Source organism: Hordeum vulgare, chromosome 3H, assembly GCF_904849725.1.
Source record: "Hordeum vulgare subsp. vulgare chromosome 3H, MorexV3_pseudomolecules_assembly, whole genome shotgun sequence".
In the NCBI taxonomy this organism is placed as follows: Eukaryota; Viridiplantae; Streptophyta; class Magnoliopsida; order Poales; family Poaceae; genus Hordeum; species Hordeum vulgare.
Window position 1 is genome coordinate 456,452,322 of NC_058520.1, and position 72,089 is coordinate 456,524,410.

General features: G+C 45.4%; 2 protein-coding genes across 3 annotated transcripts; one reads left to right on the top strand and one right to left on the bottom strand.

Moving 5' to 3' along the window:
* Window positions 1–14,690: 14,690 nt before the first annotated feature.
* Window positions 14,691–19,900, top strand: LOC123444230 (vesicle transport v-SNARE 13-like). The gene is made up of 5 exons (XM_045120890.1): window positions 14,691–14,979; window positions 15,090–15,148; window positions 15,372–15,560; window positions 17,109–17,279; window positions 19,458–19,900. Exons 1-5 carry the CDS (start codon window positions 14,886–14,888, stop codon window positions 19,608–19,610), a joined length of 666 nt encoding a protein of 221 aa, XP_044976825.1. The 5' UTR covers window positions 14,691–14,885; the 3' UTR covers window positions 19,611–19,900.
* A 3,445-nt stretch (window positions 19,901–23,345) lies between these two features.
* On the bottom strand, window positions 23,346–26,349 carry LOC123444231 (transcription factor LATE FLOWERING-like). 2 transcript variants are annotated; one of them, XM_045120892.1, is made up of 3 exons: window positions 26,004–26,349; window positions 25,609–25,798; window positions 23,346–25,052 (listed from the first exon to the last, which is right to left on the bottom strand). In XM_045120892.1, exon 3 carries the CDS (start codon window positions 24,977–24,979, stop codon window positions 23,762–23,764), a length of 1,218 nt encoding a protein of 405 aa, XP_044976827.1. In that variant the 5' UTR covers window positions 24,980–25,052; window positions 25,609–25,798; window positions 26,004–26,349; the 3' UTR covers window positions 23,346–23,761. The 2 variants fall into 2 exon arrangements, with proteins under 2 accessions (XP_044976827.1, XP_044976826.1); XM_045120891.1 differs by having other exon boundaries at window positions 23,346–25,055.
* Between the last annotated feature and the right edge of the window lie 45,740 nt (window positions 26,350–72,089).

Here is a 72,089-nt window from a genome sequence, read left to right on the forward strand (position 1 = left end):
CTCACATTAGCCAAACCTCCCGCACTAAGTAGAGATATTACTTGTGCATCCATAAACCTTCAAACCAGTTTTGCCATGAGTGTCCACCATACCTACCTATGGATTGAATAAGATCCTTCAAGTATGTTTTCATCGGTGCAAGCAATAAAAATTGCTCTCTAATATGTATGATCTATTAGTGTGTGGAAAATAAGCTTTGTATGAACCTGTGATGAGGAAGACATAAAAGCGACAGACTGCATAATAAAGTTCTTTATCATAGGGGGCAATATAAAGTGACGTTCCTCCGCACTAAGAGGACACACATCCAAACCTCAAAAGCGCATGACAACCTCTGCTTCCCTCTACGAAGGGCCTATCTTGTACCTTTACTTTTTGCCCTTGAAAGAGTCATGGTGATCTTCACCAATTCCTTATTTCGCTTTTATCTTGGCTAACGTCATATGCTTGGGAAAGATCTATATTCATATGTCAACTTGGAGGTAAGTATTCATGAATTATTATTGTTGACATTGCCCTTGAGGTAAGAAGTTGGGAGGCAAAACTATAAGCCCCTATCTTTCTCTGTGTCCAGCTGAAACTTTGATCTCATGAGTACCACGTGAGTTGTAGCAATTGTAGAGAACGAAAGAATGATTGAGTATGTGGATTTGCTTTACAAGATCTTATTTGACTCTTTCTGATGTTGTGATAAATTGCAATTGCTTCAATGACTAAAGGCCATCGGTTGTTACTTCTCGGTAAGGTTCTTGATCCATACTTTACTTTGTGAAGGAATTATCACTTTAGCATGAGAGATTATATGTTGGTATTGTTGTTCTGATCATGGTCATGATGCCTGCATGTTCGTATCTTTTTTTGTCGAAACCTCTCTCCCTAAACATGTGGACATATTTATTGAGCTAGGCTTTCGCTTGAGGACAAGCGAGGTCTAAGCTTGGGGGAGTTGATACGTCCATTTTGCATCATGTTTTCATGTTGATATTTATTGCTTCTTGGGCTGTTATTTCACTTCACGGTACAATTCGTATGCCTTTTCTCTCTTATTTTGCAAGGTTTACATGAAGAGGGAGAATGTCGGCAGCTGGAATTCTGGCTTGAAAGTGGAGCAAAGTTGAGATATCTATTTTGCGCAACTCCAAACGCCGCAAAAATCAACGAGGATTGTTTTTCGGATTTATAAAAAATACTGGGCCAAAGAAGCACCAGAGGGGCGCCAGGGGTTGGCCACAAGCCTGCACGGCGCGACCCCCCTGTCGTGCCATGAGGGCTTGTGGGCAACCTGCTGGCCCACTTGCCCCCCTCTTCTGCTATATGAAGGGTTTCGCCTGGGAAAAAATCAAGGAGGAGATTTTTCGTGGATTTGCCGCCGCCACAAGGCGGAACTTGAGCAGAACCAATCTAGAGCTCCAGCAGGACGATCCTGCGAGGGAAACTTCCCTCCCGGAGGGGGAAATCGTCGCCATCGTCATCACCAACACTCCTCTCATCGGAGGGGACTCATCACCATCAACATCTTCATCAGCACCATCTCATCTCCAAACCCTAGTTCATCACTTGTAACCAATCTCCGTCTCGCGACTCCGATTGGTACTTGTAAGGTTGCTAGTAGTGTTGATTACTCTTTGTACTTGGATTACTTGGTGGAAGAGTTTATGTTCAGATCCTTGATGCTACTCATTACACCTCTGATCATGATTATGATTATGCTTTGTGAGTAGTTATTTTTGTTCCTGGGGACATGGGATAAGTCATGCTGATAATAGTAATGTGAATTTGGTATTCGTTCGGTATTTTGATATGTTGTATGTTGTTTTTCCTCTAGTGGTGTTATGTGAACGTCGACTACATAACACTTCACCATTATTTGGGCCTAGAGGAAGGCATTGGGAAGTAGTAAGTAGATGATGGGTTGCTAGAGTGACAGAAACTTAAACCCTAGTTTATGCGTTATTTCGTAAGGGGCTGATTTGGATCCACTAGTTTAATGATATGGTTAGACTTTGTCTTAATTCTTCTTTCGTAGTTGCGGATGCTTGCGAGAGGGGTTAATCATAAGTGGGATGCTTGTCCAAGTAAGGGCAGTACCCAAGCGTCGGTCCACCCACATATCAAACTATCAAAGTAACGAACGCGAATCATATGAACATGATGAAAACTAGCATGACAGAAATTCTCGTGTGTCCTCGGGAGTGTTTTTCCTCCTATAACACTTTGTCTAGGCTTGTCCCTTGCTATAAAAGGGATTGGGCCACTTTGCTGCACCGTTGCTACTTTTGTTACTTGTTGCTTGCTACGAAACATCTCACCACACAATCACTTGTTACCGACAATTTTAGTGCGTGCAGATTTTACCTTGCTGAAAACCACTTGTCAGATCCTTCTGCTCCTCGTTGGGTTCGACACTCTTACTTATCGAAAGGACTACGATTGATCCCCTATACTTGTGGGTCATCACGCATGGCTCACGGGGAGCAGTGGTCGGCGCAAATTAAGCCGGAGCAAGAATAATGGAGCGCAACCTCGGCCGGCCCGAGACAGCCACATCCGCCCAAGATGGCGCATGGGACACCGCCTCCGCCGGCAGTGCAGGCCAAAATTGCCCGGAAGAGGAAACCGGAGGAACTCTGGCGCGGGCAAGGCTGGCAGCCTCCTCCTCCAGCGCATTCAACACAATACATGGGTAAATCCTTCCGGAGATCTTATCCACAAACTCACCGAGCGAGGGCTCCAGATGAGCTCGAAGCGCTATGCAGGGCAGCACGCAGCCGGAGACTGGGTCGATGATAGCCGGGGATGCCGGAGCTACGGATCTGGAGCCGGCCAGGGCGCTGGGGGCGGCGGATCTACCGCCAGCCAGGAAGGTAGGTGGGAGCGGCGAAGCGGGCGGTGGGGCACTTGAGAGGAGAGCCATGGCCAGTGAGGCAGATGATGACATCGTAGTGCTGCTGGAGCTCTACTCTATCAAGTTGCGTGAGTCACTGTGTCCACGATCCTTTTATCTGATTCACAAGTGCTGGTCCATGCTATGCAAACTTTGAGGCTTTTCGTTTTAGTTTCTGCCATTGTCAATGTAATAATGTATTTCCTTCATTTCTAAGTATAAGTTCTTTTTAGAGATTGCACTAGAGAACTACATACGAATGTATATAGACATAATTTAAAATGTAGATTCACTCATTTTGCTTTGTATGTAGTCTTCTAATGAAATCTTTGAAAAAGATTTATATTTAGAAACTGAGGGAGTACTAGCTCGTGAACTTGTTGCTTAGGGCCTGCTTGGTTCATCGTTTTGGACCCAAAACCACTTGTAAAATATACCCCTGTGAAAAAAATACGGATGGGCCTTGTACAGGTGATTGGTATGACGTTTTTGGGCCGTAACTTTCACGCTTGTATAGTTTACATCTGTAACACGTCGGTATCCGATACAGACTGATCCCCATCATTTCCCCCCACCGTCTCGCTTGAAACCCTATCCAGCTCGCTGCGCCGCCGGTGGGCGCCGACGCCGGTGTCCGCGAGGCCTGACGACAGCGAGTCGGCGAGGCGCGACTACAACAAGGCGGCGAGTTGCGACTACAGTGAGGCGGCGAGGCGCGACTGCATCATCTCCTCCTCCTCCACGGCCTCCTCTGCCGAAGGTATCTTGTTACTTGGAGCTTTGATGCGGCGGCGGCACACAGTTTGGTGCCATTGCTCATCTCTCCCATGTGCTTGTCTTCTCTTGTTACTAGATGACCCGTTGCGCCCATGGCGCAAATAGCGAGGGCCAACCGAGGATTCAAACTATGCACATGACATTGATTCAAAACCAACTAAATAGATGCTTATAACTCATTTCATTTGTGTTCTCATAGACCTTATCAACAAATATTCGTCTATGTGTTATCCCTGTGAAGTCACAAAATCCATGGCTATAGATTTCGTCCTCACCTCCACACACAGGCCTCTGCACTGCATTAGTAGTGTAAAGTGGCAGCTCTTAGAAGCGTTATATTGTTCAGTAAAGCTTCATCAAAGAATTGTGCAAAAACATGACTTAATAGGTATCATGTTCCTCACCAAGCACATAAACACATGTCAGGCCTTACGTTCTTCAAGATTACATCCATGTTTTATAGATAAAGCTTCATGTTCACATGACCGTCAACTATACAAAGGATAGAGAATACTTTTGGAATATAACATATAACAAGCGAAACAACAACAACGCACCAATTGTACATTTAAGGGCATTTCTCTTTACCAGGTATCTTTGGAATATAACATATAACAAAAGCAAAATACTAATTGTACATTTAAGGGAATTTCTCTACTGTTTATCGTTGACACAGAAGTCTAAAACTCATCCATCTTAATATTTCACATGTACAAAGCGATACACCGATTTTACTATCTTTTTATGATATATATCTCCTTTGAATAACGTGACAACCGTTCAAAAACAGTAAAAGAGCAAGTGTGCATCTATTATTATTTCCCTTATAGAGCATTGTAAGCACGAGCAGATGCTTCGCCAAGTGTGCACTCTAAAATACACTGTAAGTGCAAGCAAGTAGAATAACGTTGGTGATGTGCACTTGCACATACTTCTTCTGTGCTCTGAACAACAAAGCGGGCATCACGTCCTTCAAAAATCTTCACATCTCTTAAATCCCTTCTTAAATCAGTGAGGAAAAAGCTGTAAGTGCCTAAGCGCCAGGCCAAGACTAAAAGGTAATTAATTGGCGATACAAGGGAAAAAAGGACACTGCCACCGAAAAAAATACTAATATCACTGCAATCTGACCCCTACTCCTGCAACATCAATGAAGTTTAACATAAAAAAAGGGCACTGTCAAGGCATATTATTGTATTATATGCAGACTAACCGACCTGCCATAAATGAAGTTTAACATAAGCATTTGATAGACCAAAGCCGATATGCAATATCAGTATAAGAATGAAAAGGGTCCAAAGCACCAAGTTTATTAGACGACAGTGTTTTTTCATAGCATAAATAGACCAAAAGCATCAACTTTTACCAAAAGGAAGCCACGAAGGTAGTTCACTATTAACCATATTAGACAGATGGCCTTGTCCGGATGCCTTGTTATCCAACTTTCTTGTGTGGTGTGATGAACAAATCCGTTGACGAACATATGGTGTTAGCCAGTTGTGTTATGCCATTTGTCTGATACAATGTGTTTGAAAATCAACAAGTAATTAATTCATGCACACACATTATGAAAGGTTGTGGGCGGTGACTGATGGCTTCCTCACCGCAGGTCTACCGTCTTCCCGTTCATGGATGGTGGCCAACTGCTTTCCCTAAATTATCTCTTGTAGCATTGTTTCATTTTCCATCTCCTCATTGTCCGCCCATCCTTCACCTGCAGCCGGAAACCCCTATTGAGAAGATAGCATGGGGGCTATAAAAGTAATGCAAGACTATTTATATGATCATATCACACAAACCGTACATGAATCAATCAACACATCATTCTTGTATAATATATATACAGAGATGGTTTTACTATCGAGTGCTCATTTCAATACACTTCATAATATGTGATCTACATACACTTTCTTAGTTATACATTAATCATCAAACATATGTTTATTTCCTGAATCACTGATCGACTATGAGGCACATCACGATTGTGTCCCAACCTACCCACTAACTCGTTCATTGAACTATTTGCACATGAGCCCGGCCGACCCTAAATGTCCAATTGATAGTTGTGCCTAAGATGTATGGAGTGGTTACTGGTAATGCACATTAATATATGTTAACTGGTAATACACATTAATGTGATTAGAATACTGGGAGTACTCAACCATGAGAACATGCACAAATAACTAGTTACTTGGCACAAATAACATATATGATAAACTTTAGGAACCAACAAACTCGAAACGTGTAAACATGGAAGATTCAAATTTTAAGGATGATGAAATAGGACATTCAAACCCAATCCATGTTAGGAGAAGGATTATATAATTTAATACATCAGAAGGACAAATATATAATCATGTGAAAGATAGAGACATCGGTAGCTCCATTCAGTGGTAGCTTAAAACCTCTAATCTATGCTAGGAAGACAGCCTTAGCCCTATACTATAATGAGTAGAACCCAAAAGGCACCAACCTGCAAATACTACAATATATTTATCTTTGATAAAGGTGGAACAGGGGATGAAAAGCACCTCTCTACAATCAGAACAACAATAACTTGACCTCGATGGATAATAATCGTTTTTGCATGAGAGAGATGTACCCTGAAATTATCACATCCTAAATAAAATCGAATCAAAGAAAAGTGTGTTTGCACAAATGAGTAATAAAGAGAGAAGGCGATGCTTTCCATGGAGAGAAGCACACAGAAAGATAGATGAGATGATGGGGGCATCGCTATAGCCACCACAAGATGCTTGATTTCCCTGAGGTCTCCTCTGCCTTCCCTAGAGAGAAAGAGATCAAGACAACAACTTGCAACAAGATTAGCACCTGCAAATAAAAATTGGATCACCCTATCAGCCGCCTTAGTCAAACCACAAAGAGAAAAAAACGAAAAAGAGAAATTAGGGGAAGAAGGAGAGCAACAGGGAGGATAAAGGGCATGAATATTTCCTATAAAAATCTAATTTCTGAAGAACAATAGATCTTCTTATCTTTGACTAACACACCTAATGTTCTCCCAGAAAAATAAAGGTATCAAACATGTATTCCTTATGGCAGGATTTAAACCACATAGTTCATTTTCTAACTTTCTCAGTGATACGGAACTTCAACAAAGAAACATGAACTATCTCCATTTTGAGATATCATTGCAGTGCAGTTTTTCCAGCATCATCGTTTTATCCTGATACAAATGGCACATATGGTTCTGTGTTCTAAAGAAAATGCAGTTCAGTATATATTCTTCTTCTTGAAGATCTTATTCTTAACTCCTTATTTACAAAACGGCATACCTGGGCACCAAAATAAGCAAGTTGAGCAGCCTCGTCAAATGTCATAACAATGATACCAGAAATCTCTCCATCCATTACAGCAAACACTCAGAAATGGTAATTTGAGACACTGTGGCCCGCATAATATTCAATAGTCCCATAAATCCTGAGCAGTGAGAAGAAGGCAAAACGGCAAAATTAGTGAAACAAGCTTGACAACATGTTCCAAGAGTATGCCTTTCTTTCACTAATGCACGAATATCTCCTGCATCCCCATCAAAAATCTTACAGGGAAAAGGTAGAATAAACAGATAGGACGGCATTTTCAATCTATTAAAATGGGTACAACACCACACCCACCACCACGACACGGGTGCTTGAACAAATGGTGGCCGCCGTCATGTGCGGCAGCGGACTGAATCTTGTCCTCACCTCTCTCCCCATCTTTGTTCCTCACCTCAATTGTGTAGACCCGGCTGCAGATCGTCCTCCGCAATCTGGAGCCGCCCAACAAGGAGAGCTACAGAGGATGAGACCGGCCGGACAGGGAAGAGGAGGGGCTCGCGGCAGGGGTGCTGGCACCGCCGGGGAGAGGAAGGAGGAGGGCGCGGGAGGGAGCTCGGCCACAGCCTCCTCATCCTCCTCACGTATCTATCCCCTCCCTCTCCTCGGCTCGAGCTCTTCCTGCCGAGGCCGGATCGAGGCCGCGCTCGTCGAGGCAGAGCACGAGGCGCACGCATCTGGGCCACCACGCGACACGGACGAGGCACGATTGGCTGCTGCCCCCTCGTCCTCCCGAGCCGCTCCTCGGCTCGAGCTCAATGTGGCCAGGGCGACGAGGCGGAGAACAAAGGCAGCGCGTCGGCGAGCGGATCCGGGGGAGAGGGAGATGGAAGGAGAGGAGGAAGGGTGGACTGGAAGGAGATTCAGGATGAGAGGGGAGGAGAAAGGAAGGAGTGTGGCGGCGGACGAGGGATGGCGGGGGGAGGGAGGGGGCTGGGTTTTAGACGCCTACGCGTGAAATGACAAAAATGCCCCCGGCGGGGCAAGGAATTTGCAGGCGGTGGCAGGCCGGTGGCAAGCACTATTCATAGCGCTATAGGGGACGATGTAGATGCCTTCCTCATGACTAGGAGCCCAGCGTTTTTTATAAGAGAAATGTGGGGATTAGCTCCCAGGCTGCAGCTGCCGCACTCAAGCACCTGAGCCAGGCTATCCAGGCCAGACAATTGTCGAGGTCACCAGCCAAACACCATCCATGCAAGTCCCATGGATACTCTTTGCTAGGCATGACGTGGCTGGTGATTTTAAGTTTCCAACCACTACCGTAGGCAGGAATCTGTAATCACATGATTTCCATAAACTAAAGTTAACAATGCATATGTGGTAGGAAGCAACCTCTTAATACTCCTAGACGGTTGGTGCTTGCACGTGATCCTCATGGGGATGGCTGGGGAACTGAGTTGCCTGGTTCCTGCTGATTTAGTTCCCGGTCATGAAACACAGTAGCATGTTGGTATTGCCATTCAACAGCTTTTGATTTCTAGTCATACTTCTAGTCACTAATTGCTCCTTAGCAGACATAAGATGTTCAACTTTTGTTCGTATGTTACTGGTTATATATAGCTATCTAGTTATCTAACTTCTGTCCATTTTTGCATTTTGATGCATCTACCGAATATAAGATATATTTGCGGCACCTATTGTTGATACTATTTATTTTGTAATCTCTTCTCGTTAGATAATGGATACGAGTAACCATGACGATGGATATGAGTCATGTACTGATTCTGAAGAAGAGGAGGAGGAGGAGATGATGTTTCTTGTCTTCCCAACATTATATTGTATATCTTCTAGGAGAGAAAAAATTCCAATGAACACATCCATTCTTACGGGAGCTAAGTATACCCGAGAAATATTGGATAGCCACCCTCAATGGTGCCTTGATATTCTTAGGATGGAATCCCACATCTTCCAAGCTCTATGCGACCAAACAATCTTGAATCAAGTGCCAAAGAAAGGAGACCCAAAAACAGAAAAGTGCCACATCTGTACAACGCCTTGAAGATTCAATGATGGTGCATGTGAATTTCAAGAAAAAGCAAGCTACTAAGAAAGAGAGAGTGTCACAACAAGGAAAACAACCCTCAATTACAGAATGCTTGGAAATCTTGAATGATATGGAAGATGTGCCCGGCGAGGTGAAAATCTTTGCCTCTGATGTTTTCAAAGATGCAGCAAACCGTGAGATTTTCCTGGGTTACAACTCAAGACTGCGGGGTATGTGGTTAAAGAAGGAAGTCGTCAAGATCAGTCCTCAGCCTCCTCCTTGTAAGTCCCATAAAACTTGGTTTTCTGCATTTATTCTCCCCACTAAAGATAACTTTCCAAGGCTTATTTGAGCGAGTATTCCTTTGCAGCTCGGTTTTCACCTGGTGATATTCCTTCAACCAATCTGGTGCTTTGATCATAGGTATTGTCCTTGCTCCCTCTCCTCTCAAAGATTCATTACAACATCTCACTAGCTCCAAATCTGGATGATGTGGAAGAAAATAGGTGTTAGTTTACTTTTTGGTTCAGGTGGGTGCTTATCATTGATCAGGATCATAAATGTATGGTAGTTCTCTCAGAACTACCATAAATGACAGTCGTACTGTAGATGGATGAAAATTAACACCAAACAATCATTGATCAACATATCTATATCGTATATGATGTATTTTCCTTTCTAGTACCATTCTTGAGCTAGCACAGTTGAAAATTAACACCAAACAATTATTTGGGCGGCAGCAAGTCTGAATACTAGCTAGATGGAAATGGTCCAGAATAACACCGGCCGGCCGGGCAGTAGGATTCATCATACAATACAATAATATGGATTATTTAAGCTGACTTAGCACTCTATAGAGTCAGTACTCCTTGCTGTAAACAGGGAGCAGAAATAGAGAGCAGTAACACTAGAGTGATATATAGCATAGCAAATTAAGTGCCAGAATGCCTAGCTGCAGTTCAAAATGACTGCCTTGCTGAATCATTTCATTCAAAGCACCTCCTGGAGACTCTGGTGTTACTGCTCTCTGTTTCTGCTCCGAAAAAATGAAGTGCCAGAATTTTGTTTTTTATATTTTGTATTAAAATGTCCTAAAAAACTTGCATTTAGAAAGGGAGGGAGAGAACTAGAGATGCATAAATCTCTCAGAACTACCATAAATGACAGTTGTTGGAGCATATATTTAGCATATATCTCCATATGTGGTTTTGGTACTTGATGACAATTCCTATGGACTAATGGTTGCCTTAAGTTACATTTATAGGATTTGTCCATAGGCACTTCTTGAAGTCCATCTGTTGGGTTCAAGGAGTTTATATGATGACCAAGATGGTATTCAAGGTATTATCCAAAAAATGGTCATAGAGACGCATGGTTGATCAAGATCTCAGACAAAGAGTAAATCAAGATGATCAACACACAAAGCCTACAAGATGTACCGAGAGGGATCAAGTGATCCCATGGTATGGATTTGTCCATAGGCACTTCTTGAAGTCCATCTGTTGGGTTCAAGGAGTTTATATGATGACCAAGATGGTATCCAAGGTATTATCCAAAGAATGGTCATAGAGAGACATGGTTGATCAAGATCTCAGACAAAGAGTAAATCAAGATGATCAACACACAAAGCGTACAAGATGTACCGAGAGGGATCAAGTGATCCCATGGTATGGTAAGCATTGTCCATTACGTGTTTGTGTACTAACCCATGATCTTCGTGAGAGTTCTATGTGGGGGTTAGGTGTGTTTACATGGGCTTGCGTCAAAAGGAAGATCTCATACAACCCATGGAGTATGACGTCAAGTTGTGATCATCATCAATGGTTGATCAAGATCTCAGACAAAGAGTAAACCAAGATGATCAACACACAAAGCGTACAAGATGTACCGAGAGGGATCAAGTGATCCCATGGTATGGTAAGCATTGTCCATTACGTGTTTGTGTACTAACCCATGGTCTTCGTGAGAGTTCTATGTGGGGGTTAGGTGTGTTTCCATGAGCTTGCGTCAAAGGGAAGATCTCATACAACCCATGGAGTATGACGTCAAGTTGTGATCGTCATCAAGATTGCGACGTGCAAGTTCAAGTGGATCAGCACGAAGATAGCATGCTTGAAGCTTGCCGTCCATTATGGTGGCAATGGACTTGTGAAGATATGCTGAAGAGTGGCTCACCCATAGTGAGTATGGGGGAGCAATCAACTAGTATTCATCAAGCCAACACAATCAAGAAAGGTGGTCCATCTTGAGGAAGCCAAGATCATCATCATCTAGCTCAAGAGGATGAGGTGCAAGGTATAGGTTTGCCCTTGAGGTTTTCTGGTTAGGATAGATTGTTGTTCTATCAAGGGGGGGCTCTCAAGTGAGTAGCTTGATCGTATCGTTCGTTGAGAGCTCAAACCATTTGCATCCTTGCATCATACTTCTTGGTTCTTAGTTGGTGTTTCTCTTTGTGAGTTTTAGAGCTTATGGTCATCTTCATGACAAGCTCGAGTTCATCGAAAACGGAGTCCATATGCATCTACTATGATGTTTTCGATGTTGGAGTTTTTGCCGGTTCTTCATTCATAGAGATCTCACATCTCTATATCTTTGGCATATTCATAACCGCATGGTCTTAAGATTTCCACTCGCTGTTTGGATAGCCCTTGTCGTCCTCAATCCAACAAGCTTGGGTTTGCTCGATTCGGAGCTCGTATGCGAAAGTTATGGCTGTTTCAGTGGCGAGCGGTAGTACCGCTGGACCTAGCGGTAGTACCGCTCGACCTAGCGGTAGTACCGCTAGAGTTGGCGGTAGTACCGCTGGCCCTAGCGGTAGTACCGCTGGCTCGCGGTAGTACCGCCCCTGGTCAGCGGTAGTACCGCCCCTGGCCAGCGGTAGTACCGCCCCAGGAGCTTAGTACCGCCTGCCTAGCGGTTGTTCGTGGACGGACCTTTTTGCGAAGACTTTCTTGGCGGTGGTAGTGCCTTTGCACTACCAGGGGCCCAGCGGTAGTACCGCTGGGGCCAGCGGTAGTACCGCTGCAGCTAGCGGTAGTACCGCTGGAGTGACAGCGGTAATACCGCTGGGGTGCCAGCGGTAGTACCGCTGCAGCCAGCGGTAGTACCGCTGGAGCTCGGGCAGAGAGTGGGGGTAACGGTCTGATTCTTCCCCCCACTATATAAAGGGGGTCTTCTTCCCCCTTGCCTTATCCATCTGTTGAGCTCTTGTTCTACCTCCATTGTTGACATTCTTAGAGCTTGATTACTCTCAATCCCTCCAATGACTCTTGCTTGCTCTTGAGGGAAAAGAGAGAGGAGATCTAGATCCACATCTCCACCAATCACTTTCTCCTCTATGTGAGGGGAACCCCTTGGATCTTGATCCTGGAGTTCTTTGTGAGCTCCTTGTTCTTCCTCTCATATTTCTCCATAGCTTTTGTTGTTGTGGAGGGATTTGAGTGTGAGGGACTTGACCACTTCGTGTGTTCTTGCCATTGCATTAGTTGCATCGGTTTGAGTTCTCCACGGTGATACGTGGAAGTGAGAAGTTGAGAAGCTTACTACCTTCGGTACTTAGTACCCTTGATATTGTTCTTCGTGGATGCTTTGGCGTCCTAGAAGCTTGGTGGTGTCCCGGAGCTCAATCATTGTGGTGTGAAGCTCCGGAAAGCGTCGGGGTCTCCAATAAGGTTGTGGAGATTGCCCCGAGCAATTTGTACGGGTACCGGTAACCGCCCCCAAGGGTTGCCACGTGTACGGGTTCGGTGACCGCCCCCAAGGGTTGCCACGTGTACGGGTTCGGTGACCGCCCCCAAGGGTTGCCATTTGTACGGGTTCGGTGACCGCCCCCAAGGGTTGCCATTTGTACGGGTTCGGTGACCGCCCTCAAGGGTCCCTTAGTGGAATCACGGCATCTTGCATTGTGTGAGGGCGTGAGGAGATTACGGTGGCCTTAGTGGCATCTTGGGGAGCATTGTGCCTCCACACCGCTCTAACGGAGATTAGCATCCGCAGGGGTGTGAACTTCGGGATACATCATCGTCTCCCCGTGCCTCGGTTATCTCTTACCCGAACCCTTTACTTATGCACTTTACTTTGTGATAGACATATTGTTTATTGTAATATATCTTGCTATCACTTAGTTGTTTATCCTGCTTAGCATAAGTTGTTGGTGCACATAGGTGAGCCTAGTTGTTTGTAGGTTTTGTGCTTGACATATTAAACGTTAGTTTTATTCCGCATTTGTTCAAGCCTAAACCTTAACTTTTTTAAAGCGCCTATTCACCCCCCCTCTAGGCGACATCCACGTCCTTTTCAACAGTCGTACTGTAGATGGATGATCCTGCTGTTTCTTTGTGTATACTTCAGTTTGTTATCGTCATCATTGTGAACATGATTGATCAACTTCATATGCTTGTTTTGACTCATGAACTTTACCCCGCTTAAATTTTAGCGCATGACAGCAATACCGGTTGCTCGGCTAAGTTTTAGTATTTCATCAGTTCAGTGGTTCCTGCTAGTTCGTGTCAAGTTACTTGGTAGTTTCTTTTCCTAGGGGCTGTGTCTGATTAAGTAGTTTTCCAGCGATTAAGTAGTTCTTGTTCAGTTATGATGTAGTACTAAACCGAGTTTGCATATGATCTTGTGATGGTTTAATCTGCAGGATCTTTATGTACTTTAGTTTGTTCTAGTCATCCTTACCATCTGCATATCTTGTGTTTTGCACCATGGATTGTGCAATATCTTTGATATCCCCCTTCCGGTTTTGACACGTGATGTGATTTTTTGAGAGAACTAGTCAGCATTTCTAGGATTGATAGCTATCTTGAATCATGACAAGCTCTTGTTACTTATGCAGATGTTGCTCGTGTTACTTATCCAGATGCTCTTTTCTAGCCTGGTCAGATATGTCTTGTTTTCAAGGATTACTCTTCAGCCCCGAAGCTGCTTCACTGCTTGAACTATTACCGAGGATTAATCTTTCTGAAATATTTTATGTCTAAATGCATAATGATTGAACAATTGCGAGTCCTAACTTTGGTTATGTAGCAATGGACGAGACGAGACAAGTATGCCTCATTAAATTTGTAATTTAAATTGTTGATTTTGAGCACTATGAGTTATCGGAACTATGTTCGAATGGATGGATGCAAAAATATTATCTTTTGTTTATGTTGTGGTACTGTTATATAAATAGAAAAATTATCTAATTTTATACGTGTGCAATATACGTGGGAGTGCAGTCTGTGCTGTTTTCAAGTCTGTATGTGCATATTTGAAAATTTATATTGTTAAAAGTGCACTTTGTGTTGTTGAAATTCCGTTGTTGTTGAAAGTTTGTGCTTTTGAAAGTTTAGGCTATGGCAGCCAGGTTACAAGGGTGGGAGAAAAACAACAATCCAAACGGAGGCTCGGAAGCGGAATGGAAATACAATCCTAACATGTATTTTGATTGTAGGCTAATATAATACAAGTACAAGGGTAAAATATTACAAGGGTACAGAAAAAACAACGTTCCAAACCCAGCCTTATGGTTTTACTACCGGATTTGCTGATCTGACTCGGGTTGGGGATCCAGACTTTGTTTTCGGATTGATTGCCAGCAAGATTGCTGAGCAGGTTCAGTAATGGAATGTCAGGTTCCGGTTAAAAAAAAAAAAACGTGTCAATGCGCACGGCAGCCCGCGAAGGAGTACGTATTTCTATCGGACCCCGTCCCAAATCCCCCAATCCCCACCCCAACCAAAATCGAAGCTTCCACCAAACGGCCGGCGTCCCCCCTCCCTCGTGAGGTAGCCCGGATCGAATTGCGGTCGTCTCGATCATCCGCTCGATTCGAGTCCGCCGAACGATTCGGGGGCGGGATCCGGAGGGGGAGATCTGTGCGCGCGGGCGGAGGCGATCGAGGGGAGCAGCCATGAGCGAGGTGTTCGAGGGCTACGAGCGCCAGTACTGCGAGGAATCCGCCTCCCTCTCCCGCAAGTGCACCGCGGCCTCCGCTCTCGATGGAGGTACGTGCCCACCCCCACCCCCCATGCCTAATTGCGCCGGGGGAGAAAATTTATCCCCCTTGTCGCTGCTCTTGGTTTCGTCGTAATAAACACGGTGAGATCTAATGCAGAGAAGAAGAAGCAGAGGCTCTCCGAGATCCAGTCCGGCGTGCAGGAAGCTGAATCGCTGGTAAATAAATACCTAGGCCTATTTTGCTTATATTATGGGTATCCTTTGGCTATATGTCTAATCCGATTCTGCTGCCTTACTTTCTGCCGCTGGGAAACTAGGATGTGATTTTGGGAGGTGTAGTAGTTGAATGTGTGGTTTGGGGGAAGTTCTGTAGATTGTCTGGGCTATGATACCGTATATGTCCTTCTTCCATTTATTTCTTTCATTCATATATTTACAGATTCGGAGGATGGACCTGGAGGCGAGGAATATGCCGCCGAGCGTGAAGGCGGGTTTGCTAGCTAAGCTGCGGGAGTACAAATCCGACCTTAACAACCTCAAGAGCGAGCTCAAGAGGATCTCGGCGCCCAATGCCAGGCAAACTACGAGGGAGGAGCTCCTTGAGTCTGGCATGGCTGACACACTCGCGGTAAGCTCTCTATTCCTTTTAATTAAAACGCTACATATATGCTGCGGATAACTGATAACTCTATTTATATACCTTCTAACTAATTAATGTGGTACTATTACGTTATCGGGTTTGTTGCTGAACTGATGATCAAAACTTCGAGTCATTTATTGATTATTCAGTTGTGGCAGTATCCCTATGGTGGTCACTAACAATATGGCGCTCATGATTAGACCAGTAGTCCCATATTTTGAACTTCTTTTGGGCTACTTATTTGTATAGTACTCCATCAATTCAATCTGTGTTGAACATGTTACTAAGCAGTACTTATAGTGCTGCACACTACTCGGTTCTGTTTAAATTGCGTGCAGTAACAAGGTTAACAATTTTGTGGTGTAGTATCTGACAGCATGCAAAATATGAACTTAAGTACTGTATACCTCACTTCAATTGTCTTATCAGTTGGGTCATTTCTATTTACCATCTTTCTGGTCCCCATATCGACATATTTGGATGTCGATATAGTCTGTTGAGTTGCGTTTTCTTTTATGCGTTGCAAAGAAGATGCTGTTTTTGAAAATGACGGCGATTGCAATGACAATTCGCCCAAAATGATGAAGATGATGATATTTCTCCCAAGATCACCACTACACTGGCATTATTTTTGCTCATTAACCTATAGTTGATCACTTCTGCTGTGCCGTAATGGAGGCACTCTACATACTTTCCACGGTTCCCCTAACATAAACAATTTCTTACTTAGTTTTGCATTGTCCTGTGGTCCCGCCTTTGGGTTTAGGCTCATGCTCCGCCACTGAATGTGGGAGTGTAAACTGATTATTCCCTATTTGATTTCTTGATTTAGATTCTCGATGTCCATATTCTTTCACTACACCACTGATGTGAATTCGTTAGGACCTGTATCCGTTGCCCCTTCACTAACTACAATTGCTTCATAATTTTTAGTTGTATTTGTTTTCTCTTACCGAATGAAGATACTATTTTCATCTGAACGATTATGTTCATATGGAAGCAAAGTGACAGATGAAACAGTGATGGAAACAATAACTCATTGGCATTTCCTATAAATATGCCCCCTTTGACCGAGAAATCAGTATTACAATGTATAGATGTGTCTTCAAGGTACTTTTTTTCTGCATAGCTTGCTTCCATAGCCTGAGAAAGTAAGCTGCAGAGTGGAAAATTATATCTGCTGTGCAGAATTGTATATGTTCAGAACCAAAAGGGAAACAAATAATTGTACCTCTTCTTACTACATTATAAAAGGAAATGTAGTACCAGTTCAAGCACTTTCAGAAGGCTGCTTAATATATCGCGTAAAGGGAGTTATCCCCTTTATGTATTCCTGGATCCCGCTATAAGTCATAGCAATGTGGTCTTTCTGTATTGCGGAAACAGTGTGCCTTGTCTGACATATTTCTCTACTGATGTGAAGTAGTAATGTGGTATTTATTTTGTTTGTTCTGATTTCTTAACGGGTGTCTCAAGTTCTTGATTTTTGCTATGTTTAGTACTCATGCTGTACTTGGGGATTATTTCCTGGTGCAGGTTTCCACTGATCAGCGAGGAAGGTTGATGATGACAACAGAACGACTGAATCAGTCCACTGACAGAATTAAAGAGAGCCGAAGAACTATGCTGGAGACAGAAGAACTTGGTGTGTCAATTCTTCAGGACCTTCATCAACAACGGCAGTCACTACTGCATGCTCATGATACTGTACGTATTCAGTCAAACTGCTTTGTTATAGTTCAGATATACTTCTCTGAAATGCTGTGGGAACCATTGTTGGTTATGTAGCTCTTGTGTCATCATTCCTTGCAGCCTGGTTGTTATTTATAGAATTAATGGTAGATTAATGGTAGAGATCAGATTACCATAGCCCATTATATAGGTTCTAGGTTTGATTGATTTGCTCTATCTAATTTTAAATATAAAAAGCGAAGTTTGCATTTGTTTAATGCAGGATCTATTATCAAAACATAGTGCTAGTGGTTCTAATTTATTAAATTCTGTTAGGGCAGTGTGTAACTTTGAAAATGACTCCACATTGAACAATTCATTTCTTTGTTCTCCACCATTGAGTTATTATTTGTAACCTACTTCCTCCATTCCAAATCAATTGAAGTTATATGCTTCTAGCTTTGTCCTCAGTCAAACTTCTTAAACTTTGACCAATTCGGCAGGAAGATACTATGTCAACATCTACAACACCAAATTAGTTTCATTAGATTCATCATAATATATACTTTCATACTATATATGTATTTAATGTTCTAAATATCAGCACATTTTCCCATGGACTTGTCAAATATAAAGAAGTTTGACTCAGCACATTTACCCAGAGACTTATGAAATATACAGAAGTTTGACTTAGCACATTTACCCATAGACTCATCAAATACAAAAAAGTTTGACTTAGCATTTTTCCATAGACAGATAGACTTGGTCAAATATAAAGAAATTTGGAATAGGGGAGTAAGATATTATTACTTACTTTTGTTATATGAATGATGATACTCCTAGCATAAAGGTGAGTCCTATATTCTGTCTCGCAGATCAAGGGCTTGGCCACTTATGGTTGCTAATTTTTTAGAACTTAATCAAATATCTCATTATTTATTCTCTTGGGTATAAAGAGCAAACAGTGAGTGATCTCCTTAGCAGCATATGCATGTTACGATAATTGATGGCTTGATGCATATATTAAAATATCAGAATCTTTGTCCATATTTCATCGGTAGGTACATTATCTAAAATTCCTGTGAAATACTCTGCAGCATGACCTTGTGTTTTGTTTTGCATGGCATGCCATTTTTGTATTTATATATGAATAAGGAGTATATATTCATATAAACTAGCTTAGCAATTTGTGTCACTGGAGGGCCGTTGAATGATGATAGCATAAAAACCAGTAAAAGACTATTTATTTAGTTCTAGCGGTTCAAGGGCTTGTTTATTCTCGTTTTGCACAAAAAGATTCTGATAACAAGGAATTTCTTTATATTCAGAATCTAAAAGACCATTTATGCATATGTTATGTTAGCAAGGAATTTTGCTAAAGAAGTTAAAATAATTATCTCATTCGTTTATTCTCTTGGATATAAAGAGCAAATAGTAACATTCCTTTTAGTAGCAGCATATGCATGGGCCATGATACAACAACAACACCACCAAAGCCTTTAGTCCCAAACAAGTTGGGGTAGGCTAAAGGTGAAACCCATAAGATCTTGCAGCCAACTCATGGTTCTGACACATGGATAGCAAGTTTCCATGCACCACTGTCCACGGCTAGTTATTTGGTGATACTCTAGTCCTTGAGATCTCTCTTTACGGACTCCTCCCAGCGTGAAGCTCGGTCTACCCCGACCTCTCTGGATATTATCAACACGCTTCAGCTGTCTGCTATGCACTGGAGCTTCTGGAGGCCTGTGCGGAATATGCTCAATCCATCTCCGACGATGTTGGTCAAGCTTCTCCTCAATCGGTGCTACCCCAACTCTATCTCATATATCATCATTTAGGACTCGTCCTTTCTTATGTGGCCACACATCCATCTCAACATGCGCATCTCCGCGACACATAACTGTTGAGATGTCGCTTTTTAGTCGGCTAACACTCAGCGCCATCCAATTGTTGACTATCCGAATTTTATATAACTTGTGAAATACTAGCGTGTAATCTTTAATACCCTTGCAGCATGGCTCTAATCCTTATTTGTTAGTTTGTCAGTCTGTTATGTTCTATGACTTTGATAACACCATTGCATACAAGCAAATGTTAGCAATAACCATGTTTTGCTTCTTGTTTGTTTATGTTTATTATTCTTACCTGTATTCAGCTCAAAATAAATAAATCATACATCTGTTAGTGACGTGAGTCTGTTCTTGTTTATAGTTGCATGGGGTCGATGATAACGTTGGGAAGAGCAAAAAGATCCTGGCGGCAATGTCAAAGAGGATGGACAGGAACAAGTGGATCATTGGTGGAATCATTTCAACTCTTGTTGTGGCCATCCTCATCATACTCTACTTTAAGCTCGCTCACTGAGCCAGCCAGGTAGGTCCCGCAAACTGTGGGTGTTCAGTAATTGTGTGATAAGGTTGTCTGGACGCCGCTGTACATTGGACAACACAGATTGTCCCTTGAAGTTCACTGTGTCGCCAAACATCTTTAAATATTTGAGTTGTTCATTGGCATGTCATGTATAGCAACACTCTTGTCAGGAAGTCAGTTGTGCCCGACCATTTTATGATGTAAAACTGTTCTGAAAAACAAAAGTGAGAAACAAAAAAGATAACCTGTGCATGTGTTGATAATATATACGGCCTGTTTGCATATGTTTCTTCACTACTCGTGGGTTCTTTACACATTTGATTTGAGGTCGCTTGTGCACACTGTCATGTTACACCGTATATAGACGGTCTACCCCTCCCACTCCCGGAATCTGATCTCCCAACTGTAGTCGCTGTCCACCGTCCAATTATTGTGATTAGCCAGCTCTGCGCCCGGTTCGTTATCGTTGTCGAGCTTGGGTTGCGACACACACTTGTGCTGCTGGTGTGCATGCAGAAGGGAAGGGAAGGGAAGGTGGCCGATCTAGCTAGGGTCGGCAAAAGCGGGCGGGTCGGGTCGTACGCGATATGGCCGTATCTTAGGCTTTGATATGCTGCCCATTTGGGTAAGGCCGGCATCAGGGCCTGATGGCGACGTCCAAGTGCTCGATCGAGGATGATGCGGACGACTTTCCTTGTAAGGAAGGAGCGCCGGAAAGCTCGCTCTTCCGGAGGGGATCGCATCTTTCTTCTTCGCTGTGGTCTGCGAACGCGGAACAGGAAAGCGTCGCCGATGCCAGCCCGCCGTGTGAGCGTCACGCGAAGCTTTCCGAAGCGACGTCCTCCCAACCGGAATCCGTTTCCTCACGAGGAGCGGATTGGTTCGTTGATTTAATTCGTAACGGCTGCAAACATCAAAGCAAACCACCACCAGTAAGGAAGAGACGCCGGCCGTCCGTCCTTTTCGATGGTTTTGAACCGGAAAAACCGGGTGCAGAACCGAACGGAGTGAATGCCCTGCGTGCCGCGTGGTCAAATCAGCCGCCATGACGCACTAATACTGCACCGTCTGGTGGACGGGTCGGTCACAGTCGGCCTCACGCCGGCTCGCAACAGCTTTGGAGTCCCAAGAGGCTAAGCCTCCAGTCAGGTGATGAGCAAGAGGGTAAGCCAACGAGCGCCGCTTGCCGAAACACTGTTGACGTTTTCCTTTTTGATGACAGAGGCTAAACCACCGTTGACGGCGGTGTGGTAAGCGACGCGTGTGTTTGACCAAATGAACGCAACAACATGTGCGAAGCACCACGGGTTCATTCACCAACCCAGAATCGTTCGTCCTCTCCTCTAGATGTGCAACATCTCATAGTAGTACAATGAGTTGGCGCCGTCCATAGGCCCGCGCGCCATCAAACCGTGGCGTTATTCCGTTCCCACCCATCGTCAACACCTTCGGATCATCCATCCATCCTCTCGGCGGTCACCATGGCCGAATGACGTACGTTGCCAGCCACCGATGATCGACCGGGTCGGTACGCTACGTTGCACGGAGCGGCAAGGCAACGGGAAATGCCTCGATCCAGAACGAAACAACGGTTGACGCGACGTACGTAGTCCTGCTCCTACGTGCGCATCCTGAAGCCATCGCAGAAAGAAACAGAAGAGCGTGCCAGCATGAGCGTGCGTGCGTGCGTGCGTGCAATGCATGTGCCGCGCAATGAGGACGCGCCTTTCTCAAGGCGCACGCCTGGGCTTGGGGGGTCTCGACGGGAATTGGGGCGGTGGCAGCGAGCGCGGGGAGCAGATGCAGACTGCGGCCTGCCGTGGCAGTGGCAGTGGCAGTGGCAGTGGCACACATGGGGATGGGGGGCAGCCCCAGCCCCAGAGAGAATGTCTTTTGGCGACGCCGGCGGGCTGCCGCTGCTGCAGCAGCCAAACCAAAGCGAGAGCCTGCGTGCGGTGTGGTGTGGTCTCGGGATGTGGTGGTACCGATGCATGGTGATGCTGCGATGCCATTATTCCTGCTGCACCGCGTCCCCAGCCCGAAAGCGCCCTGCAAAAGCGCCGCACCCCTCTCGCTGATCGCCCAGCATCCGCACACATCTCAAAGAGCAGGATAGGCAATAGACAAGGACGGGCACACATTCCTGTGCCTCGGGCTACCCTGGCTAGCTCTTAATCGTGTGTGACATGATTCCTCTCCCCTGTTAACCATATCACAAGTGTTAACGATGATGCCTATATATGGTCTATGGAGTAGTAGTACGGTCGAACGGTGCTTGCATTGCATGCATATCAGGCATATGTGCCGGCGAGAACTGACAGCGCGTCTAGGGTTTCACCCTGCTCGGTCTGCATGCTTCGGTCGATCCAGCATACCATATGCATGCATGCATGCACCGGCTAGGCTATCGCAGCAGCAAAAGACCCTTTCCTTACGTGTTATACTAACTTAATCCCGATTCATTCCCACCGCTTATCTTTTTATCATCAGCAGCATGCAGTGCAGCAGAAAGCCTGGACCAGCTGCCACCATTACACGCCGCTGCAGATAAGATAAAAAGACGACATGCCATATATTCATAGCTAGATTAGATTAGATTAGATTAGATAAGGGTGATGCTAGACGTAGCATCTAGCTAGCTAGATCATCTTTGATATGATAGAGAAATTTAAAAGGCCGAACCTTTTTCACACATCTGTATTTGTATATCTAGCTACATATCTTCGTCGCCCTAGCTAGGTGGCTCCCTTTGAAGCTCGCACCTGGAAATCGGATTCGCTGCGTTTGTGGGGTGCAAATTAAAGGGAGGAGAAGACCGGTTGGTTAATCATCCCGGAACTGGAACAAAAGAGTTGGACATCGACACATGCACAAAGCACGCAAAAAGTTTGCCGTGTTTGGGACATGTACCCAATGATTCTCATTTGTAGCCATGGTACCTCTGCAGCTGACGTCACGCATACATGTGCAGCAATCAGACGGTGATGATTGAGCGGAAGAAATCATCCTCCATGCATGTGTAAACTCTTTACATAATCACACCATTATCATTCTAAAATAACTTCCTATGCTATTTTAAGATGTAAGTATGATTCACACATTTGTAGCTATGGAGCTCAGCCGTTGTGTGGGTGACGGCATGCATGCATGCATGCATGCATGTGCAGCAATCAGATGATCCATGCATGCAAGTTTTAATTACATACTCCTCCATTCCTAAATATAAGTGTTTTAAAAAATTTCATTAAAAGACTACATACCGATGTATATAGACATGCTTTGAAGTGTAGATTCATTTATTTTTGCTTCGTATGTAGCCCCTTAATAAAATATTTAAAAAGACTTATACTCTCTCCTTTCCGGTTTATAGGGTCCATCTCAAAATTTTCGGATTTCCACTGTATTAGGCCCATTTGAGTCTAATTGAGTTAAAGTGCTTTGAGTCCCACGTCATATTTAATTCATAGAGTATAGAGAAAGAAAATAAGTGACTATGCATGCATCATTTTTTACATCCATCATGCAAGTCCAATGAAAAGGAGGATGCTACATTTATTGCCTTAGAAATTAAATATGTGAGAAATATTTCATTGTCTAGTTAAAACTAATGTCATCCAGTCACAAGTCAACTTGGTTGATGAGATTTTAGATTTGAGCTCTATAAACCGGAAATGAGGGAGTATTTAAAAACGGAGGGAGTATATAATTACACCGATTATTACTACTGTATTCAAAGTAATTTCCTATGCTATTTTAGGATATAACTCATGGAAGAGAAACTCTCACTACGATTTTACATGCACGCCACGCCGGTCATGTCCCAGGCACTTTTTTTTGAGACCATGTCCCAGGCACTTTGATACAATGCAAATGGATATCTCAATAATTTCATATCTCTTCCTTTTCTTCTCCAATCAAGATGTCCTGCCACCGGCACGGTCTCGATCTCACGCTGCAGCTGAATTGCTTCGACGATGCAGCGGACCGATCCAAATTAATCAATTCTGGACAAGAGTACATGACGACACTAAACCTTAATTAGTAGTATATGTGTATGTATACAGTACTGTACTAGTTAAGCACGTACGCGTACTCTTGACACGACGACCTGAAACAGTACGAAACAGCAACGTAACTAAACAGTACTACAACAGTCTGCCAGAATTCCCATCAGGATTTCTGAAGACGGAAGACATGTTGTTGTTGTTGTTATTTCTCGGAAATCCGAGAAATCCAGGGTTGTTGCTGTAATAGTGCTGCTGCTGTGAGTGCGAGTGCAGTAACCTGCCCGTGCTGGCGGCCGCGGCGGCGCTGGTGCCGGTGCCGGTGCTACTGCTGGTTCCTAGGGTTTCCAGCGCCTGGACCTGGGACTTGAGGAACTTGAGGTAGCTGGCGGCCTCGTCCAACATGGACGCCGTGTCCATCTTGCTCCCGCCGGGGACGAGCTTCTGTAGCACGCGGAGGCGGTCGCTCACGCGCTCCCGCCGGAGGCGTGCCGCCACCGTCTGCGGGTCGCTCGAGATGCGCACGTTCTTGCGCCGCGGCTTGCTGATGCCCGCAGCGGGGGATTCCGTCACGAGGCTCACCGGCCGCATGGCCGCCGCGCGGTAGATCATCTCCTTCACCTGCGCCATCGCCTCCATGTCCGGCTCGTACCCGCCGGCCGCCCCGGCTGAGTTGGTGTCCTGCAGGCCGAACGTGATGCTCGTCGCTGTCGTGGCCGGGGCCTTCCGCTTTGTGCCGGCGCGTGGGAGCGGCGGCGCCGTTGCTATTGTGGCGGGGCAGTCGTCCGCGGGTAGCTTCCGGCTCTCGTGGAGCGCCGCCTGCGCCAAAGTAATCGTGGGATGCGACGTCGTGGTGGGCGATATGGTGGACGTCGGCGACGCCACCTCGGCTACGTCGTGGCCGCCGCCGCCGCCGCCGCTGTAGTTGTTGGACTCCCCGGAGGAGATGTTGCAGACGGTGGTGCCGCTGTAGCCGGAGAACATGGCGCCGTTGGAGACGGCCCCGGGGTCGCCGTCCCCGCCGCACGGGAGCACCCCGGAAAAGGCGAGCGCCGAGTCGAGCAGGCCGTCGTGCGCGCTGGCGCCGTCGACGACGGACGAGAACACGTCGACCCCCGAGCCAAAGAACCCCAGCTGGCCGTCACCAGTCGAGCCCCCCGCCGCGCTTCCGACGGCAGCTGCACCGTTACCGTAGCTGGAGCTCACCTGCTGTCCTCCTCCGCCGAAGTCGCACTGGAGCTGGCCGAGGAAGGCGTCGTCCAGGTCGAAGCGGCCGCAGCTCATGACCTGGCTCGCCGGACGCGGCAGGTAGGCGTCGTCGTGCAGGCCGGGGCCGGACGACCAGCCGAAGGTGTCCATGGCCCGGGAGAATCTCGCGCTGCTTAATTGACTGGCGCAGGGATTCTGGGACGACGCGCGCGCGCGCGGCTGCCTGCTGCACGTAACGGAAGAGTGAAAGCGTTAGCATGTTGTTCTCGGCCGTGCCGTAAATAGCTAGAGCGATACTATGAATAATGATACGATTACGATGGAGCGGAGGGAATCAAAACTGAGGTTGGGAGTGGATCGGAGTGGGCCGCGGCCGGGTTGGAAACGTGAACGTCAGGGAACAGTGTCACGCGGGCGTGGTATTGATGGGCGGACAAGGACGGCCGGCGGAGAGAAGTCGATCGGAGATGTCTCCAACTCCAACCCCATAATTACACCGCCATCCGCGCCACCCCATAATTACTACTACCAATCTCAAGAATCACGTCTCACCATCCTACAGAATCTCCTACTCGATCGTATTACCATGCACGTATCTCTTTATATGTGAAAAGTAGGCTCATACGCTCGCCGATTAAGTGTGCAGTGCATGCATAAAACCACATTCTCTAACTATGTGCTACTCCCTCCTCCGTTCCTAGATATAAGTCTTTCTAGAGAACGGAGGGAGTAGTTAATATGCGTATATATATAGATTCTTTGCAGCTAGCTCACCATACCTTTGAGATGAAACCAGATGACTGCAGGGTGGAGCAACAATGGGTGCCACCAGCTAGCTTCGCCGCCGACGGAGGTAGAGCACAGCTTGAAAGATTATCGCTCCAATTCCCAGGCCGGCAACTCCTTGGTCAGGGAGCCAGCGCGCCGGCGACCAAGGCCGAGAGAGAGAGACTCGCCGGTTCGATCGACCTGGAACAAGCCAAGAAAGTATGAGGCTCCGAGCCATCAAGAGGCATATATCTTCATAAATCCTACTGTACTACGCAAGCTGCCACGAGAAGGGGGAGGAGATGGAGATGGAGATGGAGATATGAAGTACTATAGACTGCTACACCTAGCCAAGCCACAACTCTAGTAGCGTATGTACACTGTGGATATGTAGATGTAGAGGTACCCGTGTCTTGCAGAGAGATGAGAGACCACTCTAATGGCAGCAGAGCAGATCGAGCAGATGATTGATCAATCGATGGCTTTGGACCTGATCGAGCAAGCCGGCCGCGGCCGGTCTAGCAACCTAGAGTAGCTAACTTCCGGGAGGGAGGGAAGCTCTGGATCTATGCTATGCTAGCTCTGAGAAAGAGAGGGAGAAGACAGTACAGATCATACGTGTGGGATATGGTCCTCCTGTTGATGGCAGTATATGGGGCTCTTCTTTTATAGATGGCTAAGCTAGCTCTATGTGTCTATGTGTCTATGACTCTATGTATAGTACTCTCTCTCTCTCTCTCTGGAAAACGGGAAAACGAGATTGGTCGAAGCATATGGTTTCTCTTTCTATCTCTAGCGTTCTCTGTTCCTGTATGTGGGGCTGTTCAGTTGGGAAAGGATGATGATGAGTGGGCAGCACAGCACATGAAGTTGCACAGCTGACGCGCTCTCATAAATACTTGTCCAAATCAGTAATCTTTATGCATCTTACACAGCTTAACGGTTCTGTTTTGAACAATGCTTCGTTTTGTTTTGTGCATTACGTAATCTGCAGTGCAGGGGTTTACCCTATATATCACACTCTCACTACATGTAGAACCTCCTAGCTAGGTCTTTGATGTCATGCACTCAAATTAAAAATAGAAATGGGTTATGTTGTGCATCTAATGATGCAGAGGCAGGGAGCAGTTCCTCCGTTTTCAGAAAAAAAGATCGAGCAGAAGCATTTGGTCTCCGATCTAAAGCTTCCCGCTTGTTCCCGGGGCTCCGCTAGCTTTTTTTGCCTTTGGATTCAGATTGAAGAATCAGAACACTGCCTCACTCTCCTGTCCGTTTCAGCAGTAACTTTTTGTCACTTTATTTTTGCCCACATGTGATAGAGTACCAAGAAGCACAAGGAGCAGGCCATATTTTGTGTACCCCCCCTCGCTTACACCTTCTGGTACCACTCATAAGTAATTTATGTAGTTTTTTTTTTCTCTCGGACATGTGTGATTCCCTACATATATATAAACAGTAAAATCGATTCTGTGTAAGTTTGACGGTGAAGCAACATGGATCTTAGTCAAATCCTTTTACAGAGAGCAAGATGACAAGGGATCTACATCAGGTTGCTGGAGAGTAGATGCAAATTGGGGGATAATCAGACAAAACTATGACGACAAAGCAATGAGGGGGAAACAAAGACCCCCGAAAAAACAAAGAGAAATTTAATGCTGACATGTTTTCACATCCTTTTTTTATTTTGGTTAAAACAAGATAGGAGGGCCCATAAAATCTGTATATGATAGGGTCATGTAGAGGAGAGGACCACGCATTGATGATGATAGGCAACCGATTTCATACGATTTGGAGTCTAGAGCTTTGTTTACATGCGTGTATTTTCTTGTTTAAAAAAAAGCTGCCATCAAATGGAGATGTTTGACACTTTGGAGCATAGCACTTGTGTTAGCTGTGCGAGGCAGTGACGACAAGTTGGTTAACCCCCTTCAGTCAATAGTAAGCATAGTCAAACTAGCGCTGAGTATTTGGGCACATGGTAGGCTTTAACTTGCTCTGAATATGATGCTACCATTGCGTAAGGATGGGTACAGACTTCTACAAGTAAAATAAGAGTGGGAAAGAGGTCTCAATCTTGGATTTTTTAGGGAGTTGCTGCAATGATAGCTTTGGGAGAACTGCAATTCTGGTATCCTTAAGGAAGGACGTTATCGTCTTTCAAGGAAAAGCAACGTTGTCGATCTAGTGCATGCACGTAATTTGGTTTGCTTCCAGCGTATTGATTTGTCATGTACTATCTCATTTGATTGGGAGGCACGTGATAGTGTCGTCACACGCTTATCATCATGTGCACCTACTATTTTCTTTCTTTCTTGGCACTACTATGAACTAAGGCCATGTTTGGTTTTAATAAGTCACCTGATTTATAAGTCAGGTGACTTAAAACCAGTAACTTGTAAGTCGTGCATTTTTGATTGTCATCTGATTTATAAGTTATCTTTTCATGCAAAAGTGGATGACTTATAAGTTTTAAGTTGGGATGGAGCAACTTATGACTTATAAGTTGGAGTGACTTATAAGTTGAGTCTATTTAGCAAAATAAGTTATTTTTTACACTTTTCAACTTATAAGTTGGTGATGTTGGCCCAAACCAGACGCCGAGTACTTTCCGGCGACGGTAACCAGGGACGATGACGAAAACAAACCGGACTATCGGTTCCTGGAGGAGACGTGCACGTACGCGTAACCTAAGCAGGCAGGCTAGCAGGTGGATGGTTTCTCATGCACACGTACGTAGCAACCTGGCTGCTGCCTTGATCGATCGGAACTAGCGTCGCCGAGACACACACGCGAGAGAACACGAGGATATGATGGCTACGGGAGCGTGTCGCTCCCGACTATTTCTGTGTATTGCTTTGATCTGATCCAATATTACAGGGGTACTTGTACGTATATATAGTAGCTAACCAAGACAACTACTAATCCTATACCTACACGGTGACGGTTCCAAGTCCAAGCCGGACTAGGACTCGTGGTTAATTCCAACAATCACCCCCCTAAACATGATGTCCTCACTTCACAGCTTGGACGCCGATCCTTCTCCGCATCTCTGTAAACTTCTGTCGTCCCAAAGACTTGGTCAGGATATCTGCAAGCTGGTCGTCGGTGCAAACGTAGTTGACTTCAATCTTGCCTTCTTCCACGCACTGTCGTATGTAGTGATACCTTATATCTATGTGCTTACTCCTGTCATGATGCACTGGATTCTTACACAGGGCAATCGCAGACTTGTTGTCAACATTGAGCACCACTCTTTCAGGTTCTTTATCTGTGAGGTCACCGAGTAGCCTTTCTAGCCACACACCTTGACCCGCTGCGGTTGCAGCTGCTATATACTCTGCTTCGCAGGACGATAATGCGACCACCTTCTGCTTTTGTGATAGCCAAGTTACTATGCTCCTGCCCAAGAAATATGCCAGACCCGAAGTACTTTTACGGTCATCCACATCTCCTGCCAGGTCGCTATCACTGTAGCCAAGTAGCTCCACCATCTCCTTCTTTTTCTCTCTCAAATAGACACAACCGAAGTTTGTTGTCCCTTTGATGTACCTGAGTATATGTTTGACAGCTGCCCAATGTTCAGTCGTGGGTGCTTCCATGAAGCGACTCACTATGCCAACGGAATAGGCCAAGTCCGGTCGTGTATTCACAAGATACCTTAGGCTTCCGACCACACTTCTATAATCCGTTGCATCAACCGCAGGGGCTTCACTCCTTTTGCTAAGTTTAAGCCGAGGCTCCATTGGAGCATAAGTTGGTTTGCAATCCTCCATGCTACAACTTTCAAGTATCTTCTTTGCATATGCCTCTTGACATATTGTGATCCCGTTCGGCTTTTGTTGTACCTCGATCCCGAGGTAGTATGTCAAGAGCCCTAGATCACTCATCTTGAATAGCTCCTTCATTTGTAGCTTGAATCTTGCAATCTCCTCTTCGTCTGCTCCAGTTATCAAGAGATCATCAACATAGATGCCCACTAAGAGACGATCCTTGCCTTTACCTCGCTTGTACATAGCATGCTCGAGTGGACTTTTCTCAAAACCAAGAGAAATCAATGTACGGTCAAGCTTGATGTTCCATGCCCGAGGAGCTTGATGTAGCCCGTACAATGCCTTGTGTAGCTTCAACACCTTGTGTTCTTCTCCTTCTTTGATGTACCCCGGTGGTTGCTTCACGTATACTTCTTCTTCCAACTCCCCGTTCAAAAATGCGGATTTTACATCCATGTGATGTAGCCTCCAAGATTCTTGAGCCGCGAGAGCTATAACTAGCCTCACCGATTCCATCCTTGTGACTGGAGCGAACACTTCCTCGAAGTCCACACCTTGCTCTTGCACGAATCCTTTAGCTACGAGCCGAGCTTTATGCTTGACCAAGTTTCCTTCAGCATCCTTCTTGACTTTGTACACCCACTTGAGCCCTATGGATTTGTGACCGTTGGGAAGATCAGCGAGCTCCCATACTTTGTTGTCTCGTATTGATCCCAACTCTTCATCCATAGCACGACGCCAACACTCCTCAGTATTTGCTTCTTCAAATTTCGTCGGTTCCTCGACGCTAAGCAAACATTGTCGTCCTCTTCTTATAACTTTGACAGGATTAATAGTACGAAGTGCTTCCTCCGGATATAAATCCATCACTGGTCGAAGACGAACTGGTGTCGGCGGACGTTCCCTTGTCTCCTGTTCTGTCGAAGACGAGGAATTTTCATCTTGTGGAGTTGCCAAACTCCTGTTTTCTGGCGATTCAGGTTCTCTTCCAGGCGCAGCTCCCAGGCTGCTCCCCTGTGGTACGCAGTCACTTGATCGAGCGCTTCGAGCATTGCTTGGTGTGTTGCACGAGCCATCGCATGCATCGTCTGCCGCGTCCTGCTGCGTGCCTTCGCGCGCCTCTATCTCTGCTTTATCTGGCACGTTCGGCTGTGCTCCGTTGTCCAGAGAATCACTCAGCGTCGTTGTAGTCTCCGGTTGATTATCGGCATGCTCGTATTCGTTGTAAACAACGTGAAAGATTTCATCAGAGATCGGGTATACCGGCTCGGTAGAGTTCCAATTCCATGACCTTGCTTCTTCAAAGACCACGTCACGAGTCACAACCACCTTATTGGTAGAGGGGTTGCACGCACGGTACGCCTTCGAGCCTGCTTCATAGCCAACCAATATCATTGGAGTACTCCGATCCGCCAACTTACTTGTATGCCCGGCCACCGTCTTCACATGCGCCACACACCCGAAAGTACGAAGATGATCAACCGCGGGCTTATGTCCGTACCATGCTTCGTACGGCGTCATCCCAACCACACTCTTGGTTGGAGCCCGGTTCAACAAATAAACGGCCGTATTGACCGCCTCACCCCAAAACTTGCCCGGGACCCCTTTGCTCTTCATCATGCTCCGTGCCATCGCCACCACGGTTTGATTCCTCCGTTCCACAACACCGTTTTGCTGCGGTGAATATGGCGCCGTAAGATACCGCTTGATCCCATGTGCTTCGCAAAATTCTGTGAATTCACGAGACTTGAACTCACCCCCCCGATCGGTACGGAGGGCCTTCAGCTTGGCTTCGGATTCTACCTCGGCCGCCATCTTTACTTTCCTGAAGGCTTGCAAAGCTTGGTCCTTTGTCTTCAACAACACAATCCACATGTATCTGCTGAAGTCGTCGACGATGAGTAAGAAGTATTTGTTCCCAGCTGGGGTAGCCGGTGTAATGGGTCCGCACAAGTCTCCATGGACCAACTCAAGAGCTTTACTTGCTCTAAAGTTTCCCTCTCTCGGGAACGAGGCCCGCCTTTGTTTCCCAACAAGGCAACCGTCGCACACTTGCTCAACATGATCAATGCACGGTAGGCCACGTACCATCTCCTTTTGTCCAAGTTGCCGAAGAGCCTGGAAATTTAGATGACCGTAGCGCGCGTGCCACTTCCATGCCGAGTCCTCCATGCTTGACAAGAGACATACTGGATCCACACGATCCAAGTTGAGGACGTAGAGTCTGTTTGGCGACCTCTGCACCTTCATGATCAGCATCCTCTGACGGTCATACCCCCATAGATAGCCATCTTCGAGCACAATCTTGCAACCACGCTCCTCGAGCTGGCCAAGACTTATGATGTTGCTCTTTAGCTTGGGAATATAGTACACATCTGTGAGTACCTTGTGACCGCCATTCTTCAGCTCAAACAGGACAGTACCTCGCCCTGTGATGTCAACGGTCCGCCCGTCACCGAACCGAACCGTGCCTCCAACCGAGAGATTTAGCTCAGAAAACTGGTCCTTGTCACCGGTCATGTGGTTGCTTGCTCCCGTGTCGAGGTACCACACGTGCCTCGCCGTGTTCACCCTCTTCTTGTTGGCCCAAACCAGACGCCGAGTACTTTCCGGCGACGGTAACCAGGGACGATGACGAAAACAAACCGGACTATCGGTTCCTGGAGGAGACGTGCACGTACGCGTAACCTAAGCAGGCAGGCTAGCAGGTGGATGGTTTCTCATGCACACGTACGTAGCAACCTGGCTGCTGCCTTGATCGATCGGAACTAGCGTCGCCGAGACACACACGCGAGAGAACACGAGGATATGATGGCTACGGGAGCGTGTCGCTCCCGACTATTTCTGTGTATTGCTTTGATCTGATCCAATATTACAGGGGTACTTGTACGTATATATAGTAGCTAACCAAGACAACTACTAATCCTATACCTACACGGTGACGGTTCCAAGTCCAAGCCGGACTAGGACTCGTGGTTAATTCCAACAGGTGACTTATTTGAAACCAAACAGGCCTAAGGTTTATTACCACTATACCTCGGTCCCATGAACTGCAAAAATGTCTCGTATTATAAGACTTTGAAATGCAAAAACGTCTCATATTATGAAATAGAGTTAGTAGACAATAATCTTGCTAGTTCGTTGACGCCTTCTATTTATAGAGCATAGAACACTTAAGCCAAGTTTTGTACAGTAGGGACGCAACAGCGGTGGAGGCGTGGGATGCAGTACCTGTTAAGCATGTACATTGGTGTTGTAATATCACTTCATCTCATGTATAGACGCTACTACAGACACTGTATATAATAGTCTGTTTGTAACTTACCTATTTCTAGAAACAATTAGTTGCGACTTGCGAGTATAAATTACACACAACCTTCATGCAATGGCAAAGCAACAGTGCGTGTAAATCTTACACGAAATATAGAGAGTCAGACCGCCACAGATGTCATCCTGCCTGCGTCAAGGAGCATTCCACACAACTAAGAGCATCTCTAACAGACCCCGTATAAAGCCAATCCACAAAAATCGTTTACAGTTCACGAAAAAAGGGTTTTACGGGCCGGTGCGGACGCGGACAAAGTAAGATCCCGCAAATCAAAATCGTAAAAAGGATATTCGCAGAAGATTTTTACGGGTCGGCAATGAGGGGTCTGCTCGGGCGGTACCGTGTCGACCCCGCAAACCGAAGACCCCTTAAATCAGAATTGCTAATGTGCAATATAAGTAAAATGTCAATGTTAGAATACAGTAATCATCCAATGTCCAATAATTATTCAAATCACTGTAGCAAACTAAACAATTCAATACAAAACTTGTCCTGTATACAAATCACACATGAATGAAATGAAAAAATGGAATGTGTTACTGCCCAGCCCTTTGCATTGATGCTCAATGAGATTCTTGTGAAGTTGATAGTGGATGTTTGCATTTTCAATCTCCCTGTAGGTCTGAAGAAAAGCTCTAATTCGATTAGGGCCTCTAGCTGGTTTGACACGACAACCCACATTGTCATAGAAGAACTCCAAGTTCATGCCTTTCTCATCTTCGAGAATCATGTTGTGAAGAATAACACAACATGTCATGATGTTTTTCAAGGATCGTTTGTCCCAAAACCTAGCAGGACCACGAACAATGGCAAACCTAGATTGCAAAACCTCAAATGCTCTTTCAATGTCTTTTTGGGCTGCCTCTTGTGCCCTTGCGAATTCAGACTCTTTCCGACTTTGGGGGTCTTTGATGCTCTTCACAAATGTGCATCAAGAAGGGTATATACCATCGGCAAGATAGTATCCTTTTGTGTATTCATGCCTATTGATAGTGTAGTTGCAAGCTCGAGCATCACCACTAGCAAGCCTAGCAAGCAAATGAGACCGTTGCAACACATTGATATCATTTAAGTACCCCACATGCCAAAAAAGCACTGTCAAATCCATAAATCATGTGAAGCTACGGCCTCTAGCACAATTGTTGCATCACGAGACTTTCCACAATACATTCCCTGTCATGCTTTTTGGGCAATTTTTCCAAGTCCAATGCATACAATCTATGCTTTCTAGCATGCCAGGTCAACCTCTTTTTTCATTAAATGCCATCAATTTTTTGTGTCTTCCTCGATCGATGCTCGAAGATATTCAGGACCAAAGACATGGACAATCACTTTGGTAAACCTACGCACTGACTCAATTGTATTATCTTCCCCAATGCGAAGGTACTCATCAGTATAGTCAACCGGAACGCCGTATGAAATTACCCGCATAGCTGCTGAGATTTATTTATATGCACTAAATCCCCTCAAGCCGGTGACATTCCTTCTTTTAGTAAAATATTGACAATTGGCCTCGCAAACTTGAACAATTTTTACAAAGAGGGATCTGCACATACGGTACCTTCTTCGGAAGAGGTGCGACGGATATGTCGGACTGGTGGCGAAGTAGTCTTGCATCAGCATCTCGTTCCCGAGATGGCGATTTCGAGAAATGCAAACACGGCCTACGGTAGACCCTCGCCGCCTCTTTAGGTTCTCGTCTTCGTGCTCCTTTATTGCAAGGGCCATCACCAAACTCTGCTGCCGAAATGTGAGAAGCTTCGTCTCAACATCTGAGTCATCCGAATCGGATGAATCCTCGAGCAGAAACTTCTCACATAGGCTCAAATCCATCTTCGGTGGTAGCTCTCTGGCCACGGTGGATTGGCGGATCCGGGGGAGCCGGTGCAGCGGCTCGGCAGAAGAGGGTAGGGGCGCCTCAGCAACGCGATTCACCCAACAGATTTTGCAAAATCGCTCGCGGCGGACTGGCGGAACCAATGACGGGGAGCAGCGGAAGGGGGTGGGGAAAGGGCGCGGGCTGAAATATCCGCCCCGCCAACCGCTTCCTTGGGATACATGGCACCGTATAGGCGAGGCGGAAATGTGTGTTTTCGTGGGTCGGGGAGGTGATTTTTCCTCGTCCCTCAAAAAAGTTTACGGGTCGGACGCGTTTGCGGAGTCTGACCGGTCAACATTTTCCGTGCAGACCCGTATTTTGGTGATTATTTTGTGGGTCGGGGCATTATATGGGGTCTGCTAGAGATGCTCTAAACTGGTCAAACCCGTAAAAATAGAGGTGTTTGCAGTTTCGGTCGGAAAAACGACATGGAGCAAATCCCATAAAACTTGTTCGACCCGTAAACTTTTTAAGGGGCACGGTAAATCCATTCGCGAAAATCTTATATGTGCAGTTTTCGAGGCAGTATACAGTTCAACCCGTAAACTGGTCAAACCTCTTCGGAGCAAACGCGCCGTCGCGAAACTGTCCGGAATCTGCATGGAACTTACCAGAATCTGTCGCCGCATGTCGGAAGAAGCCGCCGCACGCCGAAATTTGTCGCTGCCGGTCCGAATTGCGGCCAGCTCGACCTCCGCTGCCTAGGCGAGGCCGTCCACGCATAGGATGGAGCAAGCCACCGGCGACCTGAATCAGGGCAAGGCGGGATCAGAGAAGAGCTGGGCAGGGGTGGGGAAGCTCGCGCGGCCATGTCGGGGAACGCGCATGCAACAACAGGCAGTGCCGGGCTCAAATCGGGGACATGAGGGCGCGCAAGAGAGCGCGCGGTCTGGTGGGGCGGCGCAGGGCTCCTCCACTGCATGCATAGCTCAGAACGGGCGGCGCCGGGACGAGGCGGGGGCGAGGCGGGCGGCGTCGGGGCGAGCCGGGGTGCCAGCGCGAGGCACGTCGTGGTCAGAGACGGCTCGCCGGGACGGGAGGAAAAAAAGAGCTATAATGGGATATAGTTTCATTTACAGGGTCTCTATCCGGGGCAATTTCGCATTATAAAAACATTTTACAATGCTCCTTATACGCGTTTTTAATGGTCGATTTTTACGGGATTTGCTAGAGATGCTCTAAACCAACACACACCGCAACACATCAGGCTCAGGCAACACTCCACCATCGAAAGAGAGGAGAAGGATGGACCCCGAAAACGAGCCTTCAAGAAAGCCGTGACACTAGAATGCTGCCATCGCTCAACCCAGAGCAAATTAGAAGTTTTCATCCGGAGTAAACAAAGGGAAGAGAAAACCGCAACGACGCTTTGAAGGAAGACATGGTGCGCCAAAGCATCATCACTATCAGCACTGGCTGAGCCTCAGGTTGTAGGCGGGGCGGGATGCGGCTACTCGCCAAACAGTAAAGCGGGATAGGGCTGCGGATGCGGGCGCTTACAGTTGGCCGCCACGTACCACCAGAATTAGCGCGGACAGTGCGGCAGCCTGCATCAACCCGCATAGACCCGCATAACATGGAAACAACACTACGCACACAACGGCCGAAGCTTGTCCACCGCGCCATGCTCTTCTACGCCTCTGGCGTTGCCACCAACGCCGACGCCCTCCATGCCGGAGGCCATGGCCTCATCCACGCGCAGGAGCTTCTCGACATGGCCATGCAAAGGTTCCATGAACTCTTCACGCCCCTCCCCGCCATCCTCTGCTTCCGCCGTAGCTACGGCAGGCCGATTACGGCAAGGAGTGCGTACCGACGTGCGGCCGTGACCGTCAACCTACAGCACCTGCATGGTTTCTCCCCTTCCCCTCAGCACGCGCAGGTCCATAAGCTCTCCTGAGAGCAGGTCGACGCCAAGATACAGTCCTGGCTCGCCGGCGTGCGTTGCCTTCTCTTCTGTTTTTTCTGTGGAGCTGGAGCTCTGCGACTGCAGCTTGTGGATGGAACTGCAGCTGCAGCTTGTTCATGGTGCTGATGCAGGCTGCAGCTGCAATTTGTTTGTGGGCGGAAGGAGGAGCACCAGTTGGGGGCGCTGTGGGAACTTTTCCCGTCAGAAGTGATAGGTGTTTTCTTCAGAGAAAGGAACTTGAAAAGTGTTACACGGGATATGTGGGAAACCCGGTGGAGAGAGCGTCGTGACCGCTTCAGCCCGCTAGAACCGATGCAGACAGCCGGTGGCGTTTTGCGGGCATATTTCACGGGGCGGCGTGGCGGCTTAGCGGGATGTCCCGCGCCACTTGCATCCCTAGTTGAGCCACAACACAGCAGCTACCGCACCTCCCAAGCGGCCAAGGCAGCAGACCAACACCTAAGTCATAGATCCTGCCACGAGTACGTCGTGAATGCACCAATCTGAATTGCTAATCCGACGGCTGAAGACCAACCTCATCCACCACCCAAAGGGTGACAACTAACAACCCGAAGAGCCCAGAAGTCCACCCAATTGTTGCGTTCGAGCATCTCCCCTCCCACTCAAACCACCAGCTATGGCTAACACAAGCGAGGACGGATCAAATTGAAGTACTCCCTCCGTTCCTAAATATAAGTCTTTTAAGTTATTTCACTAGAAGTCTACATACGGAGCAAAATGCATGAATCTACATTCTAAAATATGTCTATATACATCCGTATGTAGTCCACTAATGAAACCTCTTTAAAGACTTATATTTAGGAACAGAGGGAGTAGATCCGACCGACAGAGCAGGAGATCAATCTCCCTATTGAAGCACGATCAGCAAACGCCACACATAGAGCCTCTAGCCATGGATGAGATATGGAGACGGACCAATCTTCAGAATGCAGGGAGGACGATGTGGGGGTCGGGCCAACAACTCACTGTTATGTGGCCGCTAGCTTGATAATGTTGGTGGTCGATGATAGCTATACATGCTTAAAAATGGGTCAATGGCTCCTGTGCGACGTTTTTGAGGTGAATTGGAAGGAGTGCTATGTCGTTCGTCTGAATTGCCTCAGTGCAACGTTTATGACCGAGGAAATATCCCACAAACGACATGTCCCTTAATCTGAACTGATGCCCTCATTAGCTATACGGAGCTGGACCCACAACTCATCCACGTAAGCACGGCCCCACTTGTCAGTGCATCAGATCAAACGTATCCCCATGTCTGTCTAAATGAGTATCCCTGTCTGAACCTATGTTGCTCCCTCCTCTTCGTTCCCGGTGGTGAGCCAGCGGTGGCGGCGGAGCTTTTGTTCTGGGTGACAGCAGCGGCGACGCTTTCGTTCTCGGCGACGTCGGTGGCTGTGGTGAGAGCACCCTCTATTTTCCACTGTTCTCGAGTTCGAGCTCGAGGAATACACAGAAGTCACCACTCACATGTGCAAACTTGAGACCGGCGGCACGAGCGCCTCCTAGAGACCGGCGGCATCCAGGTCGGCCTCCACCTTGATGGCCCAGGTGGTGAAGTTCTCCCCTATGAGCAAGGGGCACCTGTGAGCAAGGAGACCGACGTCGCCATCGCAGTCCCCGATCCACCAGAGTACGGCACGAGCGCCATGGCCGGCGACCTCCCGCTCTCAACCTAGCTCTGATGCCAAATGTCAGGACAAAAATGGAACCGCCACGCTCCGGCGATCACCGGAGACAACCAGCAAACGCGAGAGCGACAACGCCCAGGGTTCCCCGGTGCACAAACACCTTGTTGGATCGGAGAAGGAAGAAGAACAGGGACACAACACACACACTCGCCAGGGTTCCCAGGGTTTTTCCGGCGCTCGAACGCCCTTCCTTGATCTTAGACTCAACACACACACTCGCCAGCGAGCTACAGAACAGAGATTTATACACGCGAGCACTTCCTTCACACAACATCCCGCTAGACAGAATCTTAGAAGAATTACTGTGAATAATTGGTTAAATAAAATGAGCTCAACATTTGTTTAGAGAGGTTTTATAGGTAGGAGAATGTCCTGGTAAAATTTGTCAATTTGTGGAGAAACATAAAACATAGTTGCTTCACAATCCAAAATAATGACTAGAGAAAAAGATTTGATGCTATGGTCACATGGTTGAAGGAGTGATGCTCAAATTTTTAGAAGAGGCATTATTTGAGCATTTTGAGATGATGGCAAAGTTTCAACGCAGTTGAACACTCCTAGCTAGCACTTGCTTCACAAAGCTTCCTTTGGATCAGAAAGTTTGGAAATTTTCCAAGAAATATTTACTAGCTAAATTGAGTTGAATTTTGGCATGAGGCAATGATATGGATAGGAGAATGTCCTGGTAAAATTTGTCAATTTATGGAGCAACATAAAACATAGTTGCTTCACAATCCAAAATAATGACCAGAGAAAAAGATTTGATGCTATGGTCACATGGTTGAAGGAATGATGCTCAAATTTGTAGAAGAGGCATTATTTCAGCATTTTGAGACGATGGCAAAGTTTCAACGCATTTGAACACTCCTAGCTAGCACTTGCTTCACAAAGCTTCCTTTGGATCAGAAACTTTAGAAATTTGCCAAGAAATATTTACTAGCTAAATTGAGTTGAATTTTGGCATGAGGCAATGATATGGATAGGAGAATGTCCTGGTAAAATTTCAGAATTTATGGATCAACATAAAACATAGTTGCTTCACAATCCAAAACATAAAACATAGTTGCTTCACAACTTTGACCAATGAAAACACAGCCCGCGGATCGCTGACGTAGCCCTACTGCCTGATCTAGATCGTTCATTCACGGCGATCCAATGGTCCGGACAGGTGCGGGGTTTTGATGGGGTTTTCAAACGTTAGGGTTGAGCATAAGTAATTCAAAAAAAAATCAAAAACATAGGTAACTTGTGGCAATCATCATTATATGTGACTAACTCCATAAGAAAAACAAGAAATCTGGACTTTGGAGTTTTTCATGAAAAAGCCTTCACAAACTTGGCTATCACGAACAAGGTTGTACGGTTTGAAACGTTAGGGTTGAGCATAAGTAATTCAAAAAAATCAAAAAAATAGAAAACTTGTGGCAATCATCATTATATGTGACTAACTCCATAGGAAAAATAAGAAATCTGGACTATGGAGTTTTTCATAAAAAACCTTCACAAACTTGGCTATCATGAACGAGGTTGTACGGTTTTCAAAAGTTAGGTTGAGCATAAGTAATTCAAAAAAAATCAAAAAAATAGAAAACTGGTGCCAATCATCATTATATGTGACTAACTTCATAGAAAAAATAAGAAATCTAGACTATGGAGTTTTTCATGAAAAAACCTTCACAAACTTGGCTATCACGAACGAGGTTGTACGGTTTTTAAAAGTTAGGGTTGACCATAAGTAATTCAAAAAAAATCAAAAAAATAGAAAACTGGTGTCAATCAATTTGAGTTGTTAGTATATGACAAAGTAAGAACATGTGTACTGGTTTTCCAATATTTTTTTTAATTTTTATGCTCATTTCAAACTTGGTCAAACCTAAGTTTGGCAAACATTTAAACAAGTTTTTTTTGTCCATCATGTCTAAAACAGCCAAATCAATTTGAGTTGCTAGTATATGACAAAGTAAGAACATGTGCATTGGTTTTCCAATATTTATTATTATTATTTTTATGCTTATTTCAAACTTGGTCAAACCTAAGTTTGACAAACATTTAAACAAGTTGCAAACATGAAAATGACAAACCAAGCCTGGATCCTTCTTAGTCACTCCAAAATGAAGCTTTTGTGATGTTTTTAAAAGTTTGAAGTTCAACACCCAAAACCATTTGTCTTCACACATGAGTTACAAATTAGCTCCAAAGGGGGTAAATACCCCATTTCTAAAACAAGTTTTTTTGTCCATCATGTCTAAAACAGCCAAATCAATTTGAGTTGTTAGTATATGACAAAGTAAGAATATGTGCACTGGTTTTCTAAGTTTTATTTTTATTTTTATTTTTTATGCTCATTTCAAACTTGATCAAACCAAAGTTTGACAAACATTTAAACAGACCACTCTGTTCGCCGTTTTCGTTTCCGTTTACACCTGTAAATTGCTCTTCGTTTACACCTAGAACAAAAATACATGTGTATTTATTTACATCGAAAACGTGTATGTATTTAAATTGAAAACTAAAAACAGGGCAACCCCGTTGGAAACAGAGGAGGGCGCTCGGGCTGGCCGGTCAATCTGACCCGTGGGCCAGGGAAGTCAGCGGGCGTCACATCAGTGTCCCATCAGAGCTATTTATACGGTGAGGTGTCGTACCCTAGCTATTTCCAGATCTGCACCGCTCTAGCTCCTCTCGCCCCTCACCGCCGGCGAACCCCACCAAAACCAGCCCACACATTCCAGCCTCGCCGCCGCACGGATCATGGGGAGGCCAGGATCTTCCAGCTCGCGTGACGGCCATTCCGGCGGCGGAAACCGGAGGCTGAAGCGGCCGGCGCCGGAAACCCCGGAGTCTGAGCGCGAACGGGCGGCGCGGGTTGCTTCCGTCGCTGCTCGGAAGCGCGGCGCCCGAAGGTACACCAACCGGGGGCTCGCGCCACCGCGTGCCTTCGTCCGGCGCGAGGTGGAGGAGTACGACCGCCCCCGCCAGATGGTGGAAGCGACACGCTCCTCTGCCGTGGGCTCCTCTGCCGCCCCTGTCGCCCCTGCCGCAGGCTCCTCCGCCATTGCACCCGCGCTGGTGCCGTCGGGCTTTCTGCCGGAGGACTACGTCAACGACGGCGAGCTCGAGGACGTCATGGCCGAGGTGATGGAGCGCAGCAAGGAAGAGGCCCAGCGGGTCGCCGCGCCCCGACAGAGGGAAGAGGAGCTCGACGAGATCCGCCTCCGCCAAGCCATCGAGGCATCCCGCGCCGACAGGGGGTGGGGCGCCTCCGACTCCGACTCCGACTAACCAGCGCCGCCGCAACGTCGAGGCCGCACCGCTGGGGCTCTGGTGAGCGCCCACTTTTGGAGATGGTTAGGAGCTAGCCCGTGTAATCGGGGAGGGTTAGGTGACCCTTGTAATGAACTTATGATATTTTCTGTAATGGATATATGTTTATTCGAATTCGGTCTCTTTTCTTTTAAATGTTTTTAAAATTGCCCGCTTTTCTGAATCGGAGCTCGCCGGCGTTGCCGTGCTTCGTCGCTGGAGAAGAAGAAGAGGAAGGATGCGCGCGTAGGATAACTGTTTGACTGTAGTAGCCGCCATCTGGGTCCCATGTCGACGTGGATAAGCTGTGGGTCCCGCCCGGCTCCATCTAATCTTGATACATATTGTGCTTGAGGGCCATGTTGTGCCTGGGCTATTTGTGCGCACACAGGTGTCGCAGCGGAGCCATTCTTACCAACGATGTCGCACTCCTTCCAATTCACCTTAAAAACGTCGCATCAGGAGCTATTCGTCCGCTTAAAAATGGATTTGGATAACCAACGAACGTTTGTTGGGAGGGCATGAAAAATCAAACAATTTGCATGGCAATTTATGTTGTTGAGGATGACAAATTTCTTAAGGTAGCATGGCAAATTCATCCAGTTCATTTTTTGCTAGGATTTGCCGTGCTTTTTTTTTTTTGCGGAAGATTTGCCGTGCTTGTTGAAGGAATTTTCTATCCTGGCGACAACATTAATTGTCATAAAAAAGCATTTGACCTGCCATCCTCTCCTAGCAAACGTCAGCACAATAACATTCTCGAAAAGTTTCATAGGTTTCAAGATTACAATCTCGTAAGCACGTAATTCGGGCAATGTGTAAAATAAATACTTCCTTCTTATCTAAATATAAGTTTTTTAAGATATTTCACTAGATGTCTACATACAAAGCAAAATGAATGAATTTATACTCTAAAGTATGTCTATATACATCCGTATGTAGTCCATTAGTTGAACCTCTAGAAAGACTTATATTTAGGAACGAAGGGAGTATTATTTTTGCAAATTTAATCAAAAGCAAATTCGATGGAAGATGATGCATATGATTAATTAATATACAAGTACAGGTAGTCACTGCAAAATTTATCATAAACATCATAAATTGATTAATAAACGTGCAACACATAAAATAGTTTGATTAGACATTCAGTCATATCTTTAGTTAAGAAACAATGAGTCCCTCCTTAAAGTATGAATACATACACAACTTCAAACAGTGTACATATACAAGCTGCTAAGCAGCATTCTTTCGTGTGGACTGCTTTAGTACCATATGAGACTGCTTTATTTGATAGTCAGCTAGCGACATCGTCCCATGTTAGATCTAATCATAACGGCGTATCCAAAATGTATCCTATTGTATAAAAGATTGTTAAATCATGCATCAACTTGGACAGAACATGCATGCTCCAAGCCGAAGGTCTTCTTTTATTTATGAGATTCTAAAAATGCATGACTAAAAAAAGACATGCCTAAGAGTACAATGATATGTCTAATCTTACATGATTTTGGTTTGTATGATTGTATCACAAAAATATATAATGGATTTTTGAGGAGGTTTGTGTGGTTGATAAATTTTCTATAGAATATAATACAAATGAATGTCTAGGAAAAAAATCTGTGGGATTCAGGTTCAGTTTGGTTCATGACCTGGCCCTAGTGCGTGGACGTTCAGTGCTGCCTGGTGTGGCGTGAGAGCTTGAACTTTTTCTGCCTCACCAGGCATGTGTCACGCCGCAGCGTTTGGTTGCTGCCTGGCCAGGTACAAAGATCAACGTCCCATCAATACATCCAATGGAGCTACTCCCTCTATATGAGGAAAAACCTACCTATAGCGTTGGGTTTTAAGCTATAGCTCTGGTATACGCGCTACAGCTACGACGCTACGACGCTACAACTATCCTATATTACTAGCGTTTTTATACCAACATTACTGTTATCTATCTGCAGGGCGCATGGGTTGGCAGCGTTACTGTTAAACACACGCAGAATGGACCAACTCTACTGCTAGTTTTATGCTATTTTTTGGCGATTTTCGCTCTATTAAAACAAATACAACTTCTATACAATAAGAACATGCATATTCAGTTAAACAAATATGATACTAAAATGTCTAAACGTCGACATTGAGGAACAAAAGGTCTTTCATCTCATATCATCATCATCACTATTGGTCGAACACGTTATTACAAGTTTCGAAGAGATAGCGATACAAGTTATTACAAGTCCCGAATACATGCAACTAACCTAGCTATGACCTGATCACATACAAGAGAAGGCCGATCACGATGAGCAAAAGCGGGGTTATGTAGTAGTTCTTAAGATGTAGGTTTTGATTTCTCTCGCAATCTAGCGTCCACCTCAAGTAACTAGCTTTCACCTCGATTCTGCTGTCAAACCCTTTCTGGCTGCCGCCCGGGAAGCGATGCACTTGGGCGTGACACTGGCCACTCCGCGTACACTCCCGGAACCCTCCCTATGTACACGACATACCACCTCACCATGAATGATCTATATACCCGTCAGAGATGCATATATCATCAAGTGAATTCAACGATAATATACAACATAATATACGACGTCCGCGTGCGGAGAGAAAGAGTTAGCAAATAGAAGCAACATAAACATAGTTAACAAAATTCATGGTACCCAAACAGACTAACTAGAGTGCGGTAGCGTTTACATCTAATAGTTATGCCGTACAGATAAATTCCAAGTTTCGGTTGTAGAGAAAGTATCAGTATTAACTATACAAACACAGTGTCATCGTGAATTTAAGCAGTGCACTCGTGCCATCCGTCCATATCAGGGAGGATGCACCCAAGCATGTTGAAAGGCGTGCTGTCCTGGCATAATAGGGCTATGCGGGAGCGGACGTCACACTGTGATATTGGACCACCGTAGAACATCGCATTCTCTTGAATGACGTCTTTCATGATGATTGATGCAATTTCCCGCAGGATGCGGTAGAAGTCATTTCATAGTCGATGATCCGGTACGGTTTCTAAGGCTTCCGACCATCTCTGAATATGGGTATCAGATGAAGATGTCATGCGGAGTGACTGTTGATCCCTTCTGTACTCCAGCATTAGATGGATGACGTAGAATCTATCCTTATTACTTGTTGTCGTTCGCTGGACGCAATAGAAGTTAGTCTTATGGCTGAAACACACCCTGTCCCTAAACGTCTTCTTGAATTCGATGAAGCCACCCCGCATGCTGAAGCCCACGAGAGCTCTATCCAGTACATACTTGATGTCTTTGTAATCTTTCTTCTCTATGTTCAAGGACGGTCCAAATATAAGGTGCGGTACCAACGCGGGTAAAGAACGATGAGAATGTCGCTCTCGTGGCTGCGCAAAATAAATACATGATCAAGTTAGTGTTCATGCGTGCAAAGTAATAATTAAAATGCACGAAAGGATGTATGCGTTATAGTGGCTATTTGTGGATGACTTACCTGGGATGATAAGGTATTAGAATCGATTCCTTGTCCTTACTGTTGACTATGAACTCTTCGATGTACTGCGTCGCATATTTACGGTTGGCTTGGTCGAGTAACAAGAAGCCCTTACGCATGTAGTACGGGTCCGCGACCGCAATACCACTGATTTGCTCTCTTTTGACGATGGTCATATGAAGTGCAAAAATACGGGCGGACGCCAAATTGAGCCGCCTCATTAGGAACATCTCGAAATGTAATCAAATTGTAGGAAGAACATGTCCGCAGGGCAGTCGTGGACATAATCCTTTCCATGAGACGTCACATGGACTGTATTAAGCAGGTATCCTGGATCATTCATGGAGAGAAGGCTTTTCTCCATTGACAACACATGGTCATGCAGTCTCCTGAGATCCCGTGTTATGGCGCCTAGCGCATCCTTCAGTAACATTGGCTGTCCCGCGATATGGATAGATGACACACCTTTGATGGGTACACTGTCTGTAACCCAGGTCTGCGGAGGGGGCTGGCTGCTATAAGCCACTTTGGTAGCTTTGGCGGCAACCGAGACTTTCTTCGCCGGTCTCTTCCTCTCCTTCTTCTTGGTGGGCTCAGGTGCTGGTGGGTCTGCCAAGCCATGTATGACCACCGCCCCTAGTGTCGTCGGGCTCAACATTGCATGACCTTGGCTTAGTTGAGTTTGGGTTGAGGAGACATCTGGAGGGTTGTCCTGTGAGGCTTGCATGAACAAAGACTTCTTGCACTCCCAATGACGTTCCAGCTCCGACTGTTGCTCATATGGCCGACTCATCACTACGTCCTCATAGGCGCCAATATTAAGCCACTAGAGAGGGTCCTCATCCTCCATGTCATGATCGATATCCTCATCCATGTGGGCGATATCATCAGCCGGCGCCGGAATGTTGGACCCCCTTCCTCGTGTCGCTTGCCTTCACCCAACAACACAAGACGGTGGTCATAATTGCGTAGGTGGGGTTGTGGTCATACCTTTCTCAGGTCCCATTGGTGTGCTCCCAACCACTTCCAAACGAAGAAGATTCTTTGACCACATGATCGACCAATTTTTGGATTTGCCAAGCTCCATCGGTGTCTTGTCATCATGTGCATTGATTTGTTCGAGAAAACACAAACCCTCGTAGCCCTGCACCACACTTGCCACGGAGACCTTTAGGGCGTTATCAGGCATCTGCCAGCCATGGAACAAGCGATCCTTGGGCTTCGATATAGTAGCCTTTCGCACAACCACCAACCTGCCGTTCATGTGGTAGAGGAAGGTGCATGGAATGGAGTCAGCCCGCAAAGACATGTGTGCGGTGTCATAGATCCGAAAGGCAACGGGACTAAAGATTAGTTAGTTATGTTGATGAGCATGCGACACGTGTTTATCGTGAGGGCATCGAGCCCAGCCAATATCGACGGCCCGACATTTAAGCCAAAGACGGAGCACAAGCTGCTATCAGAGGGTGCAGGTGTGGGAGCAGGCGATGCGGTTGGAATAGGTGCGGGTGCGGTCGCCATAGCAGGTAAGGGTGCATGTGCGAAGTTCAACGAGTTGCTCCCAATGAAGCTGGGCATGGGAAAATGATATGGGAGTCAGTTTTGATTTTGTTGCACCCTACTGACCATACTAGGAATCAAGCTCGTCAATGCAGCCGCCACATCATTTCTACAAGCATCTAACACTGCCCTTCTTGCCTCTTCTATGGTATTATCTTTGTTTTTCTCCAGCGCCAACGCTACCATCTCGTTGATAGTCACTTGACTTAACTTCTTTCTTTGCTTTTTGGCCTCGGCGTCCTCCCTATAGTAGTACTTCCACGTGGTGTCGTCTCCAGCGGCGTGCACACATCCATACTATGGACACCTATCCAGCAGTTTTACGTACATTATGTTGATTGCCCGATTCAAAGGGGTGTCCCAATTGTACTTTGATGTCCCACAAGCGTATGGGATCGCAACAGTTTTTGAGGGTAGAGTATTCAACCCAAATTTATTGATTCGCTCACAAGGGGAAGCTAAAGGATATTCTCAAGTATTAGCAGCTGAGTCGTCAATTCAACCAAACCTGAAAGATTAGTGTCTGCAAGCAAAGTATCAGTATCAAGGTAATATGATAACAACGGAGCTAGAAACGATCCGGTGACAAGGCAGACTATTCATAACTGTTGTATCAATGGCGCCAGTAAAAGCTTTGACAATCCCCAGCAACGGTGCCAGGAAAAGCCTTGTTGACGGAATGTTAGCGCCAACAAAGTCTTGCAACAAGTAGCAGCGGAGTAGCAAGGAACAGTAGTAGTAGCAGCAGCAAAGTAACAAGTAACAGCAGTAGCAACAACAGCAAAGCGACAACAGCAACAAAGTGGCCCAATCCCTCTTGTAGCAAGGGACAATCCTAGGCAAAGTAACGTAGCAAGGACCAGTAGTAAAAGACTCGTAGGCAGTGGATCGGTGATGGATGAGTGTGACAGATGTGATTCATCATGTAACAGCTATAACACGGAGAGATATGTAACTAGCTCCCGTTCATCAATCTAATGTAGGCATGTATTCCGTATGTAGTCATACGTGCTTAGGGAAAAGAACTTGCATGACATCTATTGTCCATCCCTCCCGTGGCAGCGGGCTCCTAATGGAAACTATGGGATATTAAGGTTCTCCTTTTAATAAAGAATCGGACCAACGCATTAACACACGGTGAATACATGAACTCCTCATACTATGGTCATCTCCGGGAGTGGTTCCGGCTATTGTCACTCCGGGGTTGCCGGGTCATAACACATAGTAGGTGACTACAACTTGCAAGATAGGATCTAAAACACACATATATTGGCGACAACATAATAGGTTCAGATCTGAAATCATGGCACTCGGGCCCTAGTGACAAGCATTAAGCATAACCAAGTAGTAGCAACATCAATCTAGAACATAGTGGATACTAGGGATCAATCCCCGTCAAGAACTAACTCGATTACATGATAGATCTCATCCAATTCATCACTGTCCAGCAAGCCTACGATGAGATTACTCACGTACGATGAAGAGCATCATGGAATTGTCGATGGAGAAAGGTCGATGATGACGATGGCGACAATTTCCCCTCTCCGAAGCCCGAAACGGACTCCAGATCTGCCCTCCACGTGAAGAACATGATGTGGCGGCGCCTCCGTATCGCAAAATGCGATGAAACCTTCTCTCTGATTTTTTTCCAGGCGAAACGGAAGATATAGGACTGAGATTGGGGGTGGTGGTGCCACGTGGGCCCCACAAGCCTGCATGGCGCGACCTAGGGGGGTGGCCGCGCCGTGTGGGCTTGTGTCCCACTGGAGCACCCCTCACGTGGATCTTTGCGCAGGTATTTTTCTTTTATTCCAGAAAAAATCTCCGTAAATTTTCAAGACGTTCCGAGAACTTTCATTTCTACACAAAAACAACACCATGGCAATTCTGCTGAAAACATCGTCAGTCCGGGTTAGTTCCATTCAAATCATGCAAATTAGAGTCCAAAACAAGGGAAAAAGAGTTCAGAAAAGTAGATACGACGGAGACGTATCATACTTCACCGGTGACTGAGTCGACTGTGTCGACTGAGTCGATGATTCGCTTTCGGCTGCAAGCTTGTGTTTCTCTCATTGCAAAATGGGTATGAATACTTTACGAATGTGACTACAACATAGTCGAATTGATAAGAAGCTTGATCAGAAGCTAATATAAGGTGGTAAAATGATAATTACCAATATTCTCATGAATTCCCTCGTAGGCTCGTCCGTGTAAAATTCCTTCCTTATAGGGTCCCACTTGAACCGGGCCCTCATGAAGTCATGTTCCTGCTGGTCGGTGAACTCAGCCAAGGGGTGTGGGAGCCTGAGACGTTCACATTGTGCGTCCTCCTTAGCCAACACGGGCCTCTTTCCCATGTAACCACGACTTCTGAGGTGGTGGTTCCCCATGTTGCTTGCCGAAAGCTCCTTGCCTTTCTTCGACTTGGCCTTGGCATCTTCTTCAGCACAAGTCGCCTTGAACTTTTCAAGGCCCTCTTCTAAATTTTTTGGATTGTCTTTTGGAATCTGGGCGTAGGTTTGATGGTCTACTTCAATCTCCTTTACATCCTTGTTTTCCACACGAACAATGCATTGCTAAACTTTGTTAGGGCTTTGTTGTTTATTTTCTTCATGGAAGGATCATTCCATGGGTGCTCGGTTTCTTTTTCATTCCGTCCAGGGAACAAGAATCTTGTGTCCAACCTAGTTAGGAGCAGGTGTTGCAAAGGATCATTCTTTTTTGGGTCATTGATGTTAGTGGTATCCCGTAGGATGCATGCTAATTGGTTGTCGTGCGTCCCTGCCACGTCCTGCGGGTGTGTTGGCTCGAATTCGCCTTCATGCATCTTCGCGATCACTAGTCTTCCGGTGCCAAATTGATTTGGGCGCCTTGCCCTCTTTGCCTTCTTATTTCCTTCACTAGATTGGAAGGTACCGTCAGTGGCCGTCTCCACCGCAGTGCTGATGTTAGTGGCATCGGTGCCGTTGATGTCGGCGCCATCAGCGTTAGCAACAGTGGCCGTGTCGATCTCCTGGCTAGCCAGATAGTCAAGGTAAGCATGTGCTTCTCCCTCTTGGGTGCGAGAACATCTGGCTTCATCGTTGTCAACCATGTTTCCTAGGGTTCAATCTAGTCATTTAATTCTTAAGCTTTATATAATAAAAATAATAATGACCATTGTAGAAATTGCCTATGTTTTTCCTGGCTGTCATTTCATTCCTGTCCTGGCAAATCTATGGCACTCGTTACGTAATGTCAAAATTCACGGAAATTTTTGGCATGACGTATGCTAAAAAGGCACACATCGAGTGCCTGAAATTTGCCAGAATGAAAATGAATCAACATTCCGACAAAACATAGGCCAATCAGAATCAGTTTCCCTGTAAACAAGGATGGCCTCAGGCCCACAACACATTGCATGAACATTCCTTAGGCCTTAGGCCCACATTCTATCAAGAGCTATACTATGAGTTTTGGGATGCTCACTAGCCGATTGTCGAGGATGTGGGTCGGGTGTCGTGTCGATGATCTTCTCGATCGGTGTCATGAAGCGGCATGGGATGATCTACGTGTGCATCAAGTATTCACAAGATCAGTTGTAGACACACATAGATATATAGAAGAAAGGCCTAAATTGTTTTCTATCCAACATTATCTACAATCTTCCTAATAAAAATTAGGTATATTTAGACAACAAAACAATTTATTTACTTTTTCTATATATGGACAACAAAATAATTTATTTACTTTTTCTATATATGGACAACAAAATATGAGATCAAACCTCTTTTTCATTTACTTTTTCTACATATTTTTGGTATTTTTATTTTCATTTTATTTTGCCTCATTTGGACTACAAAACAGGAAAATAATTCTTTTTATCTTCATTTTAATTTTATTTTTCCTAATTTTCATTTCATATTATATCTCCATTTTTAGTTTCATTTGGACAACAAAACAACATTTTTATTTTTCCTCATTTGGACAGCAGAACAACAAAACATCTATATCTCGACAACAAAACAATAATTTTCTATTTTTATTTTCATTTGGAGAGAAAAAAATAGGGAAGATGGGAGTGGGGCTCCGTGGGGTTCGGTGTCGCGGGGTCGAGGGAGACCGGGGTCGGGGCCGACCGAGGTCAGGGTCGACGGCCAGGGCCGAGGGAGGTCGGGATCAGGGCCGGGGTCGACGACGTCGACAGTGGTGGCACACACGCTGGGAGGTGAGGTTGGGGGCGGCGTCGGCGTTGGTGGCGGTGCAGGGAGACAGAGAGAGGGAGGATGGAGAGATTGAGAGATGTGGGGAGGGAAGGAGTGGGGAAGAGCCGGCGCCTCGCTATAGCCAACTTAGTTGTAGCATGCTTTTGAAACACACGCTATAACTGAGTTAGCTATAATTCGTTTACGCCAACACGCGCTATAGCTAAAAGGCATTTTTATTTTTATTTTTATTTTATTTTTACCTTTTCTCTTTGTTTTACGTTTTTCTTTTTCTCCCTTTGTCTATGTTTTCATTTTTTCCCTTTTCTCTTTCTTCTTTCCTTTTCTTGTTCTAAGTTGTAGCAGGGGTTAGGGTTGTTTAATTAGAGCACGCTTTCCGATGCCCTCTTCTTCAGAATCCATCAAGACTGATCTTTTTCTTTCCTCTTTTGTTCGTTGTCAAATAATTGATCCCCTCATCATGACTTTTCCTTTTCCAGGGAGTACAATCTTGCTTGGGTAATGTTGTCCTGCTTCTTCTTTTGATGTATGATTCATCGTCATCATGATCTTCCCTCATCGGGTCACCGTACTTGTCGTAGTCTTCCTCGTTGACGACTCCATCCATTCCGACGATTCTTATTTTGCCTCTCCTCGTGGCAACACAGTTGGGATTGAGAGGGTCTTGTATGAATAAACATTGGGTGTACCCATGGCTCATTTTGTGTGGTGGCGTTCATGGTAGGGCTATTGGCGTCGGGTATACACATGGTAGTGAAAAGTCGATTCTCTCTTTGTACGTTCTTAGCACATATGACATGGAACATCGTCATGCTATGCAATCTAGAGTATTCAAGCTCCCAGATGTCTTCTACCCTTCCATAGTATCTTTCAATTACATTGCCGGTCATGGCTTCCATCGTCACCCCTGAGTTTTGGTATTCATTGTTCATATCTTTGGCCTTCATGTAGAACGTGTATCCGTTGATATCGTATGACTCATAGGTCACAAGGTTGACCGCCGGGCCATGTGCTATGCCATATATCAAATTTCCGTCCGGACAACCCTCTTCCGGGGGATTAATAACAACTCGCTCTTTGAACCAACACAAGAAAGTGGAATTGCGCTCTTTAATAACTTCAACATCCGTCCTATGCAGCCCACGATCACGTTAGTTCTTTGCGGTGGTCTATTTGTGTAGTGTCAATAAACGACCTACCACATTTAGGTTTTGTAGCACTACTAATTTAGCTATGTCAAAGTCGTTCTGTTGTCCCGAGCGGTACACATTCAATTCCCTTGGGCCATTGATGTGACCTTCTCCTTTAAGCCTTCCAAAGTGCTTGTCGATGGGCAAACCAACAATAGGTTCTCCAATGCCTAGATGATTCTCGCACAATTATATGCACTCTTGGGTCAGATAGCCCTATGCAATGCTTCCATCCGGACATGACATGTTGCGAACGAATCCTTTGATGACCCCATTCATCCTCTCGAACGACATCATGCCGTGTAGGAATATCGGCCGTAGGTCTATGATGTCGTCCATGATGTGGACAAATAGGTGCACCATGATGTCAAAGAACGCGGGAGGAAAGTACATCTCTAGCTCATTTAGTATAACAACAATTTCTTCCTATAGCCTTTTCAGTTTCTTCACATTGATCGACTTTCTAAAGATAGTGTCAAAAACGTGGTATAGATTAGTAAGCATATCACAGATGTGTGTGTCCAAAATCCCTCTAAGTGCAAGCGGGAGTGACTGTGTCATCATCACGTGACAGTCGTGAGACTTCATCCCACCGAACCTTTTTTTCTTGGTGTCGAGATATCTGCTTATCTTCCCAAAGTATCTAGAACTAACTTTTATTCCAGCAAGGCACTTGAAGAATTGATCAACCTCCTTCAGATCTAAGGTGAAGCAAGAGGGGGCAATACTCATCTCCTTTTTTTCCTGTTTTGCCCCTATCTTCCATCTCCATCTCCATCTCCGTCTCCTCCGACAACTTTTTACACGACATGTGGAGGTCTTTCCTGATATCCAACAATTCCAAGTCTTTTCTTGCCTTCGGGCCATCCTTGGTCTTCTCCGACCTGTTCATCAATGTTCCGAGCAAACACTCGAGGATATTCTTCATGATATACATTTGATCAAGGTTATGAGGCGTGTCTAGTTTGGACCAACACTCCAAGTCCCAGAAAACATACCTTGTTTTCCATACCTTCAGTCGCGGCTCCGACGCCTTTTTATTCGTCTTTCCCAGCGAGGGGCATTGTTACCAGTTCTTCAACAACTAATAAATTTCGATGCTGCTACGCTTATGTGGAGGTCCCCAATGCTCGACCTTACAAATGAATAGATCTCCATGCTTTATCCACGGGTCATCCTTCTCGAGCCATCTTCGATGCCCCATGTACACGATTTTTGAAGACCCGCCATCTTTCGATAGATGCTGAGACGTTGCATCATCCATGCACATGGTGCATCTGCTATATCCGTGGCACACCTTGCCCGCAACATATCCGTAACCGAGATAGTCGTGCACCATCGTGATCAACACGACTCTCATGTCGAAATACTCTCCTGTGCTAGCGCACCATGTCTTGGTTGGCATTGTCCATAACGTGTCTAGCTCCTCTTTCAGTAACCTGAGATAGAGATTAATATCATTTCCTGGTTGTCTTGGCCCTTGAATAAGCATAGTCATCTGTTTGTATTTTGCCTTCATGCACTTCCAGGGGGGAGGTTGTACATCCATGCAAAGACGGGCCATGTGCTATGGTTGGTGCAATGCTTGCCAAACTGACTCATGCCATTAGTACTAGCGCCAAGCACGATGATCCATGGATCATTTGTGAATTTTTTATATTCAGCGTTTAATGCTCTCCAATGACTAGCATCTCCAATGTGTCTCAGCTTCGGATCATCTTCATCGTATGGCTTCACCCTATCTGCATGCCGTCGCATGAGCTTTCCTTCCTTGGGATCTACGAAATACCGCTGTAGACGGGAGTGATGGGAAAGTACCATACGACTTTCTATGGATCTTTATTTTTGGCCTTCTTATATCGTGAAGCATTGCACTTTGGGCAGATGGTGTTTTCCGCGTGGTCGTTCCGATATATGATGCAATCGTTGATGCATGCGTGGTATCTAACATGCGGCAGATCAAGAGGGCATACGATTTTTTTGGCCTCCTCGACACTAGTGGGACACATGCTTCCCACGGGAAGAACTTTCTTTAGATACTTCAAAAGGTCATCCAGGCTTTGTGTCTGTCCATTTGTTTTTTTTCCTTTGTCTTGAGAAGTTCTAGTGTAAAACTCAAGCGGGTCACCTCGGGATCGCAACCATCATACAGTGGAGTCTTCGAGTCTATCTCCAATTGCTCCAACTTGGCCTTCTCTCTAGAAGTAGCTCTGTCGCTAGTCGTCCTCTTGTGAAGCAGTTCTCGAAAATGCGGGTCCTGCATGGCTGAACTTAGTATGGACGAAGAGTGCGGTGCGTCTGCGTCTTCTCCATCATGTCTGGCCTCTTCTATGCTAGGCCCGGCCTCTTTTGCGCCATGTACAATGCCATTTCGATGCCCTCTTCTTCGGGCCCATTTTCGATCATCTCTTTGTGTGGGGCCTGATACGTCCATTTTGCATCATGCTTTCATGTTGATATTTATCGCTTTATGGGCTGTTATTACACTTCATGGTACAATACTTATGCCTTTTCTCTCCTATTTTGCAAGGTTTACATGAAGAGGGAGAATGCCAACAGCTGGAATTCTAGCCTGAAAAAGGAGCAAGTTTGAGATACCTATTATGCGCAACTCCAAAAAGCCGTGAAAATCGACGAGGATTTATTTTGGATTTATAAAAAATACTGGGCCGAAGAAGTACCAGAGGGGAGCCAACAGGAGGCCACAAGCCTGCTAGGCGCGGCCCCCTGGCCGCGCCTAGGGGGCTTGTGGGCACCCTGGTGGCCCTCTGCCCCCTCTTTTTCTACAAGGAGGGTTTCGTTCCAGAAAAAATCAGGAGGAGGCTTTCGGGAGGAATCGCCGCCGCCACGAGGCGGAACTTGAGCAGAACCAATCTAGAGCTCCGGCAGGGTCGTCTTGCTCGGGAAACTTCCCTCCCGGAGGGGGAAATCGTCGCCCTCGTCATCACCAACACTCCTCTCATCGGAGGGGACTCATCACCATCAACATCTTCATCAGCACCATCTCATCTCCAAACCCTAGTTCATCTCTTGTAACCAACCTATGTCTCGCGACTCCGATTGGTACCTGTAAGGTTGCTAGTAGTGTTAATTACTCTTTGTAGTTGATGCTAGTTGGATTACTTGGTGGAAGATTATATGTTCAGATCCTTGATGCTATTCATTACCTCTCTGGTCATGAATATGATTATGCTTTGTGAGTAGTTATTTTTGTTCCTAAGGACATGGGATAAGTCTTGCTATAAGTAGTCATGTGAATTTGGTATTCGTTCGATATTTTGATGTGTTGTATGTTGTTTTTTCTTCTAGTGGTGTTATGTGAACGTCGACTACATAACACTTCACCATTATTTGGGCCTAGAGGAAGGCATTGGGAAGTAGTAAATAGATGATGGGTTGCTAGAGTGACAGAAGCTTAAACCCTAGTTTATGCGTTGCTTTGTAAGGGGCTGATTTGGATCCATTTGTTTAATGCTATGGTTAGACTTTGTCTTAATTCTTCTTTCGTAGTTGCGGATGCTTGCGAGAGGGGTTAATCATAAGTGGGATGCTTTTCCAAGTAAGGGCAGTACCCAAGCGCCGGTCCAGCCACATATCAAACTATCAAAGTAGCGAACGCGAATCATACGAACATGATGAAAACTAGCTTGACAGAAATTCCCATGTGTCCTCGGGAGCGCTTTACCTCCTATAAGAGTTTGTCCAGGCTTGTCCCTTGCTACAAAAGGGATTGGGCCACTTTGCTGCACCGTTGTTACTATTGTTACTTGTTACTTGTTGCGAATCATCTCATCACACAACTATCTCTTACCGATAATTTCAGTGTTTGCAGAGAATACCTTGCTGAAAACCACTTGTGGGATCCTTCTGCTCCTCGTTGGGTTCGACACTCTTACTTATAGAAAGGACTACGATAGATCCTCGATACTTGTGGGTCATCAAGACTCTTTTCTGGCGCCGTTGCCGGGGAGTGAAGCGCCTTTGGTAAGTGGAATTTGGTAAGGAAACATTTATACAGTGTGCTGAAATTTATTTCACTTGTCACTATGGAAACTAATCCTTTGAGGAGCTTGTTCGGGGTATCTTCACCTCAAACGGAAGCACAAGGAGTTGCTCCTCAACTTGCTGCACCTACTGAAAATATTTGCTATGAATTTCCTTCGGGTATGCTTGAGAAACTACTGGCTAATCTTTTTACAGGAGATGGAACATCACATCCAAACTTGCATCTAATCTATGTAGATGAAGTTTGTGGTTTATTTAAGCTTGCAGGTTTGCCCGAGGATGGGGTCAAGAAGAAGGTCTTTCCCTTATCTTTGAGGGATAAAGCATTGACATGGTATAGGCTATGTGTTGATACTAGATCATGCAACTACAACTGGTTGAAATTGGAATTTCATCAAAAGTTTTATCCTATGCATCTAGTATAACGTGACCGGAATTATATTTATAATTTTTGGCCTCGTGACAGAGAAAGCATCGCTCAAGCTTGGGGGAGGCTTAAATCAATGTTATATTCATGCCGCAATGTCACATCCCTGGAACCCTAACCAAAGTATAGCATTGTGCTCATATCTTCTTTGCATTGCATCCCAGAAAATTGCAACAAGATCAAAGCAAGTGGTGAAGCAAAACTCAAAAACCCTAGCCACTTCTCAATTTAAAGGAAATTCCAAACTTGTTAAAATCAATGAACCCAAAATGGCCTCAAGAAAAGTTCAACTTTTCTGATAATTCTTGAAAGCAAATAATCAGTGAGGAAAACTATTTCTAAAATAGATTTGGCATTTTATCTAAATTCAAAAGCTAGTGGATTCAAGTTTAAATTTCAATTCAAATATTTTTTCAAGTGTCAAAAATGTTGCAAACTTCAGGAATGGTTGGAAATATTCCAACTATTATTATGGTGTGTTCAAAATAATTTTATAAACTATTTTGGAGCTGAAATAAATAGCAAATCAAAATAGTTAGCAAATCAGAATACAAAACAAGATAAAAAATGCAAAACACTTACCTGTCGCTTACCTGGCCCAGACCGAGCTCCTCCTGTCGTCTTCCTCCTCGCCAGTAGGTAGCAGGAGGTGGTCGCCGCGACGCCCGGCGCCTCCACGCAGCTCACTGCCTGCCTGGACGTCCCGACGTGGTGGCAAGGCAAGGATAACCTCCCCGCAGTCGACCCTATCCATGCCCGCGATCCATTCCTCCCCTCTCCTCTCGGTTGCTCCGTTCCCCACTGCCGCCATTGACAGGAGCTCGAGCTCGAGCTGCCCGAGCCCTCTAGCCACAGTTTCTTTCCCCCGAGTGCTCCATTCGCTCCGCCTCGACACGCTGGTCGTCCCTGCCCAAGAAGAAGGTCCCCGGAGCCCTGCAACACCCACGACGCCGTCGTCTTCAAGCTTCGGCCGCCGGCGATCTTCGTTGGATTCGTCGCCCACAACGCCGGCCTGAGCCGTCTGAGCCTTCCACTGCACTCCCCGTGAGCTCGCGCTCATTTCCCCTCTTCTTCCCCTCGGTTTCGGGCACCCTAGCCACTAAATCGACGAGCCCGAGTTCCGGCCGTCGCCACAGCTCATCGCCGGTGACCTCCGGTCCTCCCCAGTCCCCCCTGAGGCCAATACTGGATGAGGCCGAGCCCGGGGATCCTCCCAGTGCTCTCGGCTCTCGATCCCGAGCACTACAACTAACTCCGGTGACTCTCCGGCAGAGATCCTCCGCGGATCTGGTCGCCGCCGGTCAGTTCCGGGACGATCTGACCTGGCCCCGCTAATCCACCCTTTTAAACGCCAATTAGTCACTAACCAGTGGGCCCAGGCATAAGTCAAACGCAATAAGTGGCTGGTCAGCGCGGGATTATTCCTGTGAGGCTGACCAGTGGGTCCCCCGTGTCGGGTTTGACCTGTCAGGTCAGCCGACGGTTGACGCCGTGCTGACGTGAGCCTGACGCAATAAGTAGTTTTCTGAATTAGAAGAATTCCAAAAAATGCCCAAAACTTCTAAAAATCATAGAAATTAATCTGTAATTCCAATGAAAATAATTTATATATGAAAAAGTATCAGAAAAATCCAAGGAATCTGAATATGTTATTTTCAAACATGTTTGAAAATGTTACTGGGCCAAACATGTAGAATAATGAATAGGTTAAATTTAATAAATGCTTTGGAGTTGGAATTTAAAAATCATTTGAATTCCACTTCAAATGCTATGATCAAACATTGTTCAATCACAACCAGCAACTTAACATATCATTCCCATGCATGTTAAAAACAAGTTGATCTGAGCATCAGGTCGAATCAATTAAAATGGTATTCGAGAATACCTCGTTCGAAGTGATATTTGAATCTGATTCAAATCAACTTCAAACTTAATAAATGATAGCTACATCAGCATACCACCATGCATCTTCATGCCATGCTCATGCATCATTTTGTTGCATATGATTGTTATTGATTGGTGTCATTTATTTCGGTAGGCTCCGCTCCTCCGGATTCCATTGAATATCGGACTAACGGATATTGTCCCTCCTTTGAGCGACAAGGCAAGCAACCATTTTGATCATCCTGATAAGTCCCATGTTCTCGCTCCTGCACTTACTTATTGCATTAGGATCAAATGCTTCAAATGCTTTTGCCACGTTAGTTGAACCCACTTCCTTTGCATGACCTGTCTTTGTCACAGTAAATAGCTGAACCTTGCAACCTAGCATACCTGGTAGATGCTTGAATCATGATGTGCCTTATCCTGCTATGCATTCTATGCTTAGAGTTGTGTATGGTCTGTCATCTGGAAGATGAACAGAGCTGTGAGAATGTGTTCAGTAAGTAAAGGTTGTGTGTTGAACATGATTTGGTAAAGGTACCGGTGGAAGGCTATGTAGGAGTACATGGCGGGTTGTTTCATTGGAACCGTCCTTAGGAACTGAGTTCCGTGTATGTAATCCAAGACTAGATACTACCACACGTTGGGATACTTAATTGACCCTCTCGACTTATTAATCGCTTAGTACTCGGTCTAGGAGTTGCAAGTAGTTTCTGGTGTTTATAGTCATGCTGGAGGCCGTGCATAGAGCTGACCTGAGTGGTGGGCTGTGATGCGGTAGGCAGTGGCACGGTGTACCAAGTGGCACCCGGATGGTGGGCTTGGGAACCCTGCGCACATCGTTTGGGGCCGTGGCGGAAACCTCGGCCGGACTTCCGTGCGGGTTACCCTCAGATAGGCGATAGACCTGGACTAAGTATTAGCATGGTTAACGGTCGTGGCCGACTCCCTTGCTAGGCTTCCGCTCGAAGGTTGCCGAGGTGCATGACGTGCACATGGCGATAAGTGGCGAGAGCGTGTGTGAATAAGTACACCCCTGCAGGGTTATGATCTATTCGAATAGCAGCGTCCGCGGATATGGACCACTTGGAGACATATGTTGTTCATAGATAACTTTAATGGCTACTCATAAAATTGTCAAGATAAGCGTGAGTGTTGTGGACGGCATTTCCGTATGGAGACGGAATGATTCCACGATGGAGTATTGTTGTGGTGTTAGTGGACTCGTGTGCGAGAAATCAAGTTGTCAAAAATTATTTAAAAATGCAAGTTGTCTAGCCACGAGTCAAATGCTGGCTTTCCGCATGAAAGCCCACAATTCCTTTTTGATACATTGCATGAGTAGATAGTTATCCTAAAGTCTTGCTGAGTACCTCTTTACTCACGTTTGCTGAATAATTTGTTGCAGAGGTTGTTAATGACCCTAATGGAGGGTTCTACCTAGACATCGACGACGACGAGTAGCTGGTATCCCAGCTACGATCTGGCCCTAGGGTGGGTCTGTAGTATAGTCAGGTCATGTGCCTTCTGGTTTCATCTGTCTGTACTCAGACAGTTTATCTACTTCCGCTGGCTTGTAACTTGAATGACTGCTATGATGGGTCGTGAGACCCCTACTGTGTAATATTATGTGTGTGGCTCTTCCGAGCCTTTTAAATAAAGCTTGTATGTTTATGGTTACGTTGTGATGCCATCGATGTATCTATACATATCGGTATGCCATGCGTACGTGTGTTGTACTTGATATGTATGGGGTTCGATTATCTAGCCGTAGGCTTTAGTAGCATTCCTTACAGGGAAATGCCCCTTTGTGATCCAATGAGCCATGGTAGTTCGCTACTGCTCCGGACACATTGGTTGACCGGCATGTGTCCTTCTTAGCTGCTGTGTCTGTCCCCTATGGGGAAATGTCACGCGATGTAATGGAGTCATTGTAGCTTGCTACGACTCGTCTACATTCGTTGATGACCGACACCTGCTTTGCTGGGTCATGTATGCCTGTCCCTGTGCAGAACTGCCGCTTTGGTTTATGACTAGACATGTCGATCCAGGTTCTCTGTCAGTGGATTGCTAGCAACACAATTGCATACGCGAGTCAAAAGGCGCAAACGGTCCCGGCTAAGGTAAGGCTGCAACCGTGGGGATAACCGTGCGTGAGATCGCAAAGAGATGCGATGTGTTACAGGCTGGATTCCTATGACTTAGGATCGGGGTCTCGACACCCAACCATGAGCTCTGAAGAGAAATTATCATTCAGAACTTCTATGCTCGGCTTTCTCATGAAGATCGCACCATGCTTGATACTTCTTGTACCGGTTCTTTTATGAAGAGAGATATTGACTTCAAATGGAATTTATTGGAAATAATTAAATGCAATTCTGAAGATTGGGAGCTTGATGAAGGTAAGGAGTCAGGTATGAATTTCAAGTTTGATTGCGTTAAATCCTTTGTCGAAACAAATACTTTTTGTGATTTTAGCGCTAAATATGAACTTGACTCTGAGATAGTAGCTTCATTGTGTGAATCTTTTGCTGCTCATATCGATCTCCCCAATGAATAGTGGTTTAAATATCATCCTCCCTTAGAAGTCAATGTAGTTAAACCCAATCCAGTTGAAGAGAAAGTCATCGCCTATAATGATCCTATTGTTCCTAGTGCTTACATTGAGAAACCACCTTTCCCTGATAGGATAAAGGATCATTCTAAAGCTTCAACTGTGATACGTAGGGGCTACATTAGAACACCTACACCCCCTGAGCAAATTAGAGTTGAACCTAGCATTGCTATTATCAAGGATCTCCTCTCCGACAATGTTGATGGCCATGATATTCACTTCCGTGAAGATGCTGCTAGAATTGCTAAACCTCATGCTAGAGACAAACATAGGCATGTTGTTGGCACGCCTGTTGTTTCTGTTAAGATAGGAGATCATTGTTATCATGGTCTTTGTGATATGGGTGCTAGTGTTAGTGCAATACCTCGATCCTTATATGATGAAATCAAAGATGAGATTGCACCTGTCGAGATAGAACCCATTGATGTCACTATTCATCTTGCCAACAGAGATACTATCTACCCTTTGGGAATTGTTAGAGATGTTGAAGTCTTGTGCGGTAAAACGAAGTATCCTGCTGATTTCCTTGTTCTTGCTGCCACACAAGATAGATTTTGTCCCATCATATTTGGTAGACCTTTTCTCAATACTGTCAATGCTCATATTGACTGTGAGAAGCAAACTGTCACTGTTGGCTTTGAAGGTGTGTCACATGAGTTTTCTCCAAGTTTGGTAGACAACCTCATGAAAAAGAGTTGCCTAGTAAGGATGATACTATTTCCCTAGCTTCTATTGCTGTGCCTCCTACTGATCCCTTAGAGCAATACCTGCTTGAGCATTAAAATGATATGCATATGGATGAAAGGGATGAGATAGATAGAGTTGTCTTTGAACAATATCCTATCCTTAAGAATAATTTGCCTGTTGAACTGCTTGGAGATCCACCCCCACCAAAGGGTGATCCTGTGTTTGAGCTTAAATAGTTGCCTGATACTCTTAAGTACACTTACCTTGATGAAAAAGAGATATATCCTATTATAATTAGTGCTAGCCTCTCAGAGCATGAAGAAAAGAAGTTACTAAAAACTCTGAGGAAGCACCGTGCTTCTATTGGATATACTCTTGATGATCTTAAGGGCATTAGTCCCACTCTATGCCAACACAAGATTAAAACCGATCCTGATTCCAAACCAGTTGCGGATCATCAACGGAGATTAAATCCTAAGATGAAAGAGGTAGTAAGAAAAGAAATCCTAAAGCTCCTGGAAGTACGTATTATCTATCCTGTTTCTCATAGTGATTGGGTGAGTTCGGCGCATTGCGTCCCTAAGAAGGGAGGTATTACCGTTGTCCCTAATGATAAGGATGAATTGATCCCACAAAGGATTATTACTGGCTATAGGATGGTGATCGATTTTAGGAAATTGAATAAGGCCACTAGGAAAGATCATTACCCTTTGCCGTTTATCGACCAAATGCTAGAAAGACTGTCTAAACACACACACTTCTGCTTTCTAGATGGTTATTCTGGTTTCTCCCAAATACCTGTTGCACAATCTGATTAGGAGAAAACCACTTTCACCTGCCCTTTCAGTACCTTTGCTTATAGACGTATGCCTTTTGGCTTATGTAATGCACCTGCTACATTTCAAAGATGTATGATGGTTATATTCTCTGACTTTTGTGAAAAGATTGTTGAGGCTTTCGTGGATGACTTCTCTGTTTACGGGTCTTCTTTTGATGATTGCCTCAGCAACCTTGATCGAGTCTTGCAGAGATGTAAAGACACCAACCTTGTCTTGAATTGGGAGAAGTGCCACTTTATGGTTAATGAAGGCATCGTCTTAGGACATACAATTTCTGAAAGAGGTATTGAAGTCGATAAGGCTAAGGTTGATGCAATCGAGAAAGTGCCATGCCCCACAGATATCAAAGGTATAAGAAGTTTCCTTGGTCATGCTGGTTTCTGTAGAAGGTTCATTAAAGACTTCTCTAAGATTTCTAGGCCTCTTACCAATCTCTTGCAAAAGGATATTCCTTTTGTTTTTGACGATTATTGTGAGGAAGCCTTCGAAATACTTAAGAAGACTTTGATAACTGCACCTATTGTTCAACCACCTGATTGGAATTTACCTTTTGAAATCATGTGTGATGCTAGTGATTATGCTGTTGGTGCTGTCCTAGGACAAAGAGTTGATAAGAAGTTGAATGTTATTCACTATGCTAGTAAAACTCTAGACTGTGCCCAAAGAAACTATGCTACTACTGGAAAGGAATTTTTAGAAGTCGTGTTTGCATGTGAAAAGTTCAGATCTTACTAGTTGATTCCAAGGTCACTATTCACACTAATGACGCTGATATTAAGTACCTTATGAAAAACAAAGATGCTAAACCTAGACTTATCAGATGGGTTCTCTTGCTTCAAGAATTTGATTTGCATGTTGTCAATAGGAAGGGTGCTGAGAACCGAGTAGCAGATAACTTGCCTAGGTTGGAGAGCGTTCTTGATGACCCACAACCTATTGATGATAGCTTTCCTGATGAGCAATTGAATGTCATCAATACTTCACGTAGTGCACCGTGGTATGGTGATTATGCAAATTATATCGTTGCCAAATATATACAACCTAGTTTCACATACCGGCAAAAGAAGAAATTCTTCTTTGATTTGAGACATTACTTTTGGGATGATCCTCACCTTTATAAGGAAGGAGTAGATGGTGTTATTAGACGTTGTGTACCTGAACATGAACAGGGACAGATCCTACAGAAGTGTCACTCCGAGGCCTACGGAGGACACCATGCGGGAATGGAACTGCACACAAGGTATTGCAATCAGGTTTCTATTGGCCCATTCTCTTCAAGGATGCCCGTAAGTTTGTCTTGTCTTGTGACGAATGTCAAAGAATAGGTAATATCGGTAAACGTCAGGAAATTCCTGTGAATTATTCACTCATCATTGAACCATTTGATGTTTGGGGCTTTGATTATATGGGACATTTTACAAAATCCAACGGGTATACTCATATCCTACTTGCTGTTGATTACGTTACTAAGTGGGTAGAAGCTATCCAGACTAGTAGTGCTGATCACAACACCTCTATGAGGATGCTTAAAGAAGTTATTTTCCCTAGATTTGGAGTCCCTAGATATCTGATGACTGATGGTGGTTCACATTTCATTCATGGTGATTTCCGTAACACGCTCGCTAAGTACGATGTCAATCATAGAATTGCATCTCCCTATCATCCTCAGTCCAGTGGTCAAGTAGAGCTAAGCAACAGAGAGATTAAACTAATTCTGCAAAAGACTGTCAATAGGTCTAGAAAGAATTGGTCTAAGAAGCTCGATGATGCATTGTGGGTTTATAGAACTACTTATAAGAATCTCATGAGCATGTCTCCGTACAAAATGGTTTACGGTAAAGCATGTCATTTACCTCTTGAGCTAGAGCATAAGGCTTATTGGGCAATCAAAGATCTCAACTTTGATTTCAAACTTGTTGGTGAGAAGAGGTTATTTGATATTAGCTCGCTTGATGAATGGAGAACTCAGGCATATGAAAATGCCAAGTTGTTCAAAGAAAAGGTTAAGAGGTGGCATGATAAAAGGATACAGAAACGTGAGTTCAATGTAGGTGATTATGTCTTGCTATATAATTCTCGTTTAAGATTTTTTGCAAGCAAGCTTCTCTCTAAATGGGAAGGTCCTTACATTGTTGAGGAAGTATATCGTTCCGGTGCCATCAAGATCAACAACACGGAAGGTAATTTTCCGAGAGTGGTAAACGGGCAAAGAATCAAGCATTATATCTCAGGTACTCCCATAAATGTTGAAAGCAATATTATCAATACCATAACTCCGGAGGAGTACATAAGGGATATTTATCAGCCTGTTTCAGACTCCGAAAATGGAGAGGTATGTGATTCGGTAAGTAAACCGACTCCAAAACTTCTCCTGTAGGAATTTTTCTCCGTTTTGGAATTTTTAGAAAAATAGAAAAATTTAAAGTAGTCCGGAAATTGCACCAAGCGACCACAAGCCTGCCATGCGCGGGCCACCCCTATGGCCGCGCCTAGGGGGCTTGTAACCAACTCGTGTGCCTCCCGGACTCTGTTTTCTTGCGGAATACTCCTTGTGGTTGAAAAAATCATTATATATTCTCCCGAAATGTCTGACCCTCGTATCACGCAAATTTCCTATGTTTTCGTTTCGAGCCTGTTTTCTGCCGCAGATTTAGAGCAGGATGTCGTCTCATGAATCTGTGGGGGAGAACGATCTCCCTCAGGTCTATGAAGAAGTAAATGCTGATCTGAAAAGAATGGAGGTCATGGAGGCCAAGGAAAGGCTACCTAAAGAAACTAAGGGCAAACATAAGGAGAAGAATCCAACATTGGACGAAGGGCAATCTGTGCTCAACAAGGAAGAAACTGAGGAAGAGGAATTTCTTCAACCTTACCTCCACGTTTTGCCTCCATCCTTGATCGAGCTCTTGAGGTTATGTGAAATAACTCGTGTTCGTAATACTTATCTCACTCGTGAAGTTGTTTTGCTGGAGAAACATATCACAGAGCTCCAAGGTATAAATCAAAGATTGATGGCCTGTTGGGGAACGTCGCATGGGAAACAAAAATTTTCCTACGCACACGAAGACCTATCATGGTGATGTCCATCTACGAGAGGGGATGAGTGATCTACGTACCCTTGTAGATCGTACAGCAGAAGCGTTAGTGAACGCGGTTGATGTAGTGGAACGTCCTCACGTCCCTCGATCCGCCCCGAGAACAATCCCACGATCAGTCCCACGATCTAGTACCGAACGGACGGCACCTCCGCGTTCAGCACACGTACAGCTCGACGATGATCTCGGCCTTCTTGATCCAGCAAGAGAGACGGAGAGGTAGAAGAGTTCTCCGGCAGCGTGACGGCGCTCCGGAGGTTGGTGATGACCTTCTCTCAGCAGGGCTCCGCCCGAGCTCCGTAGAAACACGATCTAGAGGAAAAACCGTGGAGGTATGTGGTCGGGCTGCCGTGAAAAAGTCGTCTCAAATCAGCCCTAAAACCTCCGTATATATAGGTGGGAGGGAGGGGACCTTGCCTTGGGTCTCAAGGAGCCCCAAGGGGGTCGGCCGAGTCCAAGGGGGGAGGACCCGCCCAAACCGAGTTGGACTTGGTTTGGTGGGAGGGAGTCCCCCTTCCTTCCCACCTCCTCCTTTTTTTCCCTTTTCTCTTTATTTTTTCTCCTTGGTGCATAGAGCCCTTTTGCGCTGTCCCACCAGCCCACTAAGGGCTGGTGTGCCACCCTCAAGGCCCATGGACTTCCCCGGGGTGGGTTGCCCCCCTGGTGAACTCCCGGAACCCATTCGTCATTCCCGGTACATTCCCGGTAACTCCGAAAACCTTCCGGTTATCAAATGAGGTTATCCTATATATCAATCTTTGTTTCCGGACCATTCCGGAAACCCTCGTGACGTCCGTGAGCTCATCCGGGACTCCGAACAACATTCGGTAACCAACCATATAACTCAAATACGCATAAAACAACGTCGAACCTTAAGTGTGCAGACCCTGCGGGTTCGAGAACTATGTAGACATGACCCGAGAGACTCCTCGGTCAATATCCAACAGCGGGACCTGGATGCCCATATTGGATCCTACATATTCTACGAAGATCTTATCGTTTGAACCTCAGTGCCAAGGATTCATATAATCCCGTATGTCATTCCCTTTGTCCTTCGGTATGTTACTTGCCCGAGATTCGATCGTCAGTATCCGCATACCTATTTCAATTCGTTTACCGGCAAGTCTCTTTACTCGTTCCGTAATACAAGATCCCGCAACTTACACTAAGTTACATTTCTTGCAAGGCTTGTGTGTTATGTTGTATTACCGAGTGGGCCCCGAGATACCTCTCCGTCATACGGAGTGACAAATCCCAGTCTTGATCCATACTAACTCAACTAACACCTTCGGAGATACCTGTAGAGCATCTTTATAGTCACCCAGTTACGTTGCGACGTTTGATACACACAAAGCATTCCTCCGGTGTCAGTGAGTTATATGATCTCACGGTCATAGGAATAAATACTTGACACGCAGAAAACAGTAGCAACAAAATGACACGATCAACATGCTATGTCTATTAGTTTGGGTCTAGTCCATCACGTGATTCTCCCAATGACGTGATCCAGTTATCAAGCAACAACACCTTGTTCATAATTAGAAGACACTAACTATCTTTGATCAACTGGCTAGCCAACTAGAGGCTTGCTAGGGACGGTGTTTTGTCTATGTATCCACACATGTAAATGAGTCTTCATTCAATACAATTATAGCATGGATAATAAACGATTATCTTGATACAGGAATTATAATAATAACTATATTTATTATTGCCTCTAGGGCATAATTCCAAGAGTCTCCCACTTGCACTAGAGTCAATAATCTAGCCCTCACATCACCATGTGAATTACATTGTAATAAATCTAACACCCATACAGTTCTGGTGTTGATCATGCTATGGCCGTGGAAGAGGTTTAGTCAGCAGGTCTGCTACATTCAGATCCGTGTGCACTTTGCATATATTCACGTCCTCTCCCTCGACGTAGTCGCGGATGAGGTTGAAGCGTCGTTTGATGTGTCTTGTCTTCTTGTGAAACCGTGGTTCCTTTGCTAAGGCAATGGCACCAATGTTGTCACAGAACAAGGTTATTGGATTCAGTGCACTTGGCACCACTCCAAGATCCGTCATGAACTGCTTCATCCAGACACCCTCCTTAGCCGCCTCCGAGGCAGCCATGTACTCCGCTTCACATGTAGAATCTGCTACGACGCTTTGCTTGGAACTGCACCAGCTTACTGCACCCCCATTAAGAATAAATACGTATCCGGTTTGCGACTTTGAGTCGTCCGGATCTGTGTCAAAGCTTGCATCGACGTAACCTTTTACGGCGAGCTCTTCGTCACCTCCATACACGAGAAACATCTCCTTAGTCCTTTTCAGGTACTTCAGGATATTCTTGACCGCTGTCCAGTGATCCACTCCTGGATTACTCTGGAACCTACCTGCCATACTTATGGCCAGGCTTACATCCGATCTAGTGCACAACATTGCATACATGATAGAACCTATGGCTGAAGCATAGGGGACGGAGCGCATATGCTCTCTATCTTCATCAGTTGCTGGGCACTGAGTCTTACTCAATCTCGTACCTTGTAGAACTGGCAAGAACCCTTTCTTGGACTGTTCCATTTTGAACCTCTTCAAAACTTTATCAAGGTATGTGCTTTGTGAAAGTCCTATCAGGCGTTTTGATCTATCCCTATAGATCTTAATGCCTAGAATGTAAGCAGCTTCTCCTAGGTCCTTCATAGAGAAACTCTTATTTAAGTAACCTTTTATGCTCTCTAAAAACTCTACGTTGTTTCCAATCAGTAATATGTCATCCACATATAATATTAGAAACGCCACAGAACTCCCACTCACTTTCTTGTAAATACAAGATTCTCCAACCACTTGTATAAACCCAAATGCTTTGATCACCTCATCAAAACGTTTGTTCCAACTTCGAGATGCTTGCACCAGTCCATAAATGGACCGCTGGAGCTTGCACACTTTGTTAGCATTCTTAGGATCGACAAAACCTTCGGGTTGTATCATATACAACTCTTCCTTAAGGAAACCGTTAAGGAACGCCGTTTTGACATCCATCTGCCAGATTTCATAATCGAAAAATGCAGCTATTGCTAACATGATTCTGACGGACTTAAGCATCGCTACGGGTGAGAATGTCTCATCGTAGTCAACTCCTTGAACTTGTGAAAAACCCTTTGCCACAAGTCGAGCTTTATAAATGGTCACATTGCCGTCAGCGTCCGTCTTCCTCTTAAAGATCCATTTGTTCTGAATAGCCTTGCGGCCCTGAGGTAGTACCTCCAAAGTCCACACTTTGTTCTCATACATGGATCCTATCTCGGATTTCATGGCTTCCAGCCATTTGTTGGAATCTGGGCCCACCATTGCTTCTTCATAATTCGCAGGTTCATTGTTGTCTAACAACATGATTGATAAGACGGGATTACCGTACCACTCTGGAGCAGCACGTGGTCTCGTCGACCTGCGTGGTTCGACAGAAACTTGAACTGGAGTTTCATGATCATCATCATTAACTTCCTCCTCAACCAGCGTCGCAACGACAGAGGTTTCCCCTTGCCCTGCGCCACCATCCAGAGGGATGAGAGGTTGACAACCTCGTCAAGTTCTATCTTCCTCCCACTCAATTCTCTCGAGAGAAACTCCTTCTCGAGAAAAGCTCCGTTTTTAGCAACAAACACTTTGCCTTCGGATTTGAGATAGAAGGTGTACCCAACTGTCTCTTTTGGGTAACCTATGAAGACGCACTTTTCCGCTTTGGGTTCCAGCTTTTCAGGCTGAAGCTTTTTGACATAAGCATCACATCCCCAAACTTTAAGAAACGACAACTTTGGCCTTTTGCCATACCACAGTTCGTATGGTGTCGTCTCAACGGATTTTGATGGTGCCCTATTTAAAGTGAATGCAGCTGTTTCTAATGCATAGCCCCAAAATGATAACAGCAAATCAGTAAGAGACATCATAGATCGCACCATCTCTAATAGAGTACGATTACGACGTTCGGACACACCATTACGCTGTGGTGTTCCAGGCGGTGTTAACTGTGAAACAATTCCACATTGTCTTAAGTGAGCACCAAACTCGAAACTCAGATATTCACCCCCACGATCAGACCGCAGGAACTTGATCTTCTTGTTACGATGATTTTCCACTTCACTCTGAAATTGCTTGAACTTTTCAAATGTTTCAGACTTGTGCTTCATCAAGTAGACATAACCATATCTACTTAAATCGTCAGTGAAGGTGTGAAAGTAACGATATCCGCCGCGTGCCTCCACGCTCATCGGACCACACACATCGGTATGTATGATTTCCAACAAGTCACTTGCACGCTCCATTGTTCCTGAAAACGGAGTTTTAGTCATCTTGCCCATGAGGCATGGTTCGCACGTGTCAAGTGAATCAAAGTCAAGTGACTCCAAAGTCCATCAACATGGAGTTTCTTCATGCGCTTTACACCAATATGACCTAAGCGGCAGTGCCACAAAAATATGGCGCTATCATTGTTAACTCTAACTCTTTTGGTCTCAATGTTATGTATATGCGTATCGCTGTCAAGATTCAATATGAACAATCCTCTCACATTCGGTGCATGACCATAAAAGATGTTACTCATAGAAATAGAACAACCATTATTCTCTGACTTAAAAGAGTAACCATCTCGCAATAAACAAGATCCAGATATATGTTCATGCTCAACGCAGGCACTAAATAACAATGATTTAAGTTCATCACTAGTCCTGACGGTAACTGAAGTGACACTGTGCCGACGGCGATTGCATCGACCTTGGAACCATTTCCTACGCGCATCGTCACTTCATCTTTCGCCAGCCTTCGCCTATTCCGCAGTTCCTGTTTCGAGTTGCAAATATGAGCAACAGAACCGGTATCGAATACCCAGGCACTGCTACGAGAGCCGGTTAAGTACACATCAATAACATGTATATCAAATATACCTGATTTTTCTTTGCCCGCCTTCTTATCTGCCAGATACTTGGGGCAATTGCGCTTCCAGTGACCCATACCCTTGCAATAGTAACACTCCGTTTCCGGCTTAGGTCCAGCTTTGGGTTTCTTCGTCGGATTGGCAACAGGCTTGCCGCTCTTCTTCGAATTGCCCTTCTTGCCTTTGCTGTTTCTCTTGAAACTAGTGGTCTTATTCACCATCAACACTTGATGCTCTTTACGAGTTCAGACTGTACGACCTTCAGCATCGCAAACAACTCACCGGGAGACTTGTTCACCCTTGCATGTTGTAGTTCAACACAAAGCCTTTATAGCTTGGCGGCAGTGATTGAAGGATTCTGTCAGTGATAGCTTCTTGCGGGAGTTCAATCCCCAGCTCAGCTAGACGGTTTGAGTACCCAGACATTTTGAGCACATGTTCACTGACAGACGAGTTTTCCTCCATCTTGCAAGCATAGAATTTATCGGAGGTCTCATACCTCTCGATCCGGGCGTTCTTCTGAAAGATAAACTCCAACTCCTGGAACATCTCAAATGCTCCATGACGCTCAAAGCGACGTTGAAGTCCCGGTTCTAAGCCATACAAGACTGCACATTGAACTATTGAGTAGTCCTCCTTACGTGCTAACCAAGCGTTCTTAACATCCCGAGCAGCCGTAGCGGGTGGTTCATCTCCTAACGCAACATTAAGGACATAATCCTTCTTCCCAGCTTGTAAGATTAGCTTAAGATTACGAGCCCAGTCTACAAAGTTGCTTCCATCATCTTTCAACTTAGCTTTCTCTAGGAACGTATTAAAATTCAGGATGACTGTCGCGTGAGCCATGATCTACAACACAAATATATTCAAAGTGGACTTAGACTATGTTCAAGATAATTAGAGTTTAACTTAATCAAATTATTCGCTAAACTCCCACTCAAAAAGTACATCTCTCTAGTCATTTGAGTGGTTCATGATCCACTTACGCTAGCTCAAGTCCGATCATCACGTGAGTTGAGTATAATTTTAGTGGTAAGCATCCCTATGCTAATCATATCTTCTATATGATTCATGATCGACCTTTCGGTCTCATGTGTTCCGAGGCCATGTCTGCACATGCTAGGCTCGTCAAGCTTAACCCGAGTGTTCCGCGTGCGCAACTGTTTTGCACCCGTTGTATGTGAATGTTGAGTCTATCACACCCGATCATCACGTGGTGTCTCGAAACGATGAACTGTAGCAACGGTGCACAGTCGGGGAGAACACAATTTCGTCTTGAAATTTTAGTGAGAGATCACCTCATAATGCTACCGTCGTTCTAAGCAAAATAAGGTGCATAAAAGGATTAACATCACATGCAATTCATAAGTGACATGATATGGCCATCATCACGTGCTTCTTGATCTCCATCACCAAAGCACCGGCACGATCTTCTTGTCACCGGCGCCACGCCATGATCTCCATCAACGTGTTGCCATCGGGGTTGTCTTGCTACTCATGCTATTACTACTAAAGCTACATCCTAGCAAAATAGTAAACGCATCTGCAAGCACAAACGTTAGTATAAAGACAACCCTATGGCTCCTGCCGGTTGCCGTACCATCGACGTGCAAGTCGATATTTCTATTACAACATGATCTTCTCATACATCCAATATATCACACCACATCGTTGGCCATATCATATCACAAGCATACCCTGCAAAAACAAG

Bases quoted from the DNA above. Each gene is read 5' to 3' on its own strand.
- LOC123444230 (XM_045120890.1), top strand. From the start codon at position 14,886: ATGAGCGAGGTGTTCGAGGGCTACGAGCGCCAGTACTGCGAGGAATCC. The intron at 15,149-15,371 runs GTAAATAAATAC...ATATATTTACAG, and splicing joins TGCAGGAAGCTGAATCGCTG to ATTCGGAGGATGGACCTGGA. The intron at 17,280-19,457 runs GTACGTATTCAG...TCTTGTTTATAG, and splicing joins TACTGCATGCTCATGATACT to TTGCATGGGGTCGATGATAA.
- LOC123444231 (XM_045120892.1), bottom strand. From the start codon at position 24,979: ATGGACACCTTCGGCTGGTCGTCCGGCCCCGGCCTGCACGACGACGCC.